The 60,948-nt window shown below is 34.5% G+C and overlaps 4 protein-coding genes across 4 annotated transcripts in view; 3 read left to right on the top strand and 1 right to left on the bottom strand.

The window, feature by feature from the left end:
• The first annotated feature begins 386 nt into the window (after positions 1-386).
• Positions 387-4,875, top strand: LOC117918429 (F-box/kelch-repeat protein At1g67480). The gene is made up of 4 exons (XM_034835090.1): positions 387-546; positions 1,897-1,966; positions 2,066-2,945; positions 3,932-4,875. Exons 3-4 carry the CDS (start codon positions 2,416-2,418, stop codon positions 4,557-4,559), a joined length of 1,158 nt encoding a protein of 385 aa, XP_034690981.1. The 5' UTR covers positions 387-546; positions 1,897-1,966; positions 2,066-2,415; the 3' UTR covers positions 4,560-4,875.
• A 796-nt stretch (positions 4,876-5,671) lies between these two features.
• LOC117911665 (nuclear pore complex protein NUP54) lies at positions 5,672-12,845 on the top strand. Its single transcript, XM_034826072.1, has 9 exons — positions 5,672-6,156; positions 6,268-6,321; positions 7,029-7,088; positions 7,188-7,298; positions 11,224-11,289; positions 11,390-11,476; positions 11,826-11,927; positions 12,004-12,153; positions 12,415-12,845. The coding sequence occupies exons 1-9, from the start codon at positions 5,788-5,790 to the stop codon at positions 12,529-12,531; spliced, it is 1,116 nt and encodes a 371-aa protein (XP_034681963.1). The 5' UTR covers positions 5,672-5,787; the 3' UTR covers positions 12,532-12,845.
• Positions 12,846-13,248: 403 nt separating this feature from the next.
• On the bottom strand, positions 13,249-38,243 carry LOC117911660 (mannosyl-oligosaccharide glucosidase GCS1). The gene is made up of 22 exons (XM_034826067.1): positions 37,818-38,243; positions 37,664-37,737; positions 36,300-36,551; positions 31,993-32,161; positions 31,264-31,350; positions 31,004-31,072; positions 30,777-30,873; positions 30,151-30,233; positions 29,314-29,421; positions 23,321-23,442; positions 23,053-23,160; positions 22,894-22,967; positions 21,623-21,748; positions 19,267-19,334; positions 16,408-16,557; positions 16,270-16,320; positions 15,835-15,891; positions 14,346-14,495; positions 14,088-14,179; positions 13,890-13,999; positions 13,683-13,746; positions 13,249-13,589 (listed from the first exon to the last, which is right to left on the bottom strand). The coding sequence occupies exons 1-22, from the start codon at positions 38,112-38,114 to the stop codon at positions 13,445-13,447; spliced, it is 2,553 nt and encodes an 850-aa protein (XP_034681958.1). The 5' UTR covers positions 38,115-38,243; the 3' UTR covers positions 13,249-13,444.
• Positions 38,244-58,460: 20,217 nt separating this feature from the next.
• Positions 58,461-60,948, top strand: part of LOC117918159 (receptor-like protein EIX2) — a 4,214-nt gene continuing 1,726 nt past the window's right edge. The window contains exon 1 of the mRNA XM_034834677.1: positions 58,461-60,948. This exon is cut by the window's right edge and continues 520 nt beyond it. Coding sequence (XP_034690568.1) covers positions 58,489-60,120 — 1,632 coding nt within the window. The 5' untranslated portion in view covers positions 58,461-58,488 and the 3' untranslated portion in view covers positions 60,121-60,948.

Below are 60,948 nucleotides of genomic sequence, written 5' to 3'. Positions count from 1 at the left end.
TTTAACATCATTTTTGAATCAAATATTGGATATATATGAATTTTTTTTCATACTAGGGTTGAGTGGCATGTTGGAAAATCAAATAGACATCAGGGCTATTTTAGTCATTTGGAAGTAACTAAAAGAAAATCACGCCGTGGAAAGAAATGACTAGTCAAACAACTATTAAACCGACCGGATTCCAGTCCGCATCCTCCGTGAGACCTCCACGTGGCGCATGGAAATCACACTCACACCAACGGCAACACCCTACTCTCCAAGTGCTCACACCCAAATATCCCCAACTAATTTCCAAATTTTTTTTTTATCTGGTTATAGAAAAATAAATAAATAAAACGGGGAAAATTCCATTATTGTAGGAACACATCAATACTGGTCGATCTGACGTGGTCGCGCCCTGTCAGTTTTATCTTGCCTTTGATCTCTGCCCTTTAAATCTTCATTTCATTCAACACTCCTTCACACCCATTTCTCTCTCTCGGTGTATACTCCTTTCATCCACTCGAATTGCTTCTTGAGATTGGTCTGTTTCTTTTTTCTTTCCAGGTAATTTTTGTGAGATCTGCCTGCATTTTCCCTTCAAATTACTGTTTTTCTGAAGAGGTTTCCTATTTGGGAAATTTTTGCGCTGCATTTTTGTGTAAATTTGGTGTCTGGGCTTTGTTTTGTTTTGTGTGATTTGTTTGTGGGTCTTCTGCGGCTTGCTTGTTGATTATGTTTAGAGGAGGGTTGTGATTCTGGGTGTTTTCATGGGGGGTTTGTTGGATGGATATTGAATTTTTCTTGGTTCAATTTTGGGATTTTTGCAGAAAATGTTATCTGGGTTTGTTTCAAATCTGATGTTTTTCATCCCGAGGGGTGGTGGTGTTGGTTTTGGGGATTCATTTTTCACTTTCTTTTTATTTTTCTTGTCTGGTATCAAAAGCTATGTATATACTTTGGTTTTGTTGCTTTAACTTTGCTTTTCTTCTGATTTCCATTTGATAATGTAATGAGCATTTTGTTGGTTTCAGATCTGATTGGGCTTCTGATCTTGCGGTTTCAGCTTAGGATTTTAGATCTGATCTGTTTTTTCCTTATCGCCTCTTCACTCCTGAAGAGTCCGTTTTTGTCTTAAGCTTTTTGGTTTCAAATTGAAATTTGGAAAATTTCCAATTGGTCCGTCTTTTATTCCTTTTTTATTTTATTTTTGGATATAATTAGTTTGGTGGGATGTCGAGTGGTTGAATCTGAAAGTAACCCTTTTGAAAGTTTCCTGTTGGATTAATTACCATATGGGTTGGCGATAGGAAAATCATATGTAGACTTTAGAGCTCAAGTTTGGAGAAAGTGGCGGTCGTTTTCTTTTGACAATTATGGTGATGCTATGCAGCTTTCCTCGAAAATACCAAAGAAATTAATGCTGCTTGAGATTGATTTTAGTTTTGGCAGCCAATACTGAGAGATGAATTTAATATCGCAACCTATTTTGAAATGAAGCCTCTACTGTTAAGCTGCGGGATAATAATAGTTTATGAAGTTTGCTTGCCAATTGCCCAAGGCTCTTTTTTTCTCTCCAAAATTTGGCCTCTTGTGGTGAAGGTTGTTGGCAGGTTGAAAGTCGGTCTCAAACATTGAAGGGTCATACTTCAATCTATAAACCCGGCCCCAAATACGTTGGGACAATTCTCCTGCATCTTTTATGTGTACTTTTGTGATTGGAATATAGTTGAATTGAATTACAAATATAAGTATTTTAATTTTCTGACAATTGAATTTGAAGATAGAGATTCTGTATTATATTGTCAAAATATTTTAATTTTCTGATTATTGAATTTGAAGATAGAGATTCTGTATGATTCCAAACAAATTTCTGGTGACTTTTGAATTTACATTTGTTCATATGATCCATTGCAGGTGATTATGACCTTCTGTACAATGGAAGTTACAGGAGGCTAAAGCTTGTTATGTTTTATGGCCTTGTCTGGTATGGTTTCTGCATCTTATCTGAATTTATGGGTTTTAAGGTTTTGTTTATTGGTTGTTTTACATTCTATTTATTAGAATTTTGTATTATTACTTGTAGATATTTGGGCAATGTGTGGGGCCAGAAAAAATTCAGGGAGCTTGGGAAATACTCTGCATAGAACAACAGAGAGGAACAACTCTAAGTGCAAATCATCAGGAATGGCATTTGAATCAGATTGGACAATGCACAGAAAATCTTCGGCATTTACAGCTCAAGTGATCCGTCCCGCGACATCTTTCATGCCTTGGTCTTGTAAAATCCCTATAGGTGACGGATATCACGAATTTCTTTAGTTGAGTTTCTGCTGTTCAGAAATATTGATATTTGCTTCAGAGAGATATAATTGATCAAAAATAAGAATTTATCCATCTCTCATAATTTGATTTGTGTAGCTGCTTAATCTAAAAATGCCTGGTATTGTGGCTGGAAAAAAGAGATTCACCCAATCAAATATGTGTTTATCCAATTCAGTCCAGCAAGATACACTAACTCTTTCCAAAAGCAACCCCTGTTTAACTTCTCAATTCGCTGACGATTCTTACGGCCCCATTTTGCCTGGGCTGCCTGATGATGTGGCAAAATATTGCCTTGCACTTGTTCCTCGTTCTAACTTCCCAGCTATGGGTGGTGTCTCCAAGAAATGGAGGTCATTCATCCGAAGCAAAGAATTCATCACTGTAAGAAAACTAGCTGGGATGCTCGAAGAATGGCTCTATGTCTTGACTATGGATGCTGAAGGAAAGGGGAGCCACTGGGAAGTATTGGATTGTTTGGGACACAAACACCAGCTTCTCCCCCCAATGCCTGGCCCAGTTAAGACAGGATTTGAGGTGGTTGTTCTCAATGGAAAACTTCTTGTCATGGCTGGCTGTTCAGTTGTTGGTAGGACTGGCTCTGCCTCAGCAGACGTCTACCAGTATGATTCTTGCCTCAACAGGTTAGTTTCTGGAAATGCTCCATGTCCTGCTGTATGTCATAAGATTTATCTATTCCAACAAGTTAGTATGTTAAGGTTTAGTACACTATTGAATTTATTAGAAGGCTTGTTGTGGTTGATAAATTTGCTCTTCCATGGCTAGAGGATATTTTGGAATACTTTGCCAGTTAGGAAGCTTATGTTGTAGTTTCCTTTTTATTCCCCTTTTTCTCAAGACTTGTCCATTTGGGGCCTTCATTTAAATTGCTCTAAATGACTTGAGAATTGGATTGTCCCTGCACATTGTTGAGACCTCCTCCATTTAAATCAACTCTAAATGAATTCAGAATTGGATGATTCTAGCACACCATCAGTTGCACTTCATTTTTACAAAGACATCATTTTAGATGGTTACCAATCTGCACTGTTGCTGATTTAACAAGAAAAAAAAAACAGATCTTAAAACTGTTGGGGTAAATTTCAAATGTTAGTAATGATGCCCTATTTGAGTTTCCTGGCTTGTAGACTTGCAGTGCAAGTCTGATCTTGATTTGGAACTTCCACCATACCTAGGTGAATCAAATAGACTTGAGGTTGGGTTAATTCAGTTGGTTTTTTTTTTTTGGACCTATTAAGTGAAGCTGCGCTTGCTTGTGTCCCTTTGATTTGGTGGGTTGTCCATTCAGTATTTATTATTAGATTTGTCAATATTCCAACTATAAGAGATATGGAATGTTCTTTTCTACTGTATTTGTTACGAGGAATTGCCTGATGTTAGTTTATTAAACAACTGCAATAGTCAAAATTAGAAAAATGAACTCAAGGCCATGCTTCACAAATTACAGTAACACTTATAACTTCAATAATTTTGCCATGAAAATTGCATATTACTAAGATTCTATTTGTATACCAAACTTCGTTCTCTTGTTGTCAGAAGCTGCAAAAATATCAGCTTTCTGTTCTCTTCTGCTAGTTCTGTAACATGCCCTTTCTTATTGCCTCAACAGTTGGAGCAAACTAGCAAACATGAATGTGGCTCGCTATGACTTCGCTTGTGCTGAAGTTAATGGCATGGTTTATGCTGTTGGTGGATATGGGGCAGACGGTGACAGTCTCTCCAGTGCAGAGATGTATGACGCTGATGCTGACAAATGGATCTTAATTGAAAGTCTCCGCCGCCCAAGGTACGGCTGCTTTGCATGTGGATTTGAGGGAAAACTCTATGTCATGGGTGGAAGGTCAAGTTTCACCATTGGAAACTCAAGGTTTGTTGACGTGTACAACCCTGAGAGGCACACCTGGTGTGAGATGAAGAACGGCCGTGTCATGGTCACAGCTCATGCCGTGCTGGGAAAGAAGCTCTTCTGTATGGAGTGGAAGAACCAGCGGAAACTTGCTATATTCAATCCAGAGGACAACTCATGGAAAATGGTACCAGTCCCATTAACTGGCAGCTCAAGCATTGGCTTCCGCTTTGGCATCCTGGAGGGTAAGCTTCTGCTCTTCTCACTAGAGGAGGATCCTGGCTATCGCACCCTGTTGTATGACCCGGATGCAGCCCCAGGCTCAGAATGGCAGACTTCTGAGATAAAGCCATCAGGTTCATGCTTATGCAGTGTGACAATCAAGGCATGACTGGTTCACTGGTTCACTGCCTGAAAGTTGAGCATCATATTGAGAGCCCAGAATGCTAGTGTTCGTGTTGTTTGGCTGAAGTCAGGGTTAAGATCAGGTGTCATGGATAATCTCTTAGGTGTTGATTTTAATTATCAGGTTTGATTTTTAAGTTTATGTTTTTCCGCAAGTACTTCAGTGTTTCCTGAAGTTCAGTTGGGTTCAGTTGAGCTGCACAAATGTACATAATTTTGACCAATAAACTCCCTTCCTTAAAATGGTTATGTTTTGAATTGAATCCAATGACAACCGAAAGCTAAAAAGGGGTTTCTGATCACTGAATGCTCACCCTTCTTTTCTTCCTTTTTTTTATTTTTATTGTTTTTATTTTCCTCTTTCTTTTTTCTCTTGTTGGTTTGTTGTTTCAATGTATTTCTTGTTTTTGTGGTTTTAAAATGTGACAAATATTAATTTTGAATAAATTTAAATTTAAAAGAGAAGGTAAATTCCTACTTTTTTTAATTTTTTTAAATTTAAAATGAAGAAATGACATACTAAAAATTAAAAGTAATATATACAATAAAAAATATTTTGCATCTTTTTCATTAAAGATAGAGGTTAAAACTCACATGCAAGTTATTTAATTTAATGTTGGTTTGAATTAAGGACATAATTCAAATTTTATTATTTTGTGTGTTAGAAAACTATATATAAACAAAAGTTATGTGAATAAAAGTCTCTTTCATAAAGGGAAAGGTTAACGATTTATTTTATATATTTTAAAAAAAATTTGGATGCGTAAATGTTTTTTTAATAATTATCTTTATTTATATAATTATTCTTTTAAAATGAAAATAAAAAACAAATAAAAATAATTTAAAACAACTAATATATATATATTGTTATAAAACGTGTTTTCCTTATTTTTTGTGTTACGAAGAATAAAAAATTAAGATTTTTTTTTTAATATAAAAAGAAATGAGATATGATTTGAAGAAATATAATTTTTTAATGAGTTTAGAGAAATGAGGGAGGCCCTAGTCTTAAATTCTTAATTCAAAAAATTATGAGCATCACTTGGCGTACTGCAAAATAACTAAAACAGAACAGTCACATTCCTGCAACCAAACACCCCCATATCGCCTCCTCTTCTTTCCCACTTCCCACTTGCCACACTCATCACTCCGACCACGACCAATGGCTGCCACCGCTCTCTTGGCCGCCTAGTCCTCTTTCTCTCAACGCCACAATGTTCGGAGCTCAGCCCTCATCCGCTGCTCCCTCCGCCTCCGCCTTCGGCAGCCCCACCTTCGGCACTCCGTCCTCCGCGTCTGCCTTCGGCACTCCGTCTTCTACTCCTGTCTTCGGCACTCCATCCACACCTTCCTTCGCCTCCGGATTCGGATCTTCTCTCTTCTCCACCCCATTCTCTCAACCACAACCACAACCACAACCACAACAGCAACAGCAGACTCCATTTTTTCAGCAGCCTAGCTCATCTGGCTTCGGATATCAAACCCCGTTCGCCGCGCCGCAGTCGACGCCGGCTCCCCAGTTGACCACTCAGATGGCTCCCGTGGCGCCTCTGCCATTCTCGCTAGCTGATCGTGACGTCCAGGTAGGGTTTAGGGTTTTGGAGAAACCCTAATCCTAAGATCTATTTTTTTTTTCTATTATTAGCGTGTTTGGATTGGGGGTTTAATTTTTGGTTTTTGTTGCTAATGTTTAGGCGATTGTCGAGGCTTACAGGGACGAGCCTGGAAACCCCAAGTATGCTTTCAAGGTTGGTTTTCTTGCTTTTTAAGATTTTGAATTCTGCGGTTTCCCGCCAATGGTTTAGTCTATGTTTGTTTGCTGAGAAAGCTGGGAAAATGATAGCATACAAATGTTTGATGTTTTTTTCTTTGTGAACTGAGCTGGCATTATTTTTTTTTTCTTTCTCCTGGGATTCAAACGGACAACCCTAGGTTCAAAACTATAATACACGGTCGGGTCATCTATTATTATTATTTTTTTTCCTGAGATTTAAATTGAAAACCCTAGGATCAAAACTATTATATTCGGTTGGGTATAGAAAGTCCTGCAGAAAGGGGAAATGGTTGTGTGGAGTTTCACATTCTCCTGTTTGGTTTACCATGAAAGATATGACCGAAAGGAAATTAAAACAATGAAACATAGGTAGGAAAATAAACTAAAACGAAAATGATTTAAAAGCTTAAATATTTCCAAACTCTTCGATGTACACAACAAAAGTGTAAAATTGGAGAAGCACTTATATAGAACAAAAAATTTATTGAGTTCAAACTTATTTTCTATTTTTCTTTAATTTTTCTGTCCTTTAAATTTTCTTTCTCTCATGCATTTTAGTGATCCAAGTGGAGTCTAAAAATTTTTGCATATTGTTTTTATCTTTTTGAGGATTAGGGTTTTGGGTTGTTTTTATAGGGCATTAGGTTATGGAAGATTATAATATGTGTGCTGGGTTTGCAGCATTTGTTATTCAGTGTAACCGATCCACAGTTCAGGGTGAAGCCTGCTGGTGCATCAGATGTGAGTTCTTCGATTCACTATTTTTCATTTGTTTCCTTTTAAGTTAAGCATGTGGTTTGTATTTTCTTGTTAAGTTTGGTGGATAGTTTTCATTTTCAGATCATGTGGGCAGAGGCTATGGGGAAGCTGGAGGGTATGGAGAGTTCTGAGCGGGAGCGTCTATGGCCTCAGCTTGTTCAGGGTTTCAAGGACCTTTCACAGCGATTGAAGGTAAATCCTGTTTTTTGGGAGTAGGCTCAGTATGCTTTTGTTTGTAGATATGTTATTCCAGGTATTACAGGTAGAAACTTTTATTTGTCACTGGTGTGTGAAACTTCTGTTTAATACTTAATAATGAGATGGATCAATGCGAAATGTTTCAGTGATAGAGCTTAATTATGGCTGCATGAATCTTCAAGGGATGATGAAATAACAAATTTAAGGAAAATTGGTTGTTTGTATTGTTTTTTGTTATGTTTAACACTTTCTCGATTCTATGAGCAATTTCTGATACCATAGGGTAGATAAATAGTTGTTAAAAACTTATAATATGTGATATAACTCAAATGATATGGTACATTTCTTATGTAGATGGATGTGTATCGCCTTTGTGCATCTTAACTTAGCTATGTTTTAAGATGTGTTTAGGATACATGATTTGATACACAATACAACCATATAATATACTTTGACTATGTTTTATACTTCCCAGAAAAATCAAATTTGAAAAAAAATAAAATTATATTAATTGTTTAAAATACACTTCAATGTTACAATTGATGATATAACAGAAAGAAAGATAATGTAATCCTACATGAAATGCTATGCACTTGATGTCAAAGAAACACATAAAGGTTGAATACGTAAGTAAATTTATTCTTATAATGAATATTGGAAAGTTGTTATTTAAATGATTTGGATGTTAACCTTTGATTTGATGATGAATGAAAACTTTGACAACTATACGAGTTCTTTTTTTCTCATAAAAAAACAGAAAAAAGAGAAATAGATCTTTTCCTCCCATATTTGTTCCTTTAGGAGAAGCATTATGAACTTGGAAAATTAAAACTTTGAAAATCACACATAAAAACATATATATGAACAATATGTACAAATATAGAAGAATGATACATGATACATTCTACAACTTAACAACTGAGTAGATATTTTCTTCTCTCTTTCTCTCTCTCCCAATATTTGTTGTAAATGAATGGATTATGTAGAGTTCCATAAAGTACCATCATAGTTAACTTCTTTAGGTGGTGGTGGTAGTGTTTTTTCTGTTTATTTATTTATTTATTTTTATGTTTTTTGTTTTTTGTGTTAGATGAGTCCAAGGTTGGTCATCTCTTTTTCCTCTACAGGATTGTAAGATCTAGAATTGAGAAGTTAGCTTCATTTGAAACTTTAGTAGAGCACACAATTGATGGGGGAATTTTCCTGCATAACCTGGAATGGTAGCTCCGATTGTAGGTCTATTTGACCGACTTGCAACTTATTCTTTTTTTTTTTTGGATAACCTTGGGGTGCTGACTGTGCTTGAAACAATCAGAACCGGGTAAATCAGGGTATCATTAATGGTATGATTCGAATCTAACACCATGTGCCTCTTGTTGGGACCACATCTCCTAGCATTCACCCTGACCAATTGGGCTGCCTTGGTGGGCTTATTTGACCAATTGGCAACTAATGCTACGAAGAAATGAACTTGTTCCTCAAACTCAATAACTTCTGCTCGCTCTAGAGTGGTGAAACAATGTGAAAATGTTGAAAAAAAGGTTGTGTTGAAAATTGGAATGATGTTCACAAGATTAACTTTGTGAATGATGAAGTCTATTTAGCTATGTGGGTTCATATGTATGTAATGTTACAAAATTTTTCAAGTTGTTGGAAACAGAACCATATGAATAGATATAGATGCCTCAGTAAGGAACTGAGATATAAGTGGTGATATGTCTGAGGTGTCTAAACTCTTGTTTGGAGCTAGACAAAGTAGAGTTTAGGTCTATATAACTGTTATATGACCTCTATTAGTCATATATATCATTGTGAGATAAATACATTACAAACCTGTGAAATACTAGCGAAAGAAAGAAAGTGTGAAGGCTAAAGATTTATATACTAGTAAAGGAGTTAGAGCACAAACTTCTTTCACATTTTAGGACACCACCTTGGCAAGGTGAAACATGAATCTGTCTTCCACATAAATTCCAAACCCACGATGGGTGGAGGAGTTTTTCAAAACATGTAGGGAAGTTAGGTTTAAAAGGAATTGGCATCCTGCTGAGATTACTGATCATTGTAACTCCTACTGAATTGGCATATTAAATTCAAATAAGCTGTGAGAAAATGACACAGAAAAGGTTTAGGGGTAGGTGGTATTTTACTTCAGTTTCAGAAGGGTAGGCATGATATTAACTTATGGCCAAAGATATTTATGTTGACTATTTTGTGAGCTTGATTCGATCATCCATAAGGAGAAGATTTATGAGGATGGTAAAGTGCTAGGGGTGAAGCAGATAGGGGCTTTTACAGAATTGCACTATCATGCCTACCAATTTAAATTGAAGGAACGGTCCTGTAGAATGTTTTTAATGGTGAGCTGCCGGCTATACACCATGGTACAATAAAGTTACTTAGTCCAGTAACTACTTTAGTAGAGCAATGAATGATGAGTTATGGATATTGAGTTGGATGTTTGACTGAAGTTGGAAAGATGGAGTTAGATGTGAACTTATTGCATGTGATGTAGTACCAATAAGTGACTTAAGTAAGATGATTTGATCATGCATAACTAACTCTCATGGATCCTCCAACTGGGACTGCTAGTAGAGCAATGAATGATGAGTTATGGATATTGAGTTGGATGTTTGACTGAAGTTGGAAAGATGGAGTTAGATGTGAACTTATTGCATGTGATGTAGTACCAATAATTGACTTAAGTAAGATGATTTGATCATGCATAACTAACTCTCATGGATCCTCCAACTGGGACTGCTAGACCTTAATAAGTGTTCTACACAGAAAAGGTGAAGTTTGAGAAGGGCATGGTTTGAGTTAGTGGGAAAATACAACTAAAGCTATAGCCTAGTATATAATGGCTTGATCTAAGTCTTTTGATATTGTGCCTTTTTTATGCCTAATGTTTGGGAATGAGGCTTTCTTGAGTTAAAATGAGTAAGTAGACAAGGAAATGCCTTATATTAGGTGGTTGTGTCAATTTTGAATTGTTCCAACTTCTAACCCATTACCATTTGGGATGTAAGGAATATTGGAAGCACGAGGGAATGTGGCCTGTATGCATTTTTCTTCTCTCATTGAGGATCTAAAATCAAAGGGAAGGTTGATAATATCATATTGTGATCAGAAATTATGAAGCCAATTAGTAGACAAGTCTGAGTGTTGCTCTTCCTTGGTTTTGAGGCTCAATGTATTGCTGCCTTGTTGTTTGGTTTTTTTGGAACCTTTGATGCCCCTGAAGCTTAGATTTGATTAATTGCTCTATGAACTTTCTATGGCTTGACTTTAGATAAATATCCTTTTGGCCCTTTACTTTGTTGCTTCTGAAAGGGTTCTTCACATAAGGAGGAATAATATATTTTGTGGTTATGTGGGTCATATGGTTCAACTATGAACCAATGCCAAATTTACATTGGGTTTGGAACTAGAAATAACTTAAATTAATGTTTTGTTTGTTACCTCAACTGCTTATTTTCTCCTTTTTACTAACCAAGGTTGGAACTTTGAATTGAAGTTCAATGCTTTGTGCAATTTTGACTCTAAATAACTGGGACTAATGTTTTGGTTCTTGTCCAACCACTTATTTCTACCATTTTGGTAACCAATGTTTAATTTTGAATTAGAGATTGAATGCTTTCTGCATTTTTTTGCTGGTACTAAGGGAATGATAATGAGTTTATTGTAATTGGTGCATGTCATTGGATAGTATGTGAAATTATGCTTGTAATATGTCATGTCAAACTATAATTTGTTATGGTAGCTGGTTTTGAAAGAAGAAATGTGCAAATGTGTAATTGTATATTTGGGTGGTTTTGATTTTTGAGAAGTTTCACAACTGCACTTTCTTTCTTGTTCAAACGTTCTGTCATGGTCGTGGTAATTCAATTTTTGACATTATAATGCTGCATCCACGCAGCTTCAAGATGAAGTCATCCTCTCAGATGCTGAGAGATTGCGAATGACCCAAAGCAATGTGAAACTGGTACTCTCTCTCTCCCCCCTGCCCCCACTCACGCATAAAAAAAAGAAAAGAAAATCATTATTTGAATAGTTATTTTCATATCTGATATATCCATTTGCAGCTTCAAAGGCATTTTCAGGCTGACACTCTTCCTTGGATCCAAAGAATGAGACAGAAGGAGCAAGGCCTTCAAAGACGCCTCTTAAGGGTGGGATCATTCATCATCCTATATTTGAGAAAACTGTGAATGATTCAATCCATTGCACCAGAAAGTAGTTGTGTCCAGAATTGCTTACTTAGTGGTCCCTTTCTTCTGAACGTAAAACTGGTGATGTGGTTGTGAGATACAGACATGTAGTATGCTTGAAAAGAAGCATCCTTTTTCTGATCTCCTTAAATCACTGCCTGAAAAATATTTGATTGCTTTCAGATGATTGGACCCAGCTCGACACTGGTGTTTTTCTGAGCAACTTGATCATTCTTGTGTCATTAATTTATTCATTTTGTCCTACTCTAAATGTTTTGACATCTCTACCTTGATCTCACATGGCATAAAGGTAATGAGAATAGTGGAGGCATTGGAAGGTAAGGGTTACCGGTTGCCCTTAATGAAAGGAGAAGTTGAATTGGTTGAGAAGTTAGCTGCAATAACTAGACAGGTTGGCATTTTTTCTTAAACCATTTATCTTTATGCTTTCTCTACTTGGATGTAATCAAGAGATGGTGTTTTGCCAGCTGAAGGGATCAGGAGCAGAACTTTCTAGGAGGGTTCAAAATCTGCTCACCATTTCTCGTGTTCAAGCAAATGCCATTGGTGGTGGTGGTTCTGTTTATCTCCCGGGATCAACAAAAATACATGAACAGAGCCTTGCTGATATGCAGGAGGTAAGAGTAATCGAGGTTTGAAACAAGCATTACACATGAACCATTCCTTTTATATTAGTAACGAATCCACTCATACAGACAAATCACCTGTGTCCAGTGCTGACAAGGGCACCAGGTGCCTGACATGGAATCTGGGGCTCAGCTCTAAATATTTGCAAATATTAGTGATTTTTTCCCCCATGTTTAGCAAAACTTGATATGCATCTTACAGTGTGTAATAACATTTGATAAAGTAATGAATAATCTTTTCATGTGGGGCAGGTCTTACAACAGCAAACGGAGGCAATTGCTAGGCTTGGAAATGTATTGAAGCGAGATAGCAGGGACATGGAGATTATAATGTCAGAGGACACAGAAATGACACAAGACGGAAACTAGTGCATGATGTGAATTATTGGTTTTCCTTTTGTATTGAAGGCTCTGCATTTTAACCAAGTTGGAAGTTGGTGGCTACCATATTGGCAGCTCCTGATTGTAACAGAATGTTCAACGATTTTGAGCCAAATAGTAACATCGGTAGTTTCATCATTCTTCTCTTGAATACAGAATATTCTTTGAATAATGTTTTGGAACCTAGCTTCCTTCCTTTCTAAGTATCACACCGGCCGAAAGCTTGGTTGACATGCTCTAAGACATTCGCTATAACATCTCTGTAATATATACATATGGTACAATGACATTTTCATTTTTCACGTGCTGACCTTTTTCTCTCTTTACAGGGAAGCCTAGGCTTCCTCATCAACCCACAAATACATAGATTTTAGCTTTCGATAGTTAGTGGTGCCGCTTTTGAGACCATGCTATGGTCTGACCCGATTTTATGATTCTTAGAAAAAAAAAAAAAAAAAAACCACGTAGAGACGATCAGATGGATATTGGAAGGATTTTGATCTATGCCCTGTTTGTTATACGTAAAATGCATCAAACTTATGCATGCTCAACCATCTGCAGTGTGAGGGGGAGGAAGCATGGAGAAGAAGAGTGTGATGATCTTGAAAAGAATATCAGCATAAGAGGTTGATGATACTGAAAAGAATGTCACAAGCATCAACTAGGAAGCTCTCTTGATCTATATATATTTATTTATTTAATTTCTTCAAAAATCTCGAGCAGCATGCATAATTTGAAAATACGGATGCCTCACATCACCGGATTGGGAGAAAAATGTACATTCCTAGCTAAATTAATGTTGTTACTTTGTTAAATATTGTAGTACAGAACTCTCACTAGTGTTGGACATTGCAATTTTTTGATATTGCAATTTTTTGATAAGTTACAAAAATGACATGCCCTACCTCTCACAATATGTTTCTGCCATAATCAGTAACACAAGGGATGTCCAGCCAGTAAACGGCCGTGCACCTTTTCCCTTCCCCTTCTTTTGATCATACTGTTCCCACAAATAACCAGACTGGTAGTAGTTGTGAACCACATTTCTGTAGCAATGGAAATGAACAAAGAGTCAGCTCAATGGTTCAGATAGGCTTAGGTAAGCATTGTATGGACAGAAGATATGGGCAATTAAATACCTAATCAAATTTCCCCTCAAGTCATTGTAGATGATTCTGGCCTTGTCTCTGTATGGTCCATCAACTGCAGGAATTCAACCAAAACCACCCGCAAGCATAAGGAAAAAAAGTGTAAATGCAAATGGAGATATTCAAATCTTCAAGCTTGAAAATTTCAGTAAGAGAGTTTCTTGTGTGTTTTTGTCTGTTTTTCCAGATAAATATTACCTTGGGAATAATGGTGGAGTGCAGAAAGAATCCTGTAATTCATGTTCATCCAAATTGGACCCCTCCAGTAAGGTGGGTCATGCTCTGTGTTACGTTTCATGTATAATGAGCTGTGATATGGTAAAGTGACATGTATTTAGAATTGCAAAGCAAAAGATGATAGCTGTGCAACAGAAATTAGTTATATGCAATAATCACCTTGTTTTAGAAAGGGAGCGGAGTCCATAGTCGGTCCATAAGGTGCTCCTGTGTGAAATTAGGTCAAGCTGTTTTTCTAGGATCCATGACTCCTGAATGTGAATTAAGATACATGAATGGTCTACAATAGCTAGATAAATAAAAAAAAGGGAATTGAATAAGAGTTGCCACCACCATGTTGCAGAAGTTCAAAAATAAAAAAAAGAAGCACAACGAATAAAACATTATTTTCATGATAAGATCCTCCATGCAACTTACGGGTGGAATGATCTTCTCCATAAATGGAAAAAGGCTGACATAACCAATATGTGGAACCAGCCTCAACTCTGGCTTCTCTAATGTTTCTCTAACGAGTTCTCGAGTAGGATAGTTGTTCCCTGCCCTCACTTCTTTCCAACTTAATCGAACCTGAAATGATTGAAAACATTATCAAGTATTAATAGCAGAAATACTCCATAAGCAAAAAGCAAATCTCAGCATGTTCACTTAATGAAATCTAAGCTAGTGTGGAAATACAAAAATATATGAAGAAAACATCACTCAAATCCACACTCATTTGATAATAGTTGTTGATATTAATCTACAATTAACAATTTAACAGAGAAAATCTATTACAAAAAAAATAAAAAAAATCAGTTAGCACCTTAGTACAACTACTGGAAATATAAAAATTGATTTAGTTTCTTGCATAGACTGATAACGGTCATAATTCTAATTTACAGAAAAGGACAACATAACCTTCCTGCTACTCGACCACATGTGTATATTCCCCCTCAGCAAATTGGCAGACATGAACTTCTCATTAATAGCACTACTATATAATAACAACTAATCCTATTAAAAGTATATCAGAAAAAACATCATCATTAGAGCATTATGGCTTTGCGTTATCAAAATATTCTATATCTCAGCCTGTGGAATCTTCTCCATCAATACAATGCCTCCTTTTTAGCCTGTCCCCACTTTTAGGTTCTTCAACCCATACTTATCCACTGCTAGTCTTCACCTCTCCTGTTCTTTGCATTCATTGCACCCCTCTTTGCGCTAGTACAATTCTTTTACTTATAAAAAAGGGGGATTAGAAATTTGAAAATAAGACGAATAAGAAGTCTCTGATTGTTCTTATGTTCTACAATACAACGAAGTTTATTGGTATCAGTTCATATTATTTCTGGACTAATGATACATAGTAGTGTGCATAAATTGTTATAGGTGTGATAATTGAAGATTACATAAAGTCATGCAAAATGCAATAAGCTATTTAATCACAAAGAATCCATTTAAATCTAATATTAAAACAATAAGACATGTAGTGTGTGAACCCTGCAGCTTACACTCTCCTTAATGTACCAAAAAGACTACCGATTTGCAGTCCTGGAGCCAATTCATTATGCTTATCAGCAATATCTAGAGCATTGAAATCCATAAGCTTTGTTTCAATCCTCATCAGATAAAAGAGATTCAGGTCAAATCAAAAGTTAACTCTAGGAAGTAACTTGGTCAACAATTGAACCTAATATGCCTACATTAAAGGAAAAATGGAATTAAAATTATTTAATATACAATGAATCAATAAGCAGGTAGAAAGATTAAACATTTTGGAATTGATACCCATAGGCACATCAGCTCAGAGGAGTTATTGCACAGAACATGGTGGACCACAGTGTATGCTTAGTTTATATTGGTACACCACAAAATAAATGTACTACAATATCCTGAAAGGAACAAAAATGTATCAGAAGCATACCTTCTCTGTATGATTTCCAAAATCAAAATAAGCTCCATGTGCCTTATCAAGGTGCATCTGGTACAATATTAAGCACACATGAGAAACAAGAAACTAGTAGATAGAAGTGACTGGCACAACTGCTTAGTGTACTAATGGAATTCTGACATGACTTTTCTTTCACCCCAGACGCCAGGCTCAGAGGACATGTAGCACTAGATAAAAAAACCAGTTACTAAAAATATTTCCTTGATATATATTATATATATTTTTGGAAAAAGAAAAGGAAAAAAAGAAATAAAGAAAGAATAGTTTGACCCATGTTGAAATAGTAGTGTTGTGAATAAATATTTTTCTTGTTGCATATTGCCGAAGTGTTACACAACCTACAATGAAGAATAAAAATGTAGAGAGATGAGCAACAGTGCTAAATAAGATATTGAAACATGAAGAAACCTGATTCAGAATGTCAAAATCTGAGAGCAGCTTAGCAGTTGAACCATACTCCTGCATCATTCCATTCAAATGTCTATTAGTATAGTAGGTCACTGATAATTCCTGATACTTATCAGCTGTCTTTTTCCAGTATTATACCTTTTCCAGTCCATTTTCCTTCTGGAATAACTCTGTGATGGAATGCATGCATTCAGCTGCAAGAAGCATCCAGCATCTAAGATCCACATGATGCTCTTCTCCACTAGGGTGTGATGCTCGTGGGTAATCGTCCAAGCCAGAGGACAGTGTCTAAGAATGTTCGAAACAATGTCAATGCAACAGCATAACCATCTCTATCTGAAAAAATATCTTTCTATACTCAACCTTACATAACATTGATAACATAGTACAGTGAAGCAAAACCTTACTATTCTGGATACCTTAAAGTAAACCATGCTTCCAAGATCAGTTCAATTGATGGAATTAGATTACCTCCAGACTTTGCACCAAAATTTTTTCCTGTTCCTTTTACTTTTGTACTCTTTGAATGCATCATTACACTGAACTGTTTCCCCAAACTTTGTCTCATACTCTTAAAATGTCTCAATTCTAAAGCTAGTAGACCTCAGTAAAGTAGCTCAGAAAATGATCAACTTGTAAAAAATATTCAAAAGTTAAAAGTAAACAGGATAAGTGCTTTGGTCGAGCACTATGCTTGCCATCCTAAGCATCCTTTGAGTGATTTGGGTGGACAGGAATGCCAAGGTTTTTGAGAAAAAAATGGAAATCTAGTCTTTAAAGAATGTAGTCCACTACCTCACTTCCATAGTCTTTAAGGTCTTTTTCTAGGCTCTCTCATATGCTTGATTACAATGGATTGAACGGCTCTTCAGAGATTGGTATGACAACATGATTAAAGGTTTCTCTCTAAGCCAGTCAGTTCATGTTTAACTATTGAAGCAGCGATCTCAGTTGCTGGAAGGTTTGATGAGAAGTGATATCTTTAGGCTTGATAATTTCCAGTAAAAGGGATTTGGCAATTATTCCCTTTTGAGTATCTCAGGACAAGAAAGGACCCTAGAGACTGGACCTGGACTCACAAGATTATAGACCTTTCAAGGGATTCAGGCCGCTCCTTCAGTTGGTTTCCTAGATTGGCCAAACAGATATCAGATCAATTGGCTAGGTACAAAGCCTTGTTGTTTGGGGGACTTTGTTGGGGATTTCATGCTTCCTAATATGTATTCTCTTGTATGGTCCCTCTGTTGGGTTTTATATGAGTCATGATTTGTTGTTGTGTTTGGACTCATACTACTTAGCTTGGTTGGAAGAATACCTCATCCTTCCTACTATTTTTCCTTACTATTAGCTAGATGTTTATATCATATTAAAAAAATGAAAAAAAGTCAATGGGGGCGGGGCAAAAATCCAATATTTTCCCATCCTATTTTTTGGTGACCCAAGATGAAAATTACAAACATCTCACTCACCATACGGATTGAAACCTCAACCCACCCAAACCACATCCTACTTAGTTATCAACTGATCTTAGAATCCAAGGCCCATTCATTATATATGCCTGTTATTTTATAAGCAAAACCTCCAATATCTAACTGTACAACTACTATGAATGAGGGGTGTCCGGCAAACTTCAAAATATCAGTAGAACAATGTATATAAAATTTGAACAGAAATTTCTCAAGTGCTAATGAAATGCAAGCATGTCAATCAGTTTCAAACCTAAAGCACAAAACAATTAAAATCACTGCCTCATCCAGCTTGGTTTATCAGTTTGTCACAATAAATTTCCTACCAATGCAGCAAATTACATTTGTCAGATTCCAATTCCAATGCTCCTGATTTGGAAAGGCCAAAACTTATGAAGTTGTTGGGCAGGTACAACGTCTTAACTAACAGTTATGTCAACTTAGGGGGTATTTGGATAAAATATGGAATTGAATCATGCTATTGGGTTCCACATCATATTTAAAGAGTTGATATCATAATATGAACCACAATCACAGATCAAATTAGAAATGAGGCCATCTATAGGGACCCTAAAAAGCACTTATTTAGAAGAGGGTTAAACAAAACGCTGATCCATTGTTAAATATTAAGTCAAGATAAGAAATCCTAATCTTAACTAGCCTGAAATGTTTTTTTAACTTTGTCTGTCATTGTAGCGATGATATTTTATATAATTTTAGACCCACAAAAACACCAATTCCTTATTTTTAACCTTGTAGATGTTTCAAGTCCTCGCAATTGGTCTTTTATTAAATAAAAGATAGAGCATAAGAGTACAGACCAAAACATGTCATAAGGCGTGCTTGAGCAGTTGAGATTGCATTGAGTTCCAGTTATTTTTCCAATAAGCACAGAAGTTCACATATATAAAATACACAGTAAAATTACTAAGTGGCAACCAAAATCAAAACAATCTACCCCAACCCAAGCTCAAGTTGATCAGTTAAGGTTGTGATTGGATTGGTTGGACACTTGTATTGCAGTCCAGAGAGCACTCATCTGTGTAGTTTCCATCCAAATTCAACCCATCCAAGTAGCAGCCCCAAATTTAAACTGTCCTAAATTAAATCAATTTCCATACAGGCCAAGAACAGGGATGGGAAAGGCAATGAGCAGAGAACTTGAATTAAAAAAAAAAAAAAAAAACCCAAAAAGGATAGCACTGGATGATTTTTCAAGCAAGAAGGTCTTAATGGTCAGACATGAATATATTCAGACTCCACAAGGTTGGCCCATCTTACAGCAGTTTCAATACTATAACTTAGGCTTGGAGGGGCTCCACCAGGTTGAGTCAAGAAGAAATAGACTAACAGAACTTTTTTCTTAATGCACAATGCTTCTTATTCTGACAAGTTATGCTGCTTAATCAAGTTTACAGACAGTATGAATTTAATAGCTCAGTTATGCTACAGGCCAGGCCAATGACAAAACATTTCACTCTGTAAAAGCATGAAAAAGGGGGAAAGAGTATTAGATGCTGTAATGTAGAACCTTTGGATTTAGTTCCCGAGTTGTGGCGCTGTCTCTTCCGTGCCAAAAATAGCTGCTCATCTCATTTCCTGTGAATAAAAAAACCCATTTTTAAAGATGAGATTCAGGATGATTGGAAGTCAGAATGTTAGGTTTTCAGCAAATTAAAATCTTAACATATCTTAGACTTCCACTAAATGCTATCAAAATTTGGAATCACTACAGCAATTATCTACAGTTTAGCAATCTATAAGTTAAATATTTTATTATAGAAAAGAGGTAGAGCAATACAAGCAACGCTAAAAATAATTTTTTTCAAACAACACTGCTAATTTAACCAATCCTCACACTGTCTACAATGTCCAAAAAGGGAAATAAATGAAGGCCTATATCCCAACTTGAAAAAAAAATAAAGACTTGAGAACTATATATTTCAGCTCCATACTAGACCTTTCCAATCCTTCAAACATTGTCCTGTTGTGCTCTTTCATGTTGCCCAAAAGATACACAATGGAATCAGCCCCCAAACAGCCTTGTGCTTGGTTCCAACAAATGAGCTGTGCCAGCTAAGGATATTTTTAACTGAGGGAGGAACACCTAAGCCATGCTGAAAATAGAGAACACCATAGCACATAGGCCAGTGGTCCATTTACTTGAAGAAGGGTCTGTGCTGCAGATCCCCGATCTTCATTATAGAGGCAACACCTATTGAACAAGATCCTACCTCTTTTCATGAGTTGGTCTAACGTCAAATTTTTTTCCCAAGTAGCTATCCACACAAAAATACTGATCTCAGGAGTGACTTTAGAATTTCCAAATTAGCTCAAGCACAAAAGGAGATGATATAATCAGAGACTAGAGATGGAGTAATAAGATATGGTATAAAAAGATCCCTTTTTGTCAATTTTCCATATCAGTTTGTACTCCAAGTCCTCTAAATAAATAAAAAGGGCTTAAATGTTGCAGCAAGGAGCCCATTGTTGACAACTCCCTATCTAAAAATTTCCTTCTAAACCAGGATTCCAACAATTCCCATCCCTGAAATCTACCACCCGAGCATCCTTATGAACCACCATGTTATAAAGCTCTGGGAACTAATATTTTAAAGGATCCTTGCAGCACCAAAGATCATGCCAAAATTTCACTCTGTGACCATTCCTGACATTAGAATCTCATCCTTAGGCATCCATATCTTCCCCAGGGCACCAACAGCTCTCCATTTTCCCTTACTTCCCCATTATTTATTACCTTTCTCCAGTACCTGTTACATTTGGAAGCAGATCTTCAAAACCACTTAGTAATGCCTCATGAGAGTTCCAAGCCTTTTAAAATCCAAACCCCTTATTCAAGTATACCTCCACCTAATAAAAGATTTCTTTAAATTCTTTCCAATTTGATCCTCACCTTGCTAGGGATTGTAAAAGCTGATAATAAATAGATGGTAGGCTAGCCTCCCAAAAAATAAAAATAAAAAAGATTGGAAATAAGGTGCTTTTCAATAAAATTAACCTCCCTCCCTTAGATAGATACTGATGTTTCCATGAAGCTAATCTCTTCATAAATCTTTCCTCAACTGAATCCCACACCGATGAAGATTTGAATTGATAACCCAAAGACATTCCTAAATACTTTGAAGGAAGACTTCCTCTTCTTCATCCCAACTCATTGGCTAAAGCCTCCAAATCCTTCCGATATTCCAACTAGCAACAACTCACTTCTCCTAGTTCATTTTCAGACCTGAAACAGACTCAAAACATAGAAGCACTAAGCCATTATCAAAGATCAAGTTTCAAAAAAATTAACTTTAAATTATTTCCAGCACCCCTAAGATATTCCCTCCTTTGAAGTTGATGCCGTGGCTTCTTTATTTTTTTCCTCTTCTTCCCACCAACATTTTCTTATTCCTTACCAAACTTTTGACTGGGAAAATACCAGTCAATCACATGAATCCAACAATAACAACAAACTAACAAACAACTCTGCCAGGTTTGGTAGGCCAATAGGACAGAAGAAAGTTAAGATGCAGCCTTAAAACTATTTAATAAAACAAATACACGTAAAACTGAAAAGCTACCTTAACTAGTAGAAATTCCCTTATATATCCACCTAAACATGCCAAAAATCTCCAACTAGTAAACATAATATATGACATGGTGCCATTCCATGAAACCATGTTTGTACATTTTCAGAACAGTGTTTGAGTGCTGGACCCAATTATGGTATTATTACCATCACAGGAATCTTATGCTTCCATGGGAAGCATTGTTACTTCCTCCATCCACTCAAGAGCAAAAAATTACTGACAACTATCACATGCATTGACAAAAAGAATAAAGAAAAAGAAAAAGGAAAAAAAAAAAAAAAAAAAACAGATTACCTGATTGTGTAGTATTGAACCATTGGAACCAAGCTTCCAGACGAACAAATGCCCGTTCTAGGAAGGAAGATATCTCATTGCTTTCCATGGAAGTAAACTTGTTTCTTTTTAAGCTAGAAACTAGATCTGTAAGAAATAAACTTAGATCATGTCAGCATGAAAGTAAATTTTCATCCAGATAATGTATGAATATGTGTAGCAAAGAAATGAACCAAAGAACACATAGTTTAAACTCAAATGGTACATAACTTAAACTCCTCAAGTGGTGCACAACTGGACATGAACAAAAGATAGACATGAAATTCAGTAAGATAAGATTTGTTTATCACACCACCAACCGGATAAGAGAGGAAGGTTATAGGTAATCATTTCCTTTACGTGCAAAGTACTTTCTTAAGTTGTTTGTTTTCCACCTGATCACAGAAAATCTCCTTTCTCCTTTTTGGAACTTGCAGAGATACCTTCTCCTCTTTAAATGTTATATTCTGATTCAGTTTGTTAAATTAAAATGGAAATTGACAAATTAGTTTCTTCCATTAAGTTTGTTCTTCCCCTCTAACATCTAACAATGGTTGAAGTCCTACAGCTTACTATTCAGATCATGCAACTAAAATCAAATCTTAAGCCAAATTATTTATGTCCTAACACCATAGCCTAATAGAGTGAAATTTTACGATTTACAGTATTGAAAAAACTAAATTATTTTAATATAACAAATTTAGATGAATGCTTGAATCCATTGCCTGGTTATCAAACTCTTGACTGGATTGCAGACTCCTATGAATGTGATCATAGATCATACATCTTGAATCAACTCCTAATCAAAATTCCTAAGACAACAGAGACACATGGATATATATGCATGCTTACATACATAATATTCATGCATACCTACACACACACATATTTATAATTCCTTCACTTAACATAAGTATTTGAAGTTAGTGAAGTAATTTCAATTACTAGCGTTTCTATTGAAAATATTATGAACTCCCCAAATGTATTTAACATATACATGACACAAAATACCTAATCAGTGCTCCACAGAAATTTGCTTCAAATCATTCCCCAATCAAGGGAGTCAAATGCCATATGCAACCATTTAATAGGCCACACCTTACCCAACATTTGCATTGACACTGGCATCCCCATCAACTGGCTAGAATATTTTTTTTCCTTGAATTATAAGATGCATGCAAAATCTCCCAATGCAATGATGACAAGTAAAATCTCCAATGAAATAGAAAAATTTTAATGAAGAAAAACCTTACCATGTAAAACCAAAAATAAAGTTGGGGGATTTCCATTAGTTGGATGCTGAAGAACAAATTCCTCTGGGACCTTACTGCAAACACACGATAAGATATTTACTTACAGAATGCAAACCTCTGTATTTATCATAAATACTCTAACAAGATGTTTGGTACCACCTTAGAGCTTCGGCACCCAAAATTTGTTCCCTTGGTATCCATCCATCAATGTTCATTAAATCTAACCAATGACCAATTATATCCAAACAAATGCGGATGTCCCAACGCCTGTTCAAGAGTCAGAAATATGTTAAGTGGAACAAAGGAAGATTTATTTCCAATGTGTGGCAAAATGAACACCTATTTCCCTAAAGATGAAGGTAATTGATAACCAGCACTTGAGGGAGAAAAAACAAAATGCAAATGCAAACAATAATAATCAACTAACCAAATTAGTAGCTGATGAAAACCTTCATCCCATAAAAATCCCCTTGGAAAGAAGGATCGACTTGGAACAGCTGTGTAAAGTTCAGCCGGCCAATATGAAATAAAATTATCATGACTCTTAAACTGCAAGAGAAAATGACCCACTGTGTGACTTTGTCAGATGTCCAAATTTGATGGCAGTAGATGACAAATATAAAGGATAGCACCTTCACCAGTAAAAACCAAAAATAATAAATGAATACTACATATCAATTTAGCAATTATGATATGATGATAAGGCTTTGTTGAGTTCTATTGACTCGAGTACTTACGTATAACTGTTTGTACACAGGTATGTGCATGTGTGCAAGTTTCAAAATCTCAGCTGAGAACAGCAACTCAGTTGAGTTGTATCCACCTCGTCCATCATCATTACAATACCAAGAATCGAGTTCAATATTCTGGTGAATAGTAAAATAACTAGGCAACCTCCGAGATAAATTGGTGATTTTGGGGCAATTGGGGTGGTGACTCTAAGACGATGCAAAATTGAGCATTGTGATGAAGGTGGGGACATGGAGAGAAGGGTGATGAAGACTAGAAGAGGAAGAGAATGAAAATAGAGAAGATTTGAAGGAGAGAGATGAGTGGTGTACATGGTTTGGGATCCTCTCTTACATCTCTCTGCTGTAGCTAGACCCATGGCTAATTCCTCGTGGTGTTCACTCTTCTGTGTAGGGATGAAATAGAGATGAAATGGGTGTTTTGGGTAGAGAATGGGTAATGTGTAATGGTCCAATGGTTATTTGATAAGTATTTGAGTTTAAATGGTTAATCGGTATTTGATAAGAATTTGGGTTGTGGGTAATGGATATTCAATGTAATTGGGTTTTTATGAAATGGTAATAGTTATGTGGGTTTATATGAAATAAAAAAAGATATGAATATTGAGATAAAAAATGGAAATGAATATAAGTAAAAAAGAAATCGATTTGAATTTTGTAACAACATATTTATTAATAAAAATAATATAAATTTTTGTTTTTATAATTGTTTTATTTTGAGCATATTTAAAAATAAAAATGAAATTAATTTCTTGAAAGTTGATTCATTCTTCAACTCAGGTACGAGATGTGATAGAAGAGAGACTTCAAAAACAGCTTGTTATGTGGAAAAGACAGCACTTATCAAAGGGAGGAAGGTCAGTTGTGATTAAGAGTATTCTTTGTAACTTACCAATTTACTTCATGTCCTTTTTCATTATTCTGAGGAAGGTGAGTTTGAATTTGGAAAAGATTTAGAGGGACTTTCTTTTGGGGGAAGGGGCCCTTGAGAGCAAGCGACATTTGGTAAATTGGTCTTTAATTTGTAAGGATAAAAGAAGTGGGAGCTTCTGTGTTAGAAGACTGCCCATCCTCAACAAAGCTCCACTTGGCAAGTGGCTGTGCAGTTTTCCTGCAAGAGCGACTCCCTTTGGAAGCAAGTAACTTTGGGGAAGTATAAGGAGGAAAAGGTGGGATGATGTTCTAGAATGAGGGTAAGGTATGGGCTGGGAGTGTGGAATGCTATGCGAGGTGGGTGAGAAGACTTTAAGAATAGAATGGTCTTTAGGGTGGGAAATGGGAAGAAGTTCTGGATGGATAGGTGGTTTGGGGATTAGCCCTTAGGTGAGGCTTTCCCCACATTATTCTCTACAACCACCTATAGAGATGCATGAATAACTGAGATGTGGGAGCAGATTGGCGAGGATGGGTGTTGGAACTTGAGGTTCACAAGACAAATCCATGACTGGGAACTAGACGAAGTGAAGGCCTTTTTCATGAAATTACAAGCATAGTCAATTTTCAATAATATAGATGATAAGATGATTTGGCATAACACAAGGTGTGGCAATTTCTCAATTAAGTCCCTTTAGTCCTCCTTTCCATTGAAAGTTAGAGGTGTTCCCTACAAGCATGGTATGGGATCCTAGTGTCCCGATGAGGGTGCTTTTCGCTAGGAAACTACATAGAAGAGAATATTGACATTGGACCAACTTAAAAGGAGGAGATAAAGTGATGTAGGACAACCCTAGGATGGTTGCCTACATTCAAGGGTAGGTGGGCTAGGGTTTCATTTTTAGGGTGTAAGGAGAGGAACAAGGAATAAATTTTATGGTAGAGAAAATTATAAGATAAGAAATAGAGAGAAAGAAGAAAGAATGAAGAAAAGATGGAAAACCTTAGAGTCTCACTAAGGTCTTCTAGGAGTCTCACCTAGAAGAAAATCAATGGAGTCTCACCATTGAGGGTTGCAACCTTGCAATGAAAGAAAGTATAATATTATTCATCAAATTCATCCCTTTGATTTACATTGATTAGCCTATTTATAGGTTTCTCTAAGAAATCCAAAGCCTATTAGGACTCTAATAACCTATTATGATTCTAATTCTAATTATAACATCCAAAGTCTACTAGGACTCTAATAACCTATCATGACTCAAATTCTAATTATATTATAACTCAACTAGCTAATCCTAATTAGACTCCAACAAATACCAATCCCTATTCAATTCTAATTAATATTAATCCTACTTAAAGTTTACTTAGGTCTTCCTTTTCTTCCTTGAATAAACTTTAAAAGGCTTTCCCCCATCATAAAAATTCTTGAATAGATGCTATTAGTACAAAGGAGATGAAAAAATAGTTCATGATAACCTCCTTCATTGTTTGAAGGCAGTTGGCTTGTTTTTTTATGGGATTGAAAGTAGTTAGGCTATGACAACTCATTTTTTGCTCTATTTGGGATAGAATGAGTAATGCACTCCATGACAGGAGAGACCCTTTTAAGTTTGGCATGGATCTTTTGTCAGGAAGAAGAGGAAGAAAACTTGAAAAGTTACTTATGCTTATTTTGAACCATCTAGAAAGAGAGAAATAGGAGAGTTTTTGAAAACATGGAAAAAGGGGACTAAATTATTGAGCACATATATATCTATATTTTTGGTGTGGATTAACGTGTACATAGGTGATAGCTCTTTCTCTAAGTTGGACTGTGTTGATTGGATAAGCTCAAATTGAGGTGGGGGAGTTGTTTTTGTTTATTCCTTAAGCTTTGTTTGACCTTTTCACGCTTTTATATACAATGTATATACTTCTATACACCCTTTTGTTTGGTGCTTTTAATCTATTCTATCTTTGCCTATAAAAAGAAAAAAAGAAAAAAAAAGAAGTTGATTCATTATTTAGAACAATTGGACACTAGAACATATACTTTAAAATTTTCTTAATACTTATTTTTAAACAAATTTGTTATAAAAAAACAAATTTATTTTGATTATTTTGATTGTTTAATTTTAAAAATAAAAAATAATTTTTATTTAGCAAGCTAACATTGCAATTTGTTTGTATTAATTATTAAAAATTTGTTTTAGATATAAAAATGAGTAATGGATGATGCTTCACTAGGAAATTAGTATTTGTAATGGCATTCAATGATTGGATAATATGTAAGTAATGGATATTGGATTGGGTCATGATAAATGTAAAGAAATTTGGCTAATTAAATGAAATAAGATTATATAAGATTTTGATTTGATTACATTTTGTATAGAATTAACTATAACTATAAAACACAATAATTCTTTGAGTCTTATATTAAAAGGATAATAATTTTTAAAAACTGTTTAAAAATATTGAGGTATTAAAAAATTTATACTACCAGAAATTTTAAAAATTTTAAAAGTGAGTTTTACAAACAAAAGATATGTTAATACTTTTTATATAAGAGTTACTATATTTTATATAAAAGTTACTACTAGTTTCTACTTTTAAAAACATAAAACAAGAAGTATATTCAAATGAACACTAAATAGAAGAGTTTTAAATTCTAATATTATCATAAATCAATTTGATAAATACTTTTATCATTATTTAAACAATGTCAATGTCACATATGATAAAATATTATTTTATTAAATTTTTAGTCTATTTAATTATATTTATTTTATTTTTGATATTTTCATTTTTTTAAAGAATTTTTTAAGCTTTTAAACTAGCATATTTTGCTTATCACCAATACCAATCCAAGATGCCAAGACCAATGCACCTCAGGACCTCCCAAGTCAAGGATTGATATCGTGACTATAAACATCGCATGCATTTGGCTAAATATATGTCAAATTAAGGCACTATGCCAACATTATGGTTCCATTTTCATTGATTTGAGGATTCAAATGCCATCTATTCAATGCAAATCTCCACTTTTTGTTTTTGCAAGCAGTACCTGATGAAATCTATTAAGTCAATCTAAGTTTCATAGCATAATCTTTGGAGGTGAGGTTATAAAGATTCAGTTTAAAAATAGAAAATTCCTAGGGCAGAACTTTTATTCCTCCAAGCTAGAAGAGCTCGACAAGGATTACAAATTCAGTCTTCTCGACTTCCACATCCATAAACTTTCATTTACAACCTCACTCATAACAAACTATCACAAGCAACACTTTGTAATAATCTAGTTGGCATGTGGTTCAACCAATGTTTTCAGAATCGGACCGAACATTGAACCGGAAAAGTTACCGGTTCACGGTTTACTGGTCGGACATATGGTCAAACCGCGGTCGAACTACCAACGTCATAAATATATAATTTATATTTTATTAAAAATAAAAATAATTTTAAATATTTAAAATATATATAATTAACAATTAATAATATTTATGATATTATTTATTTATTTTTATATAAATGTATTAATATTTTAAATTTATTAAACAAAATATATATAATATTTAAATATGAAAATATATTGAAAATGGTAAAAGAAATTGTATTTAACTATTTAAGTATGAAGACATTGAAAATGAAAAAAAAAATATGTAATTTATATATATAGATAAATTATTTTTTGAAATAAATCCTAAGTTCCTAACACATGGAGCATAGGGGGGGTGGGGGGTTGGGAGTAGGAGTGGCTGTTGTAGTTGCAGTTGCAGGTTGCAGCTGACATAGGAGGAAGGGGGGGGGGGGGGGGGGGGGGTGTTTTAACACACGGGGTGGGGAAGGGAGGGATTTACAGTCGGTGCCGCCGGGGGGTTACAGTGAGTGTCGCACAAGGGGGACGGGGGAGGGCTTCACAACACTGCAAGAGGGTGGGGTGGGGACGTTTTGCTATCACAGGGTGCCGTCGGGGGAGCGACGGTGGCAGCTCCGTGTCAGTGACAATGGGCGGCTCCTAGAAAGGTTGCTGGAGGGGAGGGTTGAAATGTCGTTTGATACTATAAAATAATAATAATTGAACCGTCCGGTTCGCCGGTTCAACCGGTCCGATTCCGGGTTCAACCTCTTTCTGGGATGGATTGGAACTGTGACTGGCCGGCGGTCAGACTGGCTGGTCCAATCCGGTTTTTAAAACCATGGGTTCAACTTTCATAAAGACCATAGTTAAAGGGCATAAGATTAAAGACCAGCAATTTTAGCCTTCAAAATTTTCTTCCTTTTGAATCACAAAATAAGTAACATTCAAGCTGGCAAGATGGACTTCTAAGATTTTCACTCCAGAGTCCTGGTTTAACAGTCCACCTATTTGGCTTACTGCTTGTCCAAAAGCTATGCCTGCTATTTTTGAAGAATGTAATCACAAGAAAAACAACAATCCATTACAAAGTTACACATCTCAACTACATGGTAATACATACAAGTTACCATTTACATCTACCTAGGGCCATATTCTTCATTTGTCACTCCCAACTAATTGGTAGTTTTTGTGGAAAGCTTGAGGAATTATAAAGTCAACTAAGAATCAATATCATATGTGCAACTCAAGGCATGGATTAATAACTCAAGATGCACAATATCAGTTCCATTACATGCAGATACTTTTTAACATGTAGTAAAACAAATAAGCATATTAATAGTACATTGTCAAACAAGTAAAGCACATATGATTGAAATGTTAATGTATAACAGTCATGTCAAACAAGTGATATGCAACTTTAAGAGACAGCCAGCAACATAGAAACAAATTTAAATAACTTACATTATTGTTTTTTGGGAGTGAAATTTTTGATTGGCCATAGAAATAGCCAATGCCACCTAACATATTTCCAATAGCAGCCTTACCAACAATCAAAGATTCAGAATCAACCTGAAAAACACAAAATGTGAATTGTAGAATGCTTACCATCTCATGTGAAAGATTCAGGTACAACTTCAAGGAAGAATGATGTTTAATGGTCAGTAGAACAATTCCTAATTGCCTGTATAGGTACAAATCATCTTAATTTTGGGATAATGTTCTAGAATTCTTTCAAGCACCAAAGTAGCATGCTATTTTACTATTTATCAGTTTGACTTACCATATTAAAGCCAAAGGTAATCTTGTCCAAAAAGGTTGTTCTGCTTTGTAATAGCCAAAATTAGAGAACAAAAAAGGAATGAAGTGTTTGCACAAGTCAATTTTAAGTAAAAAAGACTCAATGTCAAGTCCAACAAAAATTAATTGCATCCAAGTAAGCAGATAGGATCTGGGGAAGGCATTGCTCAAAAAGAAAAATGCTGATCTCCATAAGTCCCAGACATGTTACATAACGATTACTCAGTTGCTTGAAGTACTCAAACTGTTTGACTGGATTACATAATTACCAAGTTTGAATCAGAGCTTTATGACCACAGTCATCATTCTAATGCATTATTCAAACTAGAAACAAGATCATAATAGGGAATCCATATGTTTTCTCACTGCCATGTCATGTAAATGACTAACACAAAGCCACATGTTGCAGGCAGCAAGACAATCAAATACTAGGCGTGATGTTGCTGTTCATCATCAAAGCATTTAATTTTCTAATGATAACATAATTTCTAGGACAAATACCTTGCTGGTAAGATTGAAGCATTTCTCAAATTTGTTGTCAAATTCATTTTGCTTCTCAATTAATTGTCTGGTCAGGGAGGTACCTAACAATTATGAAGTGAATCTCAAGAAGGTTATACAGGGGAAAAACTTCAGTTCATGTATGATAGATTCAGGAAAAAGCCCATAGCTTTATAAATGTAAACATTTGTTTTTTGATGGGTGGCTTTATAAATGTAAACATATTTAAAAGGACATTCTAGAATCAATTTCACTAGGAGTAAACATTACTATATATTCAGAAATCTAGAAAAATTTTGAACTTCCAAAATGTTGAATTTGAGAAGAAAAAGTTGTAAAGAAAAAACAAGGAAATTCCTTACAAAAGTTTGCTACACTGGGAAGACATGGAAATAATTGGTAAAATATTACAAAATAATCTCTAACAATAACATTTAATGGACCTAGAATCTGAAATGTTGCAATAAAAATGAAATTCTAATGGGAGAGATTAAATAGGCTCAGGATCTGAAATTCTGCAATAAATATGGTTTTCTAATGCTTGTGTGTGTGTGTGTGTGTGTGCGCATGCGCGTGTGTGAGAGAGAGAGAGAGTATTGTCTGGATAAAACAGACACAGAAGACACCTGTAAGGCTATTGAGACGTTCTTCTACCCTTGAGCTTTTCAAACCAGTTCCAGATAGAAAAGGAATGTCTATTTTGAAAGGAACCTTAGCAGAAATCTGTATAAGAGCAAAAATCCCACAATGCCATAATAGAATTCAAAACCAAAGATGAAAACTACAATCCTAAATTTAAAAGATGATAAAAATATTTCAAGACTAAGTATCTACTGCCTCTTTGACTGCATACCTGAAAAACTAAAATGTTTGGAGAATTATCAGATGTGTCTGGGAGCTGCAGACGACCAAACTTTCTTACCTGGTAAAATACACATGCGATGAGAGAGAGAGAGAGAGAGGGAGAGGGGGAGAGAGAGATGCACAGGTCTCTTAATCACATGATAGAAATGTGGTATTGAAAACTGAAACGTAGATGAAAAATTTTGCAGATGCAGTGATAATTAAAAAGTTATGAAAAAGATCAACAAATAAACATTAAATCTTACATACTTGCTCTCCAAGACTTTCCTGGACAAGATCAGATAAATTGTGAATGTGAGGTGTCCTGAAACCAGAATAATGGACTTCCAAATCATCCTGCAAGAGAGAAAACCAAGAAACTAGATTCAGACCAACATATGATATAAGGAGAAAATACAATTGAATAATATATGGTCAAACTACAAAGGACAGGTTGGAGCAGGCCAAATAATGAATAGGCCTTGAAATTGTAGTGTGCAAGCAGTCGACCTTGAATTTTAAATAAAAAACACAACATAGGATAAGCAAGTAGGAATAGCTGATTAATAGAGAGAAATTCCAGTCCATGCAATTTCCACAAAAATAAAAATTGAAGCTTTAAGTTATTATTAGTATCTTTGCAGAAATCCATGAAAAGAGGTTAAACTATGTACAATGGCTGACCTATAAAGTGAGCTTAATTTTCAATTATTAGGATCTTAGCAGATGCTGACAGTGAAAAGTTAGCTATTAAAATGCTAAGAATCCTACAAAAATTCATGTCTCTCGCATACATAACTGGAGAGCTCCTCAAGTTTCAAAGATAACTTAGATAAGGCTGGCATACTGCATAAATGATGAGCAGTACTCATCAAGTTCCTGTGCACTATGTATACTTTGATATGATTTAAAACATTCTCACTCTGAAGCACCAGCTCTAAAAATCCAGTGGGGGAAGTAACAAAATAATAAACCATGACATTCCTTTCAAAACATTACCACTGATTCTAAATGCAGCTGCCAACCTCCGACATCCATTCTTGAACCCAATGCCAGAAGAGAATTCTCACGAATGTCCAAGATGTCTCCACTCAAACTTAGAGCATTTCCATCTTCATCAGCCAAATAGAAAAAAAGGTGTGCACTTCTCAACATTTCCTCATTCCACCTGGACATGTGAATAGGCCATGAAAACAGCAACCTTATAAAGTGCAAATAATTGGCTAATAAACACAACCTGATTCTGGCAAGTGACGTGTTCCTACAAATATAGACTGAATCTATGAAAAAGAAATGTATGATTAAATTGATTGTAGAAAGTTAAAAAAATTAACATGCAAGTTATCAACAGGCGAAGTATATAGTGGTAATTACCAACTGGTCCATTTGTCATAGTTGGATCCCAGAACTGGTTCTCCTAACTATATACATAATGTAAAGGCATGAATTTAAACCCCAAGGCAACACTGAAGGAAATTCCCATGAACAGCAGCTTTAAAGGCTTATGTTTTCAAATTGCAAAGATCTACCAAGTATAGAAGTTGGACCTAATATGAACAAATATGTGTTATACATTAACTTGGAATTAAAAAAATTCTTGTTACTATGTATATATATAAAAAAAAGAACTATAATTTTGCTATATTTCTTGATAGGCAGTATGAAATGCTTACTTGCATTTGTCAAATTAATAATTCATTAACAAATTAATGCATTATTGTTATTGTTTTTGGGCAAACTTGTCTGTTACTGTGCACAAGAATCCAGATCTGCTAAATGTGTGTTGACTATCAAGTCAAAGTTCTCTTTGTGGGACCTAGAATTCTAAAAGTAAAATCACTGTATCAGTTAATTGCTTGTCAACTTTTAAGTATATCCGTAACAAGTCAGAGAAAAAAATTAATACAAAAATAAAAACTTAACCAAATGACATAGTTTCACATCCTTACTCTCATGCTTCCCACATTTTAAAACAGCATCACAGCAGGGATATATAATATCAATTCAAATGCATAACCTGTTAAGAAGTGTCCCAAATTCTTAATTAGTATAGATTCTCCTATTTTGTAAAGAATATTATATAAAATATTTTTAGGTTAATATATTATTGTAATATTAAACTTCCTTATAGAATAAGGAATGTTGTTGGAAATATCTCTATAAATATTATAGGTCATAAGGAGAAAAAGTTATGAGATAGAGATGGACTTGTAAAGACTATACGAGGTGGATAGAGATGTAAGGAAATACAGGAGGTGCCCGATGGAGCGAGAGGGCTCATAGTAGGGTAGGGATACGAAGAGTGGGGAAACATGGGATGTTTCGAAAACCCAATAGTTATATCTGGTTATATCCTTTATAATGTTCTAGTTCTGTCTTTTGTAATATTCTCTATTGTACAGTGAAATAATTCTCTCTCGCCCATGGACGTAGGCATGGTTGGCCGAACCACGTTAAAACCCCGTGTACCGTATGTGTTATTGTTTTATCTTTGTGTTTTTTATTAATGATGTTTGCCTGAAAGCTTCCGTCGTCGCAACAAACTGGTATCAGAGCTTGGGTTGAAGATTTCTAGAAAAGTAAAAGATCATAGAGCATACAAGATGAAAACAAAAGGAATTTTCAGTGAAGGTGGAGTCGATGGCTCTCTTGTAGGGATATGATACAAAAAAAAAAAAAAAAAAGTTTGTGTTATGCAAAGTTTGAAGATTGATTTCATGGAATTTGGTTCAAGGTGGAGATTGTTAGGAAGTGTCCCAAATTCCTAATTAATATAAATTCCGTTTTTGTAAAAAGTATTATAAAGAATATTTTTAAGTTAATATATTATTGTACTATTAGACTTCCTTATAGAGTAAGAAAGGTTATTGGAAATATCTCTATAAATATTCTAGGCCATGAGGAGAAAAAGTTATGAGATGAAGATGGACCTGTAAAGACTATGCGAGGCGAATAGAGATGTGAGGAAGAATGGGAGGTACCCAATGGAGCAAGAGGGCTCATAGTAGGGTAGGGATACGAAGAGTGGGGAAACATGTGATGTTTCGAAAACCCAAAAGTTGTATCTGGTTATATCCTCTGTAATGTTCTGGTTATATCCTCGGTAATATTCTCTATTGTACAGTGAAATAATTCTCTCTCGTTCATGGATGTAGGCATGGTTGGCCGAACCACGTTAAAACCCCGTGTATCGTATGTGTTATTGTTTTATCTTTGTGTTTTTGATTAATGATGTTTGCATGAAAGCTTCCGCCGTTGCAACAAACTGGTATTAGAGTTTGGGTTGAAGATTTATGGAAGAGTAAAAGATCATAGAGCACGCAAGATGAAAACAAAAGGAATTTTTAGTGAAGGTAAAGTCGATGGCTCTTTTGTGGTGATATGATACAAAAAAAAAAGAAAAAAAAGTTTGTGTCATGCAAAGTTTGAAGATTGACTTCATGGAATTTGGTCAAAGGTGGAGATTGTTATGAAGTGTCCCAAATTCCTAATTAGTATAAATTCTTTTTTTGTAAAGAATATTTTTAGGTTAATATATTATTGTAATATTAGACTTCCTTATAGAGTAAGGAAGGTTGTTGGAAATATCTCTATAAATATTCTAGGTCATGAGGAGAAAAAGCTATGAGATGGAGATGGGCCTGTAAAGACTATACGAGGTGAATAGATATGTGAGGAAGAACGAGAAGTACCCGGTGGAGCGAGAGGGCTCATAGTAGGGTAGAGATACAAAGAGTGGGGAAACATGGGATGTTTTGAAAACCCAATAGTTGTATCTGGTTATATCCTTTGTAATGTTCTAGTTCTGTTTTCTGAAATATTCTCTATTGTACAATGAAATATTCTCTTTCATTCATGGACATAGGGATGGTTGGCCGAACCACGTTAAAACCTCGTGTACCGTATGTGTTATTGTTTTATCTTTGTGTTCTTGATTAATAATGTTTGCATGAAAGCTTCCGCCGTTGTAACAAACTGGTATCAGAGCCTGGGTTGAAGATTTCAGGAAGAGTAAAATATCATAGAGCACACAAAATGAAAACAAAAGGAATTTTCAATGAAGGTGAAGTCGATTGCTCTCTCGTGGAAGTTTGTTTCATGCAGAGTTTGAAAATTGACTTCATGGAATTTGGTTCAAGGTGGAAATTGTTAGGAAGGTTGTTGGAAATACCTTTATAAATATTCTAGGTCATGAAAAGAAAAAGTTATGAGATAGAGATGGGCTTGTAAAGACTATACAAGGTGGATAGAGATGCGAGAAAGTATGGGAAGTATCCGGTGGAGTGAGAGGGCTCGTGGTAGGATAGGGATACGAAGAGTGGACAAACATGGGATGTTTTGATAACCTAATAGTTGTAATACTAGTTTGTTGTGACGGCGGAAGCTTTGATGCAATCATCGTTAATAAAGAACATAAAGATAAAATAATCAACACAATCGATACACGAGGTTTTAACGTAGTTCGGCCAACCATACCTACGTCCATGGATGAGAGATAATTATTTCACTATACAATAGAGAATATTACAAAGGACATAATCAACACATTATAGAGGATATAACCAGATACAACTATTGGGTTCTCGAAACATCCCATGTTTCCCCATTCTTCGTATCCCTACCCTACTATGAGCCCTCTCGCTTCACCGGGTACCTCTCGTTCTTTCTCACATCTCTATTCATCTTGTATAGTCTTTACAGGTCCATCTCCATCTCATAACTTTTTCTCTTCATGACCTAAAATATTTATAGAGATATTTTCAACAACCTTCCTTACTCTATAAGGAAGTCTAATATTACAATAATATATTAGCCTAAAAATATTCTATTAAATATTCTTTACAAAAAATGAATTTATACTAATTAGGAATTTGGGACACTTCTTAACATAGCCTAATAGGTAGTATAAAGCATGTTCATTCATAATCAGTCCCTAATATCAAGGAAAAATGTTTTGTAGGAAAAAAATAGTTTTGAAGCAACACCTAACCTTTTATGACTAACCTACTACATAGAGTCACATTTTCTCCTTATATTAACCAGGAATATTATACAAAAGATGTAAGTTAGAAATTCCTTTCAGAAGGAAATTCACAAATAAGGAACTATGAATTGGGAATAAGAAAAGAAGAAGAAATTTAGCTTTGCTAACACTTGTCTCGATACCTGTGGTAAACAAGTCAGAAGGTATCTATAGATGTCATCGAGACAAAGTTCCAAAGAACTACTTTTGTGCACTCTGAGCAGGTTTTTAATAAAAGAACTACAAATGAAACTCCATTATAACAGAAGGTAAGGATATTTACTTCTCACTTTTCACATCAATTCGAACCGTCCAGTCTCCTCCATAGCCACTGCCGTCCTCCTTGGATTTCAAGAAACTTGTAGCCAAGGTCATGCCATGGTCAATCAGCACCTGATGTCCATAATCCCTTCCATTGTGATGTGTCCAACCATACGTGCTGAGCTCATCAGAATCTTGGCAGACATGTCGCATGAAATATCTTCCATCCTTTACTCCAATCCACATCAAACCAGCAACCAAAGATTGGGGTGTCCTGCCAGTCACAATTGCCAATTGTCCCAGACTTGATAAGAGATGAGGATCAACCAAAGTGAAGAAGAAAAAAAAAAACACAGAAATCAACATGTCACACCAGTTCAGCATAGAAATATATGGGGTGCCTTCTTCCTCGTTCTTCAGTTGTAAATGAAATTATTGGACATGGGGCAGATATCACCAACCACTTTTTATCATCTATTAATAGTTACATACTCAAGCTATCTTTCAAATAATTTGACTTCAAAAGGAATAACTTTTTAGATATAATTATAGATTTTTAACCAGAAAATAATTAAAAAATTTATTATTTCTTCTTTTACCATAACAAAACAATTGACATGATTTTTGTCGTGATAAAAGCTTTAAGCTCAAATGTCAATTTTGAGTCACTTCATCTTCATACTACTTAATTCCATCATACTCATGGTTATTACTAGTGGACTTCATATTAGCATAGGATACAACATTATGTTTTATTAGAATGATACGTTCTTAGTTTTTCATCACCATTTGTTAAATGACTGCAATTTTGTTTAATAACCACATTGTCAATCATTGATTTAAGTTGTCAAAATCAATGCAAATTACCATACATCTATTTCATTTCCAAGGAACACCTTTAGGTAGCCTCTTCCATAATTGACTTATTGGGTATTTTATGCTGTTGAGAATTGGTGGATTTATCTTTTCAGTTGGCTGAGAAAATGTCATAGTTTATATTTCGTATGGAAGTTACTACTATTTTTTGTTTTTAAAAACAAAAAAATAAAATAAAATGGACAATAAATTTTAAATACAAGAGCAAAAATGTAACTAAATATGGTTTAAAAAAATAAAAAAAAATTAATTTGAAAACAAAAACTAAAACATAAATGTGTACCAAATCTCAGCATATTTTTTTTTCATTCATTCTCCAACTTTATTCAAATAATTTTCATAAACAAAATCCTTTTTCCATAATAGCTTTCAAGATTCAACAGAGGCATAAAATTTCATCAAAATGTCAGAACTATTGTAGAATAACAAAGAGAAGAAAAATATATATACATAACTAAACTAAAATCAAAATTGGCGTTTTGTGAATTAAACAAGCAGGCGGAGTAATACCTGGCACGAATTCCAAGATAAACCTGAGGGCGATATGTTCCCCAATACAAGCTCTCCTTGTGCTCGCCTTGGAACTGCAATACTCGATTCATCAAGTCTCAAAAAAAAATTTAAAAATCGAAAAAAAAAATTGAAAAATCGAAAGCAACTTTACCTGAGGAAGATCCATGATCTTTGGGGCAGGAAATGGCGTAACAACCCTAGGTCTCTGAGCATCTTCAACCGGTTTCATTAAGTGAAGAATCAGGAACAAGATGATGAAGAAAGCCAAAACCACAAACCCAAGCAGAGCCTTGATATTAACATTTAAAATTCTAATGAAGCTGTGATCTCCGATTCTGTCCTTTCGGACTTCCCGGTCAGGTTTTGAGTTCCGGCGACGATCGAATTCATCGACATCTGTGGAGGATTTGATTCTACTTCGAGCACTTCTTCTTCCATTTCCACTCATTTATTGGAAAACACAGATTCACGGATGTCAACGATGGAATGAGGTTTTCAAGCGGAGAATTGAGGATGAATTCAGTTATTCAAGTCTACTGCAATTTACAGGAACTGAAATAGGAAACCGGCTGGGTGATGACAGTGGAGGCAAGCGGGCTGAAATTGGGAGCTGAGAATTGGGCCAGTCCACGGCTGGGCCAAGATCCACCTCATTGTATAATTTTGGGTTTGGCCCTTTACTCAAAGCAAAAAATTATGAGCCTCGTTCTGGTTCATGCTGTGATTTAAAAATGAAAAACCAAACTAATTAGGTTGGATTGGATTGGCGGATGAGATTGGGTTCGTTCATATCCTTGAATTTTCACTCATCTAATTATTCATTAGAATAAAAAAAAATTCCAATTAATTCTGAAAACTAAAATTTTTGTCTTTCTTATTTTTTCCCAAATTAAAAATAAAAAAAATTCATAAATTAATATCGACAATATTCATAAATCTGATAATACATTACATATGTATAAGTTTTAACTTAGAAAATTTCTAACATTTTCTTTACAACCAAACATAATTAAAAATCTTAATAATTATCTAATTATTAATTTTTACTAATTACATAATTAATTATTATAAAATATTTATTATGGTGATAAATTATTATATTTTGAGATATTTGTAAATATATTAAATTACTATTTCTTAAATTATTAATTTTAAAATAAAAATAAAAATAAAAACAATTAATAATTAATTTTACAGTTATTTTTAATGTGTAGATATAAATAAGTTTAACCCATAATCCATTAAAAATATTTATATGTTAAGAAAAAATAAATGGCCTAAGTACTTAATAATATTCAGCTCTATTAGATTTAAGTCAAATTTAGGTTTATTTAGATTTTAGGCAAAAAATTAAATACCACTTAGGCTTGTTATGCAATTTTCCAACCCTTTAATCTCTCCTATGCAGCATTTGGTGGGATGATTCCTCCTCATCTTGGAAATTTATCACATTTATGTTATCTTGACCTTCATGGAGGAGATTACTACAACTTTCCTGCTCCATTAGTGAGGGTTCATAATTTAAATTGGCTTTCTGGTCTTTCTTCTTTAAACATGCTTCCATTTTTGTTAGAATTACATTTTTCCCGTTGTGATCTCAGTGAGTTCCCTCACCTTGTTCCGTTTGTTAATGTTACTTCTCTTTTGGTCATTGATCTCTCCTTCAACAATTTCAACACTACATTATTTGGATGGTTGTTTAACATTAGTACCCTTACGGATCTTTATTTAATTGAAGCTATAATTAAAGGTCCTATTCCCCATGTTAGCTTGCGAAGCCTTTGCAACTTGGTGACTTTAGATTTCTCATTCAATACTATTGGAAGTGAAGGAATTGAATTGGTGAACGGTTTATCAATCTGCAGTAATAGTTTCTTGGAAGGGTTATACTTGGGCCATAATCAAGTCAGTGGTCAGTTGCCAGATTCATTAGGGCTCTTTAAGAATTTAAAATACCTGAACTTGATGGTCAATAATTTTGTTGGTCCCTTCCCCAATTCAATTCAGCACCTCAGTCAACTGCAAGTCAATTGTAGCTGATTGCTTGACTTGGTCACTTGCTGTTCCAACTAGCTGCAACTAGCTAGTTGTACTGCCATCTCCTCAAGCCTTTCTCACCAAGCTGTTGGAGAGTCCTCCTAACAAGTTGTCTCCTTCCCTGTAAGGTGCCTCTTATGACCGGGTGCCCACTAGCACGTCTTTGATCAAGGCCTTCTAAACTAGGCAGCGTGCACCAACCAACTGACCAAGTGTCTGGTGCATTAGTGTGTCTTCCCCACACTGATGTGTGAGCCCATGCCATGTCTAGGTGCCCATGGCTTGGGCATGTTGCTTACTTCCACTGTCAGGTCCAACTCCATTGCAACGAGCCATGACATTGTGTCCATGGCTGATCCCTCTTGGTATACAAGGCATTGCGCCCCTATGCTGTGCGTAAGCATCATGGGTGCGAGTTATTTGTTGTTTGGTGCCCCATCAGGCCATGACATTGCACCCATGGCTTCCTCAGCTGGCTCCCCGCACAAGGTTTAGGCGCCCTCATGCCTGCGCGGGGAGGAGGTAGGTCGCACCAGGCCCCGTGCTGTTGCGGCCACGGGGTGCATACTACATATGTTGTGGAGCCCATGTGTGCATGCTCGAGTCCCATCCGTGTGTCCTAGGCACGCCCAAGGTCGTGCCATGGTGCCCCCTTGGTGTGGTCAAGGCTTTCCCTTGGTGCTCCCCCCTTTGAGTTACCTACCCCCCTTTAAAGAGTAAAATAGACCGTTTTCATTGTTTATGGAAGAGACATCAATATGTTTGAGGAGACATAATGGAATAATAAATAAATATAAATTAAAATTCCAAAAGTCCTTCAGCTTTCATCTGCACCACCTAAGTCTGATGCACGCACAATGCCCATCTGGTGCGCATGCGGTGCATGTCTGGCTTGCCCGCAATGCGTGCTCGCGGTGTGTGTTTGGTCCGCTCGTGGTGCGCGTTTGGCCCGTTTGTGGTTCGCGTCTGGCTCGCCCGCGGTGCGAGTTTGGCTTACCCGCAGCCTCCTCACTTAGCCCCTCGAGTTTGAACCACTAAACCTCCAAGCTTTCCTTGCTTTCTGCCTAGGCTCTCATGGGTGCAAGGCCTACCCATGAGGCCTTTTCCACCATGGTAGAGTCAAGTGGCTAAGGGGTTGACAAACCCACCCCCGCTTGCTGAAGTCGACGCCCTCATCGACTTAGTCTGCCAGTATGCCTGGACCGCCATCTCAAATTGCCACAAGGTAACATCCCTCTCCCAAGTAGCTTATGCTTCTGAAGTTCTCTTCCACTAAACCAAGAAATCAGTTTGCCAGTTCATTCTGTTATGTCCCATGGTCCTATGATCCAAGATCTTCTCTATCTCTCGATCAAACTACTTCATGACCAAGGGAGGGGCCCGCTTTGTCTGCACCATCTCTGCATCCAGATCCTCATGGTAAGGCTTCAGAAAGCTAACATGGAAAGTTGGGTAAAGCTTGAGCCTTTCAGGCAACATCAACATGTAGGCCACCTGCCCAACCCGTTTTATCACCTTGAATGGTCCATCATACTTAGGAATTAGACCCCTCTACCTTGTCTTGCTGCTAATTTTCTTCCATATTTGAGGAGTCAATTTTAGGAGGACCTTGTCCCCAACCTGAAATTCCAAGGATCTGCGATCACAATTGGTATACTTTTTCATTCGTCTAGCTGCCTTCTCTAGACTGTCCAGGGTTTCATCAAACATCTCTTGCCGGGACTAAACCATCCTGTAAGCTGCAGGACTACTTTCTCCTGCTTTTTGCTTAGCCACCTCCAATAGCCAGCTCAAAGGGACTCATCCCTGTTGCTGAGCTCTTTTGCAGATTATAGCACAACTGGGCAATATCTAACAAATCCACCCAATTCTTTTGTCTTGCTATCACATAATGCTTGAGATATTCTTTCAACAAGGCATTCATCCTCTTGGTCTGCCCATCAGTTTGAGAGTGGTTGGTTGTAGAAAACTTCAACTCTGAACCCAAGAGTTTGAATAGCTCAACCCAAAACCGGCCTGTGAACCGTGCATCCCGATCAGTGACTATGTTCCTAAGCAACCCAAAGTGCTTGACAACATTACTGAAAAACAACTTAACTGCTTCCTCCACAGGGTAAGCATTAGGGGCAGATATAAACACAACATACTTAGAGAATCTATCTACAACAACAAAGATAGACTTAAAATCACTAACCTTTGGAAATCCAGTGATAAAATCCATGAAAATGCTTTCCCAAGGTTTTTCTGGAATGGGGAGGGGTTGCAGCAAACCTTCAACCTTCTTCCTCTAAGTCTGGTCCATCTGACAAACCAGGTAGGATTTCACACATGCCTGGACATCCTCACCCATCTTAGGCCAGTAGTAGGATCTGGCTAGCAGTGCCAGAGTCCTCTCTTCACCGGAATGGCCTGCCCACTTCGCATCATGAGTTTTCAGCATTAACTTCTTTCTTAGGTCGTCTGCAGGAACATACCATCTTCTTCCTTTTGCCACAAGGAGGTCTCCCTCTAGCCAATACCTCCTGATCACACCCTCCTTAACTTTCTGCTTCAGCTTACTATATGCAGCATCCTACTCTGCAGCTTGCTTGATTTTCTCATTGAAGGCAGAGATGACTTTTGAGAGGGTCGTGATGTAGGCAATCACCTCTTTCCTACTCAAGGCATCAACCACAGTGTTATGTCTTCCTGGTTGATGTAGCCATTCAAATTTGAAGTCGGCCAGGAACTCCTGCCATCGTGCTTGTTTGGGACTCAGCTTCTTCTGAGTTTTGAAGAAGGTGTTGGCCACAGTATCAGTGACCACTGTAAAAATGCTTCCCAATAAGTAGTGCCTCTACTGCTGTAGGCAATGAACCACAGTCATCATCTCCTTCTCGTGAGTGTAGTACCTTTGCTCAGCATTGTTCAGCTTCCTACTTTCAAACGCCACAGGGTGCCCTTCTTGCACCAAGACTCCACCCAAGGCTCTATCTGAGGCATCTATTTGGACTGCAAAGGGTAAGTCCAAGTCTGGTAACCACAGCACAGACTCAGTGGAGATGGCTTTCTTCAAGCTTTCAAAAGCCATCTAACACTGCATGCTCCAATCCCACTAGTTGTCATTCTTCAATAGGTCAGTAAAGAGAGACACCCTCTTTGAATATTCCTTAATGAACCTTCTGTAGTAATTGGCTAAGCTAAGGAAAGACCGCAACTCAGTCACTTTGCTAGGGACTGGCCACTCCATAATAGCTTGCACTTTGCCTTTATCCATCCTAATCAGGCCTGCACTAATCTTGTGTCCTAGAAATGTGATCTCTTCCTGAGCAAACACACATTTCTATGGCTTCACATAAAGCCTATTCTCCCTCAATCTCTAGAACACCAATCTCAAATTTTTCTCATGTTCTGTTAGGGTCTTATTGTAAACCACAATATCATCTAGATACACTACCACAAATGCATCTAAATAGTCAAACAAAACATCATTCATCAAATTGCAGAATGTAGTAGGGGCATTAGTCAGTCCAAAGGGCATTACCAGAAACTCGTATGATCCATACCGAGTTACACAGGTGGTCTTCCCTTCATCTCCAACTGCAATTTGTACTTGCTAATAGCCCGATCTCAGGTTCACTTGGTGAAGTAAGAGGCTTTTGACAGTCTGTCAAACAGCTCAGCAGCCAAGAGGATCGGGTACTTGTTCTTGATGGTCACCTTGTTAAGAGCTTTATAATCCACACACATGCAGAGAGAGCCATCATGCTTATTCTGGAACAACACTAGTGCACCATATGGGGCCCTTGAGGGCTGGATCAGGCCTACATCTAACAATTCATTCAGTTGCTTACGTAACTCCAACAACTTTGCAGGAAACATCTTATAAGGGGCTTGAGCTGGGGCCTTTGTTCCATGCAGCAGTTCAATCTTATGGTCAATAGGCCGCCGGGGTGGCAATTTCTTGGGAAGTTCTACAGGCATCACGTCTCTGAACTCCTTAAGGATTTTGACCACTGAATCAAGGACTTCCACAGATTGTCCCCCCTTGGTCTCGATCAAGGCTGCAACATATGTCTCCTGACCCCTCTTCAATCCCTTCTTCAATTGGATGACAGACAACATCTCAGGCTGACCCTTGCCACCATCCTTTGCCCTTAAGGCCTTCACGAAGCAAGACTACTTTTCTTCTAACACCATCAGTTCACCAAGATGTGGGATCAAGGCCACCTTAGCCCTCAAGAGGAAATCTACACCAAAGATCAAGTTAAAGTCATTCAAGGGTACACAATGTAGGTTGCACGTGCCTTTCCAGTCACCAATTTGCATGGGGACATTCTTGGCTACACCTTGGATCTTCTGGGCTTTACTATTGACTGCCTTGATCTGACTGGTATCCTTTTCCAACTTCAATCCCAACCTAGTTGCTTTTCTGGTGGCCACAAAGTTGTGAGTGACACCACTTTTCACCAAGGCCTTCACCTGCACACCATTTACAATTACATGGACATGCATCAGGGACTTTTGGATTGGGGTCTCACCATTAATCACGTTTAGGAGTTGCAATGGGTTGACTCTAGGAGGGGTCTCTAAGTCAAACTATCCTTTGTCGTTTGTAGTCACAAGGGCTGAGAGTTTCTCTCTTTTGGGGCAGTCTTTGGCTCGATGAGGGCCATTGCAGATGAAGCATCCTGCCATCTGGATGGTCTGCTGCACAAACTTTGTGGTCTTTTCCACTGGTTTTCCTCCTATAGCAGGCTTTTTGTTTTGTTTCTTCTACCCATACTTCTTAGAAGTCTTGCCCTCAACCTTAGCCTTCTTACCTCCTTCTGACTTGGGTCTTTGCATGGTGGAGATGGTGCCACCCATCTTGTAGTCCACCAAGCAATCTGCTGCAGCCATGGCAGCAAGGAGATCATGAATCCCTTGTCTCCTAAGTTCCATCTGAGCCCACTCTTGCAATCTAGACATGAAATTGAAGAGTTTGTCCTCTTCTAACATGTTTTTTATGTCGAGCATTCAAGGAACTGAATTCCTTGACGTAGTCCTTCACAGATTCGGTGTGTTTGAGCCTTTTCAGCGCTTCTTTGGCCACCCAAGCAGTGTTGGTGGGAAGGAACTGATCCTTCAATTCCTTCTTCAGAGTCTCCTAAGTGGTGATTTAGGGCCTTTCAGACTCTGCATCATCTTCCATCCTAGTTCACCACCATAGTTTGGCATCACCAATCAAATACATACTAGTGATGGACACCTTCTCGCCATCAGGAATGTGAGCAACTTTGAAGAACTGCTCCATGTCCCACAAGAAGTTCTCCAACTCTTTCGCGTTCATGTTACCGTTGAAGCCCTTAGGCTCTAGGACCTGGATTTTGGAAGGGGCTTCAGGGCCTGACAAGGACCCCTGCAACACAGCCTTCTTGAGGACTACAATGTCCTCTCCATAGGACTGCAAGGCGCCCTTGAAGTCATCCATCAGGGACTGCATCTCTGATTTCAACCCAGCAAGTTTCTCATCAAAAAAATTGTCATGGGTCTCCAGTAGACTCCTCTGCACTTGAATTTCTCCCATGGTGTGTTCTGCCCACTAAGCCACAGTGTCATCCTCACGTGGCCATTCTCCCAACACTTCTTCCATCCGAGTCATCATTTCCCACAGGGCGTCTATTGCACTACCACCAACCATCTCTGGTGCGAGCTCTGATACCAATTGTCACACCTTTGAAGATCACACTAAATTTTTCACGAGTGTGCGGTGCTAAGGACTCTTTCTTAGCTAACCTTCCTTCCTAGCTTTTAGAAAAACAGAGTAAAAGCAAAGTAAAAACACAATAATAAGAACACCAACGATTTACAGGAAACCTTTCCTAACTTGTATTAATTCACTCTACAAGATAAATTAGTCCCCTGAGTCAGAGTACAATGCTTCACACCCCAAGCATTAAGAGAAGAACCCTATCCCAATCTCTGACTCTCTGTTTCAAGGATGCAGGAGCCCTTTTAAAAGACTCAGCCTGCAGTTACATATTTGAATTTTCCAAATTCAAAAGTTGGAGCCAACCTAGTGGTTATGCAACTGGCTAGAATTGCCCATAACTGCCTTGCATAACCACCCATCACCCAGATAATGGCCTGCTCGTGAACCATCCACTTGCACCAACCATCAGCACCTTAGCCAATTGCAAGTCAATTGTAGCTGACTACTTGACTTGGTCACTTGCTGTTCCAACTAGCTGCCACTAGCTAGCTGTATTGTCATCTTCTCAAGCCTTTCTCACCAAGCTGCTGGAGAGTCCCCCTAACAAGCTGCCTCCTTCCCCGCAAGGTACCTTTTGTGACCGGGTGACCACCAGCGTGTCTTTGATCAAGGCCTTCTGAACCAGGCAACGTGCACCAACCAGTTGACTAAGTGTTTGGTGCATTAGTGTGCCTTCCCCACACTGATGTGTGAGCCCATGCCATTTCTAGGTGCCCATGGCTTGGGCGTGTTACTTACTTCCACTGTCAGGTCCAACTCCATAGCAACGAGCCATGACATTGTGCTCATGGCTGATCCCTCTTGGTGCACAAGGCATTGCGCCCCTGTGCTGTGCGTAGGCATCATGAGTGTGAGTTAGTTGTTGTCTGGTGCCTCATCAGGCCATGACATTGCGCCCATGGTTTCCTCAGCTGGCTCATGGCACAAGGTTTAGGCGTCCTCGTGCCTGCGCGTGGAGGAGGTAGGCCGCACCAGGCCCCTTGCAGTTGCGGGCACGGGGTGTATACTACACATGTCATGGAGCCCATGTGTGCATGCTCGAGTCCCATCCATGTGTCCTAGGCACGCCCAAGGTCGTGCCATGGTGCCCCCTTGATGCGGTCAAGGTTGTCCCTTGGTGCTCCCCCCTTTGAGTCACCTACCCCCCCTTAAAAAGTAATACGAGCCATTTTCATTGTTTCTGTAAGAGACATCAATACGCTTGAGGAGACATAATGGAATAATAAATAAATAAAAATTAAAATTCCAAAAGTTCCTCAGCCTTCATCTGCATTACCTAAGTTTGGTGCTCATGTGATGCCCATTTGGTGTGCACGTGGTGCATGTCTGGCTCGCCCGCAATGCGCGCGAGCGGTGCGCGTCTGGCTTGCTAACAGTACGTGTCTGGCTCGCCCGCGGTACGCGTCTAGCTTGCCCGCAGTACGCATCGGGCTCGCCCGTGACCTTCTCACTTAGCCCCTGTAGTTTGAACCACCAAATCTCCAAGCTTTCCTTACTTTCTGCCTAGGTTCTCATGGGTGCAAGACCTACCTATGAGGCCTTTTCCTCCATGGTAGAGTAAAGTGGCTAAGGGGCTGACAGTAACTACTTACCTCATAACAGTTAACTTAACATCATTGGGTAATGAACTATAAAGGTACGATCAAGCTCTAGCAAAGAGAATAAGCTTCAGCAAAGAGAATAAGCTTCATGTATCATATTCTCTCACCCATATTCCCATATTTATTTTTCCATCTACTTTCAACACTTCCTTTTCTTGTTATCCACTTACTTGACCATAAGTGATGTGCTGGATGACCACCCAACCATCTTGTGTTGCAAGTTTGGCAAATTGGTTTGCGAAGTAGTTGATAAGGGCATCAATAAGCGAGAGCTTTTAAGACAAGCTCAAAATCTACTGCACCAATAGATATATAACAACTAGTAAGACTATTTTAACTTTGAGACAAAATGTATGTGAATTATGTTCTTATGGAATTTATACTATTCTATAACCAATAATTTTTGGGTCATATAACGGCATATGTACTTCCCAAATCCACATTTATATTACTAGGGAAGACAACATTGAAGGAAAATAAAGAAAAAAAAAATTAAAATAAAGGAACTAAAAAAAGATAATAATAAAATTCTCATTAATTTCCCATTTTCTATACTTCTCTTCAAGATTAATAAATTTTAATAATTTTTATCATTACTTCTCTAACTTTATCCACATTTACAAAGATGAATTAAGAGTTTGAAAATATATAAATTTTCAAATAAAACTTTTTACTGTTTCTTGGACTAGCATAATCACCTAAATTCACCTATTAATGTCAAATGTTTTTTGTGGACTACGTATATTGTAAACTATATTTGGTTGTGCATGGGTATTATTTTGGGCCATAATCAATTTAATGTATTGTGCAGAGGCCCATGGCTTCACCTTCCTCATAATATTTTAGTTGACCCATTGAGATGAATTATGGGCCTTTAGTCCATCAGGATTAAAGTGTACATACCTTAAAACTATATTGTTGAGGGGGGATATATAATTAAAACGTGGAAAGTTAAAAAGGGGGAGGAGAGTATAGGGAGAACTTCATCACCCTCTTCACTTTTATTCTCATTGCTGACCAAGTTTGTGCAGTCAAGCTAGTAGTTAGATCAAGAAGAAAAAAATGGTAAAGATAAGTTCAAACACTATGGAACTATAATGGTAAAGAAAAAAATATTACTTTCTTGGGATTTATAATGCTTTTAAAAATACAATCAACCAAAGATTACAAAAAAAAAGAAGGTAAATTTCAAACATTCGCGTGACATTTTTGTAGATTTGTTTATCAAGTGAACAAAATGGAGAAAATATAATATTTTTCTTTTACAAATTTATTAATTTGATTATTAAAAATTTAGTGAACCACAAATACATGTGAGACAATATTTAGTGAATTTATTTTGAAAAAATAAAATATATATTTTTAAAATATGACAACTAAAAAATAATTTCATAAATTTATAGTAAATTGTGAGAAGCAAAATATGAAGTCTCTTCAAAAAATAACTTCAAAATTTGAAAATTCAAATTTTGCATTTTTTAAGTCTAATATATAATATATATGTTCGATTAGAATCGGTTTCTATTGGTTCATTGTTTTGAAATGAATAAGATTGGATTGCTTAGGTTTGAGTCAGTTTGGTTGGCTAATGTCCTTGATCTTAGATTTCTAATTTACCCTCATTTAGTAGTTAGCTTGAATAAAAAAATCCAATTAATTTAAAAAATAAAATTTGGATTTTTACATTTTTCCTATATTAAAAATAAAAATTAATAAATTAATCTCAACAATATTCATAAATTTGAAAATAGTTACATAAAAATAAGTTTTAACATAGAAATTTTTTAACAACCAAGCATAATTAGAAATCCTAATAATTATCTAATTGTTATTTTTCTACACTTTGCATAAGTAGTCATTATAAAATGTTTATTATGATAATAAATTATAATATTTTTTTATATTTATAAATATATTAAATTAATCTCTTAAATTGTTAATTTTAAAATTAAAATAAGAAAAATATAATAATTAATTTTATAGATATTTTTAACATGTAGAAATAAATAAGTGTAACTCTTTAGACATTAATAAAAGAAAGCAATTTAACACTTAACAATACTTATACATTGATAAAAAGTAAACAACCTAAACACTTAATAATATAAGTAGATTTAAGTCAAACTTAGATCTACTCAAATTTTAGACCAAAAATAAATACCACATTAACCTGTTATACATTTTTCCAACCCTTTATATATATGATAAAAAAAATTGAATATATATAAATTTTTAAATGATTTTTATGATATTTTATTTTCCTTTATAGGCTATAATATTTAACATGGAGTAGGAAACTTCATGTAGCTTTCTTCAATTAATTAAAGTTAGTCAAACATCCGTAGGAGAAAATTCTAACAAGAATCTAAAATGCTTTTTGGAGAAAATATACACAACATGCATTAAATCATTGTTTGAATTTCTTTTCTTTTTGATTGTGACATCTTGATGCTTGACTAAAACAAAGTCCTTAGTCTATTTCGTGTGAGTTAAGCAAAAGAATGGAGAAATAGAAATAAAAAATAAAATATTGTATCGTTTTCTTTGGACCATGACTTCATGTTTCAAAAACTTGGTAATTAATATCTTGAATTAACATTAGTACATGACATATAAATGAACAAAGTGGAAATTAAAAATATATTAACCTTGAGTCGGACTAGAACCGAATCCAACAAAAAGAGAAGTGTCTCAAACACTCATCCTACTTATTTATATGTTAATTATTAGTTTGGTGAAACTTCTTCTATATGCTAAAAGGTCTTCATTTCTTCTAGATTTATAGTTGTATCAAAATTTGAAATAGTTTCAAAACCTGTCCATCATCATTCCTAAATTTTAAACATTTGGTTACTAAATTTTCTTCGATTAAATTTTGAAACCAAAGGTTCAAATTGTGAACGATCTAACCCAATCTAGTCATTATAGCTTTACAATAATTGTTAAATAAGATGTAACAGAAACCTAATTGTCGTTGCTTACGAGATTTTTTAGGTATTTAGATAAATTTATAGCAAAAATTCCACTTCGAAAAGAGTTCAACAAAAAGTACACACAATGCTAACTAAGCTACCTTTAAATTCATAATTTTACTCTGTGTTTATTTTTGTTTCCTTGAAAGTGACAAGAGAAGGAAAAATAATAATAGGGAAAATGATTATATTATGGATGGTTATATCATCGAAAATATTAATCAAATATAATTAAAATTAATTAAAAATTTATACATTTAAAAATCTCAATTGCTATTCGCAATACCATTTTTACTAATACGGCATTTTAGATTCCTAAACTACCCTCCCTTATTCCTTCCCTCTCTCTCTTCTCCCAAACCTCACGTCCAATTGCACCCATTTTTTATTTTTTTTCCAACCCTTACCCCACGTTTTAGCATTCTTTTTCTTTTATTTTTATCTTCCTTTTCATCTCTACCCACCCAACCTCCCACCCCACGTAAACTTTGTGTTTTTTTTCTTTTCATTTCTTTTATTTTTTCACACTAAATTGTTTTTCATATTCTTCTTATATTTCAAAACAATATAATTTCTCTAAATAATAAATTATAAAATTATTTTTTCACCAAAAGTATATTATGTAAAATGATTTTATTGTATTCAATGTTTTAATGTGAAATTCATAACTCAAATTTTTTTAAATAAAAATTATTATTAAAATAAAAAAAAAACAATATTTAATTGGAATGGTTTTAAAAAAAATATATATTTTTATTGTGTTCAATATAATTTTTTTTTGTAACCCAAACAAAAATATTGCATTAAGAATATGAGTAATGTAATAATTATTTGTGTATGCGAAGTAAAGACTTATAAAACAAAGTATGTAATCAAGAGCCTAAAAAAATGTCAAAATAATATATTTCTTTATAAAAAAAAATGAAAGGTATAAATCTTACCTGAAAATTGTCATAAGATGATTGAATTTCGTTATTCATTGTATTTCATATGTGATTCGTAACATTAATCAACTAGAATTTAGGTTTAATATGTTGAGAGGAGGTTAGAGAGAGTTTTTATTAAATTATTAATTTTAGAATTAAAATTAAAATAATAATAATTTAGGTTTATTCAGATTTTAGACAAAAATAAATAAATACCACGTAGACTAGTTATACATTTTTTTTCAACCCTTTATAATAATAATAATACTTTCTTCAATTAATTGAAGTTGTTAAGTGGTCCGAGAAAATTGTAGAAGTCTAGAAATGTCTTTTGAAGAAAATATATACATCTTATATTGAAGTATTATTTATTATTTTGTGATTATTTTCTTTAGACAATGACTTTAAAGACTTTTCTGACATGTTGACTCTTGACTAAAACAAAGTCACTAGTCTATTGCGTGTGAGTTAAGCAAAAAAAAAATGAAGCTTCATTTTTTATTTTTTATTTTTTGTTTTCATTAATTTTCTTGTAGTAGGTGCCTAATGCCTATCGAATGGACTTTTTCAGATAGGGTTCTACAACAGTATTTAGACTTATAGCCACGGTTAAAGTTGAGGACAGGATGGGGTCCATGATTGGCTCATATGCTTGTGATACATGGCCCATGAAGGGCCGAAAGGTCTTCATCACTTTTTTGTTTTGTGACTGGCACTGCCACCAGATATGAAAATTAAATTTCAATTACAAATTCATAAATCAAAAGATACATTACATAAAAATAAATGTTAACCTATTACATAATCAATCGTCACAAAATGTTTATTTTCATTGTCTAAAAATGCATTTTAGAGAAAATATATACACCATTCATTAACACATTATTTGAATTTCTTTTCTTGGTAATTATTCTCAGACAATGACTAAGGACTTTTGTGGTAGCTTGACTTTTAATCGAAGAAAAAGTTCTTAGTCTATGTGTGTCTGACAAAATAAATAAATAAAATATTTTTTTTCTTTTTCTCGGATGTACAACAACTTCATGTTTCAAAAACTTGATAATTATCTTAATAAATAAAATATCTTAAATTAATTTACTTATGGGCAAGAGGCCTATGTGTGATCTAATCGTAATTGACAATCCTTTTAAAAAAATTTCTAAGTCTTAAACACTAGTATTGGTTTGACATATTTTCCAAGTTTATGTTTGGTTTGGACAAAATTCGGGGGAAATGCAAAGGAAAAAATATATATATAAAAAAAAAAGAAAAAAGAAAAATAAAAGAAAATATAACATAGATTTAAAATGAATAAATTATTTTTATAAACTATTTTAAATTTATTGCACTTATTTTAACTTTTTAATATAAAATCTAAATTTAAATTAATAATTTTATTTCATTCATAATAATTTAGGACTTGTGTATTTTCTTGGGATTTATAATGCTTTATAAATACAATCAACCAAATATTACACAACAAAAAAAAGAGGTAAATTTCAAACATCCGCTTGACATTTTTGTAGATATGTTTATCAAGTAAACAAAATGGAGAAAATATAATATTTTTCTTTTACAAATTTATTAATTTGATTATTAAAAATTTAGTGAACCACAAATACATGTGAGATAATATTTAGTGAATTTATTTTGAAAAAATAAAATATTTTTAAAAAATATGACAACTAAAAAATAACTTCATAAATTTATAGTAAATTATGAGAAGCAAAATATGAAGTTGAAAAATAACTTGCACCTTTTAAGTCGAATATAATAGATAGGTTCGATTAGATCAGTTTCTATCGGTTCGTTGCTTTGAAATGAATATTGAACCAATGTAATTGTTTATTTTTTTATTTTTTTGATAACTAATAGATAAATTCGATTGGTTTAGCTTTGATTGGTTCATGAACACTAAACCAATGTAATCTTTTTTTTAAAAAAAAAATAGAAACAAACATCTTTAAATGGAAATAAAAAGTAATAAGATTGGATTGGTTAGGTTTGAAGTCAGTTTGGTTGGCTAATGTCCTTGAACTTAGATTTCTAATTTACCCTTATTTAATAATTAATTAGAATAAAAAAATCCAATAAATTAAAAAAAAAATTTAATTTTTTTTTTTTGATGATGGCTTGATGTTTGAAAAACTTGGTAATTTTTATCATTCGTTTGATTTACTATAGAAGAGTATGTAATATATATCGTCTGAACCTTAATCCAATCATTCTAAAAAATTGGTAAATATCATATACAAGTCCCATATTTTCTGTGAATCTACCTATTAAACAAACACAATGGAGAAAATATTATTCTATCATTATATTATCCATTGTTTAATTTCCAAAATTAATATTTAATTTTTCCCCAAATTAAAAATAAAAAGTTAACAAATTAATCTCAACACCATTCATTAAATCATAAAATACATTACATAAAAATAAGTTTTAGCTTAGAAAACTTCTAATAGTTTCTTAACAACCAAACATAAATAAAAATCCTAATCATTATCTAATTATAAATTTTCTACTAATTACATAATTAATTGTTAGAAATTTTTTATTATGGTAATACATTAATAATTTTGATATATTTGTAAATATATTAAATTACAATTTCTTAAATTATTAATTTTAGAATTAAAATAAAAAAAATAATAATTTAGGTTTATTTAGATTTTAGACAAAAATAAATAAATACGACATAGACTTGTTATGCATTTTTTCAACCCTTTATAATAATAATAATAATAATAATACTTTCTTCAATTAATTGAAGTTGTTAAGTGGTCCGAGAAAATTGTAGAAGTGTAGAAATGCCTTTTGAAGAAAATATATACATCTTATATTAAAATATTATTTATTATTTTGTGATTATTTTCCTTAGACAATGACTTTAAAGACTTTTCTGACATGTTGACTCTTGACTAAAACAAAGTCACTAGTCTATTGCGCGTGAGTTAAGCAAAAAAAATGAAGCTTCATTTTTTGTTTTCATTAATTTTCTTGTGGTAGGTGCCTAATGCCTATCGAATGAACCATTTTGAGATAGGGTTCTACATCAGTATTTAGATTTGTAGCCACGGTTAAAGTTGAGGACACGATGGGGTCCATGATTGGCTCATACGCTTGTGATACATGGCCCATGAAGGGCCGAAAGGTCTTCATCACTTTTTTGTTTTGCGACTGGCACTGCCACCAGATATGAAAATTAAATTTCAATTACAAATTCATAGATCAAAAGATACATTACAAAAATAAATTTCAATTAAAAATTCATAAATCAAAAGATACATTACATAAAAATAAATGTTAACCTATTACATAATCAATTGGCACAAAATGTTTATTTTGTAATAATAATAAACATTTTTCCAAAAGGCATAGACTTGTTATGCAATTTTTTAACCCTTTATGTATAATAATAATAATAATAAAGAATTGAATATATATATATATATATATATATATATATATATATATATATATATATAAATAATTTTTATTATATTTTATTTTCCTTTATTGGCCATATCACTTAACATGGAGTACTAGGAAGAATTTTCATCATTCACGTCGCTTTCATCGATTAATTGCCATTAGTTAGTGGTTCATAAGAGAAAAATATAGAAGTCTAGAAATGTTTTTTGGAGAAAATATATACTAAGGCTATGTTTGGTTCTCAGAAAATTTGAAAAAAAAATACAAAGGAAAAAAAACGCAAAGAAAAAGTAGAAGAAAAAAAAAGACTAAAAATTGATAAATTATTTTTTTTATTACTTCAAACTCATTTTATTTATTTTAATTCATCAATATAAAGATTAAATAATTTAAAAATACATAAATTTTTAATTAATTTTAATTATATGTGATTTTCTTTTATATTTTTCATAAGACAATTAAATATGAAAAATTTATTTTTCTTTACATTTTTTTTTCTATTTTTCGAAGCAAACATAACCTAAAGTATTATTTATTATAATGTGATTATTTTTCTTAGACAAGGACTTCAAGAACTTTTGTGTTATGTTGACTCTTGACTGAAACAAAGTCCTTAGTCTATTGCGTGTGAGTTAGGCAAAAAAATAAAGCTTTATTTTTTATTTTTTCCCACAAGAAAAAATTGTAGTAGGAGTCTAAAAATGCATTTTAGAGAAAATATATACACCATTCATTAAAGCATTGTTTGAATTTCTTTTCTTGGTAATTGTTCTCCTTAGACAATGACTTCAAGAAATTTTGTGGCATTTTGACTTTTAATTGAAGAAAAGTTCTTAGTCTATGTGTGTCAGACAAAAAAAAATAAATAAAATACTTTTTTCTTTTTCTTGGATGTTCAACAACTTCATGTTTCAAAAACTTGATAATTATCTTAATAAATAAAATATCTTAAATTAATTTACTTATGGGTAAAAGGGCTATGTGTGGTCTAATTGTGATTGAATCTTGATCCAATCCTTTTAAAAAAATTTCGAAGTCTCAAACACTAGTATTGGTTTGACATATTTTCAAGTTTATGTTTGGTTTGGACAAAATTTGGGGGAAATACAAGAAAAAAAATACAAAAAAATAAAAAATAAAAGGAAAGAAAAAAAAGGAAAATACAACATAGATTTAAAGTTAATAAATTATTTTTATAAACTACTTCAAATTCATTTAACCTATTTAAACTTTTTAATATAAAGAATAAATTTAAATTAATAATTTTATTTCATTCATAATAATTTAGGACTTTATGTACTTTCTTGGGATTTATAATGCTTTATAAATACAATCAACCAAATATTACACAACAAAAAAAAGAGGTAAATTTCAAACATCCGTTTGACATTTTTGTAGATATGTTTATCAAGTGAACAAAATGGAGAAAATATAATATTTTTCTTTTATAAATTTATTAATTTGATTATTAAAAATTTAGTGAACCACAAATACATGTGAGATAATATTTAGTGAATTTATTTTGAAAAAATAAAATATTTTTTAAAAAATGACAACTAAAAAATAAATTCATAGTAAATTATGAGAAGCAAAATATGAAGTCAAAAAATAACTTGCACTTTTTAAGTCAAATATATAATAGATAGGTTCGATTAGATCGGTTTCTATTGGTTCGTTGGTTTGAAATGAATATCAAACCAATGTAATTGTTTTTATTTTTATTTTTTTGATAAATAATAGATAAATTTGGTTGGTTTAGCTTTGATTGGTTCATGAACACTAAACCAATGTAATCATTTTTTTTTTTAATAGAAACAAACATATTTAAATGGAAATAAAAAGTAATAAGATTGGATTGGTTAGGTTTGAGGTCAATTTGGTTGGCTAATGTCCTTGAACTTAGATTTCTAATTTACCCTCATTTAATAATTCACTAGAATAAAAAAAATCCAATTAATTTAAAAAATAAAATTTAGATTTTTACATTTTTCCCAAATTAAAAATAAAAATTAATAAATTAATTTCAACAATATTCATAAATTTGAAGAGAGTTATATAAAAATAAGTTTTAACATATAAATTTTTTAACAACCAAGCATAATTAGAAATCCTAATAATTATCTAATTATTATTTTTCTACACTTTGCATAATTAGTCATTATAAAAAAATTGGGGTGTTCATGTCCTTGAATTTACACTTATCTGATTATTCATTAGAATAAAAAAATTCCAATTAATTTTGAAAACTAAAATTTTAGACTTTCTTATTTTTCCCAAATTTAAAAGAAAAAAATTAATAATTAATCTCAACAATATTCATAAATCTGAAAATATATTATATAAAAATAAATTTTAACTTAGAAAATTTTTAACATTTTCTTAACAACCAAGCATAACTAAAAATCCTAATAATTATCTAATTATTAATTTTCTATAATTACATAATTAATTATTATATAATTTTTGTATGGTAATGAATTATAATATTTTGAGATAGTTGTAAATATATTAAATTACTATTTCTTAAATTATTAATTTTAAAATAATAATAATAATAATAACTAATTTTATAGTTATTTTTAATGTGTAAAAATAAATAAGTTTAAGCCTTTATACATTACTAAAAACAAGCAATTTAACACTTAAAAATATTTAGCATTAATAAAAAAAATAAATGACCTAAATGCTTAATAATATTCCATTCAGATTTTAGACAAAAAAATAAATACCACTTGTTTAACCATGTTTTTGTTTTTTTGTTTTGTTTTGTATATATATATTTTTTTTTTGCAAGCTAAACCAAACGTCTTTAAATGAAAAACTAAACTAATTAGGCTACAATGAATTGGTTAAAATTGGTTTGGTTAGATAAGGAAATTTTTTATTTTAAAAAAAGAAAGAACTTTTTAATTTAGAAAAAATAAAATTTTTCATTAAAAAAAAATGCAACTTCCCTTTTTTTTTTTTCCTAACTCAAACCAAATAGACAAGGACTTTGTTTCAGTCAACATGTCACAAAAGTCTTTGAAGTCATTGTCTAAGAAAACAATCAAGAGGAGAAGAAATTCAAATAATGTTTTAACACATGATGTATTAATTTTCTCTAAAAGACATTTTTAGACTTGTGTGAAAATTGTTTTTCTTTTTAGATTCGTGTCAAAATTTTCTTCTGTGGACTGTCACTAACTTTAAATAATTGAAGAAAGCTACTTGAAACTTCCTCCTCCATGTTGATTGTACCCTATAAACGAAAATAAAATATCATGAAAATTATTTGAAAAAATATATATATTGAAAATAAATGGTTTGAGTAATGCATAATTAGTGTAAGGTGATATTTAATTATTGTTTGTTTGAAATTTGAATAGGCATAACTTTGACTTAAATATAGTAGACTGATTAAGTGTTTAAGCTGTTTATTTCTTATTATTATATAAATATTGTTAAGTGTTAAATTGCTTGTGTTTTTATTAATGTTTGAAATGTTATACTTATTTATGTTTACATGTTAAAATATCTAAAAATTAGTTATTATATTTTTTATTTTGATTTTAAAATTAATAATATAAAAATGGTAATTTAATATATTTTAAAATATACCAACATATCATAATTTATTAGCATAATAAAATTTCATAATAATTAATTATATAATTAGTAGAAAATTGATAATTACATAATAATTAGGATTTCTAATTATACTTGGTAGTTAATAAAATGTTAGAAATTTTCTTAGTTAAAACTTATTTTTATGTAACCTATCTTGGGATTTATGAATAACATAGTTGAGATTAATTTATTAATTTTTGAATTTTGAATTTGGGAAAAACATTAAAATCTAAATTTTATTTTTTTAATTAATTGAAATTTTTTATTCTAGTTAATAATTAGATGAGTGTAAATTAGGAATAAAAAAATTCTTTTTTTCTTTGGACCAAAAACTTGGTAATTAATGTTTTGAATTAATTTACTCAGGGATAGAAGAGATATGTGATCCGATTGTGATTGAACTTGATAATTTCTTCTATATTTATGGCGGCCAAAAGACTTAAAATAGTTGACTAAATTATTTATATAGCACCCACTAATAACTTTGCAACTTTGCATTCATCAAATGGCAAGTTGGAAAACCACCCTTCTACTTCTTACTCTTTTTCTCCTTTCTCTGTTTCTCGAGCTTCTCCTAGCTCAAGCTACTATTATCAATTCCATTGATGGTGGTATGAACAAGGGCTGCATTGAGGTAGAGCGGAAAGCGCTTCTTGAATTCAAAAATGGACTGAAAGATCCTTCAGGTTGGCTTTCTTCCTGGGTTGGTGCAGATTGCTGCAAGTGGAAAGGTGTGGATTGCAACAACCAAACAGGGCATGTTGTCAAGGTTGACCTCAAATCTGGTGGTGACTTCTCACGTTTGGGTGGTGAGATAAGTGATTCCTTACTTGACTTGAAACATTTAAATTACTTGGACCTAAGTTTTAATGATTTTCAAGGAATTCCAATTCCAAATTTCTTGGGCTCATTTGAAAGGTTGAGATACCTTAATCTCTCCTATGCAGCATTTGGTGGAATGATTCCTCCTCATCTTGGAAATTTATCACAGTTACGTTATCTTGACCTTCATGGAGGAGATTACTACAACTTTCCTGCTCCATTAATGAGGGTTCATAATTTGAATTGGCTTTCTGGTCTTTCTTCTTTAAAATACCTTGATCTGGGGTTTGTGGACCTTAGTAAAGCAACCACAAATTGGATGCAAGCTGTAAACATGCTTCCTTTTTTGTTAGAATTACATTTGTCCGTTTGTGAACTCAGTCACTTCCCTCAGTACTCCAATCCGTTTGTTAATTTGACTTCTGTTTCGGTCATTGATCTCTCCGGAAACAATTTCAACACTACTTTGCCTGGCTGGTTGTTTAACATCAGTACCCTTATGGATCTTTATTTAAAGGATGCTACAATTAAAGGTCCGATTCCCCATGTTAACTTGCGATGCCTTCGCAACTTGGTGACCTTAGATCTCTCATACAATATTATTGGAGGTGAAGGAATTGAATTCCTGAATCGATTATCAGCATGCACTAATAGTTCCTTGGAAGAGTTAAACTTGGGCGGTAATCAATTCGGTGGTCAGTTGCCAGATTCATTAGGGCTCTTTAAGAATTTAAAATCCTTGGACTTGAGCTATAATAGTTTTGTTGGTCCCTTCCCCAATTCAATTCAACGCCTTACCAACTTAGAGAGTCTTGATCTGAGTAAAAACTCCATCTCAGGTTCAATTCCAACATGGATTGGAAACTTGCTGCGGATGAAGAGACTTGACTTGTCAAACAATCTAATGAATGGGACTATTCCAAAAAGTATTGGACAACTTAGAGAGCTGACTGAGTTGTATCTTGATCGGAATTCTTGGGAAGGGGTAATATCTGAAATTTATTTTAGTAATCTTACTAAACTGACAAAATTCTCATTACTCGTATCACCCAAAAACCAGTCTCTCCGTTTTCATTTGAGACCTGAATGGATTCCTCCCTTCAGTCTCGAATTTATCAAGGTTTCCAACTGCTATGTATCTCTCAAGTTCCCCAACTGGCTTAGAACTCAAAAGAGACTTGGCTATATGATTCTAAAAAATGTGGGGATTTCAGATGCAATACCCGAATGGCTTTGGAAACAAGATTTTTTGTGGTTAGAACTTTCTAGAAACCAATTGTATGGAACGCTTCCCAACTCATTATCCTTTCGCTAAGACGCATTGGTGGATTTAAGTTTCAACCGCTTGGGGGGCCCACTCCCACTTCTACTTAATGTGGAATATTTGTATCTGGGAAACAATTTATTTTCAGGTCCAATTCCCTTGAACATCAGGGAATCATCGAGTTTGAGAATCCTTGATGTTTCTGGTAACTTGTTAAATGGCAGCATTCCTTCATCAATTAGTAAACTAAAGGATTTGGAAATAATTGATCTCTCAAATAATTGGAATGATTTGCCATGGCTTGAAACCGTAGATCTATCCAAGAACAAACTGTCTGGTGGGATTCCGAGTTGGGTGTGTTCAAAATCTTCACTTGCGTTGTTGATATTGGGTGACAACAATCTTACTGGGGAACTCACTCCAAGTTTACGAAACTGCACAGGGTTGTACGCCCTTGATCTTGGAAATAACAGGTTTTCGGGTGAGATACCCAAATGGATTGGAGAAAGAATGCCATCACTGGAGCATCTGCGTCTACGGGGCAACATGTTGACAGGAGATATTCCTGAGCAATTGTGTTGGCTTTCTCATCTCCACATTTTGGATCTTGCAGTGAACAATTTATCAGGATCCATCCCACAATGCTTAGGCAATTTAACTGCTTTAAGTTTTGTGACCTTATTAGACAGATATTTTGACGAGCCCAGAGGTCGTGACTTCTATTCGGAGCGCATGGAGCTAGTTGTAAAGGGACAAAATATGGAATTTGAAAGCATATTGCCAATTGTGAATTTGATAGATCTTTCTAGCAATAACATTTGGGGAGAGATCCCAAAAGAGATCACAAATCTCTCGACCCTGGGTACCTTGAATTTGTCC

Source organism: Vitis riparia, chromosome 1 (assembly GCF_004353265.1).
Source record: "Vitis riparia cultivar Riparia Gloire de Montpellier isolate 1030 chromosome 1, EGFV_Vit.rip_1.0, whole genome shotgun sequence".
Classification (NCBI taxonomy): domain Eukaryota; kingdom Viridiplantae; phylum Streptophyta; class Magnoliopsida; order Vitales; family Vitaceae; genus Vitis; species Vitis riparia.
The sequence above is the reverse complement of the archived record's forward strand: the minus strand, read 5'-3'. Positions and strand labels throughout refer to the sequence as shown.

What these genes read in the sequence shown, in the direction of transcription:
- LOC117911665 (XM_034826072.1), top strand. Translation starts at nt 5,788, where the DNA reads ATGTTCGGAGCTCAGCCCTCATCCGCTGCTCCCTCCGCCTCCGCCTTC. An exon ending in TAGCTGATCGTGACGTCCAG is followed by an intron (nt 6,157 to 6,267) that starts GTAGGGTTTAGG and finishes GCTAATGTTTAG; the next exon opens with GCGATTGTCGAGGCTTACAG. An exon ending in ACCCCAAGTATGCTTTCAAG is followed by an intron (nt 6,322 to 7,028) that starts GTTGGTTTTCTT and finishes CTGGGTTTGCAG; the next exon opens with CATTTGTTATTCAGTGTAAC.
- LOC117911660 (XM_034826067.1), bottom strand. Translation starts at nt 38,114, where the DNA reads ATGAGTGGAAATGGAAGAAGAAGTGCTCGAAGTAGAATCAAATCCTCC. An exon ending in ATTGATGTGAAAAGTGAGAA is followed by an intron (nt 32,162 to 36,299) that starts GTAAATATCCTT and finishes TCACATGTCCAG; the next exon opens with GTGGAATGAGGAAATGTTGA. An exon ending in TTTATTTTTGGTTTTACATG is followed by an intron (nt 21,749 to 22,893) that starts GTAAGGTTTTTC and finishes TATTTCTTACAG; the next exon opens with ATCTAGTTTCTAGCTTAAAA.
- LOC117918429 (XM_034835090.1), top strand. Translation starts at nt 2,416, where the DNA reads ATGCCTGGTATTGTGGCTGGAAAAAAGAGATTCACCCAATCAAATATG. An exon ending in TATGATTCTTGCCTCAACAG is followed by an intron (nt 2,946 to 3,931) that starts GTTAGTTTCTGG and finishes TTGCCTCAACAG; the next exon opens with TTGGAGCAAACTAGCAAACA.